General features: G+C 46.1%; 1 protein-coding gene across 2 annotated transcripts; it reads left to right on the top strand.

Annotated features, from left to right (window-relative positions):
- Positions 1-20,314: 20,314 nt before the first annotated feature.
- On the top strand, positions 20,315-53,424 carry ACO2 (aconitase 2). 2 transcript variants are annotated; one of them, XM_073549434.1, is made up of 17 exons: positions 20,315-20,460; positions 33,060-33,202; positions 33,308-33,566; positions 34,335-34,427; positions 35,094-35,252; positions 36,727-36,982; positions 38,315-38,406; positions 38,921-39,026; positions 39,104-39,261; positions 39,513-39,586; positions 39,674-39,785; positions 40,582-40,704; positions 42,702-42,857; positions 45,380-45,571; positions 51,781-51,913; positions 51,982-52,103; positions 52,399-53,424. In XM_073549434.1, the coding sequence occupies exons 1-17, from the start codon at positions 20,425-20,427 to the stop codon at positions 52,531-52,533; spliced, it is 2,349 nt and encodes a 782-aa protein (XP_073405535.1). In that variant the 5' UTR covers positions 20,315-20,424; the 3' UTR covers positions 52,534-53,424. The 2 variants fall into 2 exon arrangements, with proteins under 2 accessions (XP_073405535.1, XP_073405536.1); XM_073549435.1 differs by lacking the exon at positions 20,315-20,460 and adding an exon at positions 20,622-20,639.
- Positions 53,425-72,089: the final 18,665 nt, after the last annotated feature.

Below are 72,089 nucleotides of genomic sequence, written 5' to 3'. Positions count from 1 at the left end.
CAATCACTGGTCAATCCGGGGTGTCCGTCCCTTATGAGGTACGGTTCGAGCACTGGGCCCCCAACGGGACTACACCTCTATATGATTCCACCCATGAATCACCCCACCAGGGGGACAAACCTCAGATCCTCTTTGCAGCAACAAGCACAGGAAAACCACACCAGCGGTCAGTCTGAACAGTATAACTGCCAACTTACCGTGGTTGTTGTGGGGGGTGATCAGTCCCAATTTTCCAGCACCTGTGTCCGCTCCGAGGGTCCTTTGTCTTGTTGTCCTCCGGGGGCAGAGGCGTCCCTATTCAGGGGCCCCACGTTGCGCGCCTGTCATGTCGGACGCTGTTCACACCACAGCGTCCGGCAGGCAGAGGTAGTTCCACCTCCAGCCACTATAGCCTCAGTGGCGCCGGCTTGATCTTCAGGCTCTCGGGGGTTAATCCTGCTGGAGACCAGGTTGGAAGGTTTGTCACGCCCACGGTCTTTAAATAGTCATACTGGCATATGGGCGTCGCCGATTATAGCTTGTGTTTTCATACCAAGTGGTTCCGGTCTGGAGTGGAGGTGTTGCAGAGAGAGAGATTCGTATCTGGTGTCGTATGATCCGTCGTTATCCTTTCTCCTTCCCATATTTGTGTTTAGTTGTGCCCTGTTCACATTACTGTATATTCCTGTGTGTGTGCGGCGCAGTGCAGTTTAAGTTGTCCCTGTCTGTCTTATTTGTGTGGGAGCTTTGGTGGTGTGTCTCCTCACTGGGTGGAGGGTGGAGGGTTAAGTGCAGGGCTGAGCAGGAGATAAGGAAAGGGTGGAGGCTCAGGCATTTGCACCTTCAGCAAAAACCCTGGGTTGAGGGTCAGACAGGGTTTCCCCTAGTGAAAGGGACACCACAGGGGCCCCGGGTATTTCTGCCTTAGTTGTCCTAAGCCCCGCGTGACATTATAATCGGCCCACATTTTTTCAGGAGTCCATAGATCCCATGGACTCCATAACCCGCCAGTTGGCGGCACTGTCCTTACAGGTCTCCGAGTTGAAAGGGGCAGTTCAGCAGCAGGGCCTGGTAGTAGCAAAGGTGCAAACGGCATCTGCAGGTATCGGTGCAGAGCCGAAGTTTCCGCTGCCAGAACGATTTTCAGGCGATCGCAGCAAATTTGTCGTATTTCGGGAGGCCTGCAAATTATACTTCCGCATGCGGCCAATCTCCTCAGGTAATGAGGCCCAGCGAGTAGGGCTGGTGTTGTCATTACTGAGTGGTGACCCCCAAGCATGGGCATTTTCCTTACCAGCTGACTCTGCTACATTTTATTCGGTCGATAATGTTTTTTCTGCCCTCGGGCTCATTTACGATGACCCTGACCGACTGGCTCTAGCGGAATCTAAAATCCGCGCCCTCCGCCAGGGGGAGCGCTTGGCAGAGGACTATTGTTCGGAATTTCACCGCTGGGCTGTAGACACACAGTGGAATGACCCAGCACTGCGGAGCCAGTTTATTCATGGGGTATCAGGGAGGGTGAAACAAGCCCTCCTGATGTATGAGACTCCGGCATCATTGGAGTCTGCCATGAGTTTGGTGATACGTATTGATCGCCGTTTTCGCCAGGGGGCACAGGAGACGCTACCTCTGGGGGAAAGCAGAGGTGCAGGTGTGGTTGAAGTAGATGAGTCCCCTGAACCTATGCAGATTGCTGGCGTGGCACAGGTTCAGCCTCGCGCTCCGGGATTCCGGAAGCCCGGAGCATGTTTCTACTGTGGTAAAAGAGGTCATAATGTTAACGTTTGCCCGGTACTACCTAAGAGGGTCACATCGGCGGAAAACTGTTAAGCTCAGAGGGTATGGAGGAGACCCAACTGAGCGTATGCATATCCTCCATGATGGTATCTCAATGTATGCTCCCTGCCAAGGTTATTATCGCCGGCAGAGAGCTACCTATATCAGTGTTTGTGGATAGCGGTTCCGCTACCAATCTCATAGATGAGGAGTTTGCACACACCGCCGGGTTTAAGATCGAAAAACTTCCTCACCCCATACAGGTGGTGACCATTAATGCTGTTCCCCTCCCTCAAGGGGAGATTACTGAGTTTGTGGCAGAGGTGAAACTCCACATTGGGGTCCTACATTCTGAGTCGGTTACATGTAGGGTCCTCCGTAATCTCCCAGCTCAAATGGTCCTGGGTTTTCCATGGCTGTCCAGGCACAACCCGGTAATTGATTGGAAAACTCAGGACATAGTGCAATGGAGTGGTTTCTGCCAAGACAATTGCTTGGCCACATGTGTGTCCGCCGTGACGCCCAGCCTGCCGGAGGCTTTGCAGGATTTCGCGGATGTTTTCTCTGAGAAGGGTTGCTCAGAACTGCCTCCACATAGAGCCTATGACTGTGCGATTAGGTTAAAACCCGGGGCCAAATTAGCTAAGGCCAGGATGTTTAATATTTCTGGTCCTGAGAGGCAAGCTCTGAAAGACTACATCGCGGAGAGTCTGAGCAAAGGACACATCCGGCCTTCGTCCTCGCCTGTAGCCGCGGGGTTTTTCTTCATTAAGAAGAAAGATGGGGGGTTACGCCCGTGTCTGGATTTCCGAGAGTTAAACCAGATTACTATCTGTGATCCCTACCCAATGCCGTTGATCCCGGATTTGTTCAACCAGGTAGCGGGGGCGAAATGGTTTTCCAAGCTGGACCTCAGGGGGGCGTATAACCTCATAAGGGTCCGTCAGGGGGATGAGTTGAAGACGGCGTTTAACACTCCTGAGGGTCATTTTGAGAGTCTGGTTATGCCGTTTGGGTTGACCACCGCGCCTGCCGTTTTCCAACATTTTATTAATGATGTACTTGCTCATGTCCTGGGGAGATTTGTGATTGTATACCTGGATGATATCCTCATTTATTCTAGCGATCGGGACACTCATTTGGAGCATGTTAGGCAGGTGTTACAGTTGCTCCGGGAGAACCAGCTCTATGCTAAGCTGGAAAAATGTTTATTTTTTGTCCAGGAGTTGCCCTTTTTGGGATATATTGTGTCCGCAGCCGGTTTTAAAATGGACACCGCTAAGGTGCAAGCGGTGCTGCAATGGGAGAGGCCGGAGAGTCTGAAAGCACTCCAGCGGTTCCTTGGGTTTGCGAATTATTATAGGAAATTTATAAAACACTTTTCGACTGTCGCCAAACCGCTCACGGACATGACAAAAAAGGGTGCCGATCTGGCGAACTGGCCTGAGGTGGCTATACGTGCATTTGAGCGTCTGAAGAATAGTTTTGCTTCAGCCCCCATTCTGGTGCAACCAGACGCGTCTAAACCTTTTGTGGTAGAGGTTGATGCGTCGGAGGTGGGAGTGGGGGCAGTACTGTCTCAAGGCTCGTCCTTGAGCGAGATGCATCCATGCGCCTACTTCTCCAAGAAGCTGTCGCCAGCCGAACGGAATTATGATATCGGCAACAGGGAGTTGTTGGCCATCAAACTGGCTTTTGAGGAATGGCGACACTTCTTGGAGGGGGCGGCTAACCAGGTCAGAGTTATCACCGACCATAAGAATCTGCTCTATCTGGAGTCGGCCAAGCGTCTGTCTCCTAGGCAGGCTCGCTGGGCATTGTTTTTTACTCGTTTCAATTTTCTTGTGACGTACCGTCCCGGGGCTAAAAACACCAAGGCGGATGCTTTGTCTAGGTGTTTTCCGGGGGAAGAACCTCGGGAAGAGCCGGTACCCATCCTCCAGAAAGGGGTAGTGGTCTCGGCTCTCACGACGGAGGTAGAGGCGGAGATTGCCGAGGCCCAAGAGGAGGTACCACCAGGACTTCCCGCCAACAAATCATTTGTACCCCTGCATCTTCGGCTTAAGGTGTTGAAGGAACACCACGATTCGGTACTGGCTGGTCATCCAGGGGTGAAGGGCACCTTAGAGCTGGTATCGCGTCGTTTCTGGTGGCCCAAAATCCGGCAGGACGTGGTCTCGTACGTGGCAGCTTGCATCACGTGCGCTAGGGCTAAGTCACCCCGAACCCGTCCTGCTGGCACGCTACAGCCTCTGGGGGTACCCAATAGGCCATGGACAGAAATCTCCATGGATTTTATCACTGACTTGTCAGCCTCGGCAGGGAACACGGTCATCCTGGTGGTGGTTGACCGTTTTTCAAAGATGGCGCATTTTGTGGCGTTGTCTTCTTTGCCCAATGCTAAGACGTTGGCTCAGGTATTTGTGAAGGAGGTGGTCAGACTCCACAGAGTACCATCTGACATAGTATCTGATAGGGATACGCAATTTGTGGCGAGGTTTTGGAAAGCTTTTTGCTCAAGGTTGGGGATCAAGTTGTCACATTCATCGGCGTTTCATCCACAGTCTAATGGACAAACTGAGCGCATGAACCAAAATCTAGAACAGTATTTACGATGTTTTGTGTCCGGCAACCAGGAGGAGTGGTCTACTTTCCTTCCTCTGGCCGAATTCGCGTTAAATAATCACCGCCAAGAGTCATCAGGAGAGTCTCCATTCTTTTGTGTGTACGGTCAACATCCTCAGCTTTGTACCTTACGTCAGGGTGACTCCGGGGGTGTCCCGGAGGAGGATCAGCTAGGAGCCCAATTGTCATCAGTCTGGAGGCGGGTGAAACAGCGTTTGTTGAGCATGAGTGCCAGGTACAAACGGGTGGCTGACAGTAGACGCGTGCCAGGTCCGGACCTGTGTGTGGGTGAATGGGTGTGGTTAGCTACGAAGAACATAAAACTCAAAATTCCATCTTTAAAACTGGGTCCAAGGTTTATTGGGCCTTTTAGGATTTCTGCCATCATTAACCCAGTGGCTTATCGGTTGGAACTTCCTGCGGTGTACAAAATACATAACGTTTTTCACAGGGCTTTATTGAAAAAGGTGGTAGGCTTGGTGGACACGACGCCGATGCCACCTCCAGTCATGGTGGATGGCGATTTAGAGTTCGAGGTCGCCAAGGTAGTGGACTCTCGAGTAGTACGCCGTACTCTTCAGTATTTGGTGCACTGGCGGGGGTATGGTCCGGAGGAGAGGTCTTGGGTTCCAGCCTCAGACATACATGCGGATCGGCTGGTCAGTTCTTTTCACCGTCGTCATCCGGACAAGCCGGGTCCTATGAGTCTTGAGGGCCCTGGGGTCCCTCGTAGAAGACGGGGTACTGTCATGTCGGACGCTGTTCACACCACAGCGTCCGGCAGGCAGAGGTAGTTCCACCTCCAGCCACTATAGCCTCAGTGGCGCCGGCTTGATCTTCAGGCTCTCGGGGGTTAATCCTGCTGGAGACCAGGTTGGAAGGTTTGTCACGCCCACGGTCTTTAAATAGTCATACTGGCATATGGGCATCGCCGATTATAGCTTGTGTTTTCATACCAAGTGGTTCCGGTCTGGAGTGGAGGTGTTGCAGAGAGAGAGATTCGTATCTGGTGTTGTATGATCCGTCGTTATCCTTTCTCCTTCCCATATTTGTGTTTAGTTGTGCCCTGTTCACATTACTGTATATTCCTGTGTGTGTGCGGCGCAGTGCAGTTTAAGTTGTCCCTGTCTGTCTTATTTGTGTGGGAGCTTTGGTGGTGTGTCTCCTCACTGGGTGGAGGGTGGAGGGTTAAGTGCAGGGCTGAGCAGGAGATAAGGAAAGGGTGGAGGCTCAGGCATTTGCACCTTCAGCAAAAACCCTGGGTTGAGGGTCAGACAGGGTTTCCCCTAGTGAAAGGGACACCACAGGGGCCCCGGGTATTTCTGCCTTAGTTGTCCTAAGCCCCGCGTGACAGCGCCACTGTCGAGGTAGCTATTTAGGGAGGGCTAAATTAACCCTTCACGGTTGATCCAGTGATTTCCAAATTATTCCAGTGTTGCTAGCAACTCAAATGACCACACAGAGACGGGGGTCTCTGTACGGGAGGATCGAGGCAGTTCACTAAGCCCCTTTATTTTAGTCACATCTTTTATAATCTTTTGCTTAATTATGCAAGGTTCTCAAGTAGCAATAGCATCATTTCACTTTATAAGCCAATAATATTGCAAGAAAACCGGAAACTACATATAAGTCCGCATCCAAATAGAAAGTAGTATAATGGCATATTCTTCAGAGTTTAACATTCCCACCTCCCTTATCTTTGCACCTGATGAGAACAATCTGGTTTCATGACAGCCCATGCCAATTATAAAAATTTATCTTACAACAACAAAACTAAGAAACGAAACCTTACATTGAATGGAGAAGTGAAACTTCAACTCTGATTTTAGTATTAACCCTTAACACTACTATGGGTCTGCATTATACTATGGGATGCATTATACTACTATGGGGCTGCATTATACTGTATGGGTCTGCATTATATAATGGGCTGCATTATACTACTATGGGTCTGCATATACTGCTATTGGTCTGTATTATACTATGGGGTGCATTATATTATGGGCTGCATTATACTACTATGACTATGGGATGCATTATACTATTATGGATGACTACTGGGGCAATATGGAGAGACATGAGGCAGAATGGGTGGACACGTGGGGTCCAGAATAGGAAAACACATAGGGTCCAGGATGTGGGATAATATTACTGTAGGGGCTAATTAAAGGATATTATTTTTCAGGATACTGTTTTCAGTGTGGGGGAGTAGAAGTCCTGCTACTGTGCAGGGCGACACGGTCACTTTTTTCTTCATCTGGCATAGTATAGAGGTTGGGGAAAAATTGGGGAATGTGCTCTAGATAAGTGCTATTTTCTGCAGAGACGAGTCCTGGCTAGAAGAAGTGAAGGCGGTCTGAACTGGATGAAGAACTAAAACAAAGGTGAAGGACTTCAACTAGATATGGCACTGGTGAGTCATTTTGCTACCTGTACACTTATACTACATACTGTATACAGAGCTTCTGTGAATAATGTCATTAGTGAACACTGTATTACCTGTACACTGACAGTATAAACAGAGCTCCTGTGTATAATGTCACCGGTGATCACTGTATTGTACACTGACACTATACATTGCATACTATATACAGAGCTCCTGTGTATGTCATTGGTGATCTCTATTACTTGTACACTGACAATATATACAGAGCTTCTGTGTATAATGTCATTATTGAACACTGTATTACCTGTACACTGACAGTATATACAGTAAATACAGAGCTCCTGTGTATAATATCACTGGTGATCACTGTATTACCTGTACACTGACAATATATACAAAGCTCCTGTGTATTATGCCACTGGTGATCACTGTATTAACTGTACACTGGCACTATATATAGAGCTCCTGTGTATGTTACTGGGATCCCAGTATTACCTGTACACTGGCACTATATACAGAGCTTTTGTGTATACTGTCACTGGGATCCCTGTATTACCTGTACACTCATACTATATATAGAGCTCTTGTGTATAATGTAACTGGTGATCACTGTATTACCTGTACACTGACACTGTATACTAAGTACAGATTTCCTGTGTATAATGGCATTAGTATTGCTTTTTTATTAGTGATCAGTATTGCAGTATTCAGTCAATATGTGGTGGTAATATGTGATCTGGTCATGGTGTGGAGGTATTTGTTCCTTGTATGTGCTATTATTAACACCCAGAAACTTATGAAGAACTTGCAGTCTTCATTGGCCCTATCTCCTCCCTCTCATGTCCTGATTCTGCATTGAAGCATTACAATGAAACACTTGAGCACGGCAGCGGGACTTAGCCTCAGGAATGACTTGCTGCAAAGCAGTATGTGCGGCTCTGGACTCCTGTTGTGGAGCTACAGGAATCCGACGCCTAACACCAGTGCTTGTAACGCTGTACGCTGCACCTGCCAGAGCTCATCTCCAAGTCAGCCGGCCCCATTGCACCTGCCAGTTCTCATCTCCACGTAAGCAGTTCCATTGCACCTGCCAGTGCTCATCTCTACGTCAGCTGGTCCCGCTGTACCTGCTAGTGATCATCTCTACGTCAGCCAGTCCTGCTGCACCTGCCAGTGTTCATCTCCACGTCAGCTAGTCCTGTTGTACTTACCAGTGCTCTTCTCTATGTCAGCCGGTCCTGCTGCACCTACTAGTGCTCATCTCCACATCAGCGAGTCCCGTTGCACTTACCAGGGCTCATCTCTACGTCACCCGGTCTCGCTGCACCTGCCAGTGTTCATCTCTACATCTGCTGGTCCCGCTGCACTTTTCAGCGCTCATCTCTACATCACCTGATTCAGTTGCGCTTGCTAGTGCTCATCTCTCCTTAAGCCGATCCCGTCTGCATGCATGGTACCTGCACTCTTACTTTGCCTCCCTGCATCTATTGGACATTCCTTTGGGCCACCCCACCTACCCATTCCTAGGGGGTCAGTTGCCATCTACCCAAGATCAATCCTGGAGTAACACCTGGACCATCTCCCTTGTCTCTCCTTGGATTTCGGTATTGTATGCTGCTGCATATCTGTGGTAAGATTGGGTGAGGCTCCTAGTTACGCCCCTACAGGTCTTCCTTGGGTCCGGGCACATTGGTTCCACCACCCAGTCCGTTACAGGTAGCAGGAGAAAATGAACCCCCAAAATTGTTGTGCAATTTCTCATGAGTATGCCGATACCCCATGAGTGGAGGAAGACCACTGTTTTGGGTGCATGGCAGGGATCAGAAGGGAAGGAACACCAGTTGACGTTTTGAACATAAAATTGGCTGGAATCAAGAGCAGTCCAAGTTGAAGAGCCCCTGATGTGCCTAAACAGTGGAACCCTCCCACACAAGACCCCATTTTGGAAACTAGACCACACAAGGAACTTATCTAGATTCTAGATGTTTGGCGAGCACCTTGAACACCCAGGTGCTTTATAGAAGTTTCTAACATAGAGCTAAGAAAATTTTAAAAAATCTCATTTTTCCCTCAAATTTTTTCTTTTAGCCCCAATTTTTTTATTTTCTCAAGAGTTACAGGAGAAAATGAACCCCAATAATTGTTGTGCAATTCCTCCTGAGTACGACAATACCCCATGTGTGGTTGAAAACTACTTCTGAGGCACAGTGCAAAGCTCACAAAGGAAGAAGCACCATATTTGAGTGCAGATTTTTCAATTATGGATTGAGGGTGCCATGACCCACTGGGAGAGTCCCTGAGTTGCCAGAACAGAACCCTCCATAAGTGACCACATTTTACAAAATACACCTCTTGATGAATTTATCTAGGGGTGCAGTGATCATATTGACATCATAGGTGTGTCACATAATTTTATAACATTGGCAGTGAAGAAAAAATAATTACATTTTTACCACAAAATATTTATTTTAGCCTCTGATTCTACATATTCTCTCGAGAAAATGTGTAAAAATGGCACCAGAATTTGCCTCACATTTTTTGCTGAATGTAGAAATACTCCACATGTGGCTGTACGGTACTGATTAGCTATGGAGGGGGGACTCGGGAGGGATGGAGCACTATTTACCTCCTGGAGCACAGATTTTCCTAGAATAGTTTGGGGATTCCATATACACAGCCCCTAAGTGCTCGAGAGCAGAATCCCCCTCAAGTTTCCCAAATTATTCCCCTGCCAAACATATGAACGCTGAGGCTATGTGCACACGCTGCGGTTTTTGCTGTGGTTCCGCTGCGGTTTTGGCCCTGCGGAACTGCAGCAGTTCCGCAGACATGGTACTTTACCATGTTAGCCTATGAGTTTTCAAAACCGCAGTGCTCACGCTGCGTTTTTTTCCGCACGGTTTTGCTGCGTTTTTTTTCCGCAGCATGTCAATTATTTTTGCGGATTCTGCTGCGGTTTCACACCTTTAACATAGTAGAGGTGTGAAACCGCAGGGCAAAATCGCAGGTCACTTTACCTGCAGTTCCGCGGGAAAAAAACAGCAGGTGAATCTGCAGTGAGTGCAGATAGCCTAAAGGTGGTTTATGCACACTGGGGCTCAGAAGGGAGGGGGCATTTGGATTTGGGAGCGCAGAATTTGCTGACTTTTTATTTTGGGGGGGCAATGAGTTATTTTGCTTTTCCAGAGCCTTTGTACTACCAGTAATATATTTTGGTTAACATATGATGGACCTGAGTGGGGCTTGCTTTTTTGTGGATTGAGTTGAAGCTTTTATTTGGTACATTTTGCATAACATTTAGGATCATATTTATCCAGCACTCTACACTGAGCACTTACTTTGGTGTTTCCATCTAAATCTCCAATTGACGAGAAAGATGATACCCCCGAGGGATCAAATCACTACATTATAATGAGGCAGCAGAGATATGAACAAAAACCAGCAATTCAGGAATTGCTTTTTTCTCTTTCTGGGTGTGGTAAAATTGATAAGGCAACTTTATTCTTCGGGTGATTTATAGCGTACGTTTATAGCGATGCTATATTTGTATAGTTTTTTTATGTTTTGGCGTTTTTACACAATAAAAACTTTTATAGAAAAAATAATTATTTTTGCATCGCTTAATTCTGAGAGCTATAACTTTTTTTTATTTTTCCGCTGATGGAGATGTATGGTGGCTTGTTTTTTGCGGGAAACGACGTTTTCAGCGATAAAATTTTTATTTACATTCGTCTTTTTTTATCACGTTTTATTCCACTTTTTCAAAGCAGTATGAAGATAAAGCATAGTTTGCTACTTTTTTTGTGTGTTTTTTTATGACATTATTTTTTTTACATAAAAATTTGTATTTATTAGTGTAATTTTTTGTTATTATTTTTTTATAATTTTTTGTACATATTTTTACATTTTTTTTACTTTTTTTTACTTAGTTCCTATTTTGGACTTTTATTGCAGGTATAAAATATTGCAATACACTACCATTGCAATGCATTATACCTATACCGTAGCTTGGTGACCCGGGTTGCCATGATGACCAGGGCCGGCTCCAGGGCCCCTTTAACACATACCACAATTTATGATGCATAGATATGGCAGAGAAATATAGGTATAGTACAAAGCCAAACCAGACAGTATAGTCCTCCATACAGTATTATGAGCACTACATAGTGCTCCATACAGAAAAATGAGCCTCATATATTGCGCCATACAGAATAATGGACCCCATACAATGTTCCATACAGGATAATGAGCCCCATATATTGCTCCATACAGTATTGTGGGCACAACATGTTGTCTATACAGAATAATGAGCCTCATATATTGCTTCATACAGAATAATGGACTCCATATAATGCTCCATACAGTATATGATGTGCCCCATTTATTACTCCATACAGAATGGGCCCCATATAATGCTCCATATTTAATGGGGCGCATATGATGCTCCAGTGTATGATGGGCCCCATATACAGTATGATGCTCGAGTGTATGATGGACCCCATATACAGTATGATGCTCCAGTGTATGATGGACCCCATATACAGTATGATGTGCCAGTGTATGATTGGCTCCATATATGATCCTCCAGTGTATGATGGGCCCCATATATAATGCTCCAGTGTATAATGGGCCCCATATATGATGCTCCAGTGTATAATGGACCCCATATATGATGCTCCAGTGTATAATGGGCCCCATATATGATACTCCAGTGTATAATGGGCCCCATTTATGATGCTCCAGTGTATAATGGGCCCCATATATGATGCTCCAGTTTATAATGGGCACCATATATGATGCTCCAGTGTATGTTCGGACCCATATATGATGCTCCATTGTATGATGGGACCCATATATGATGCTCCAGTGTATAAATAGCCTTATATATGATGCTCCAGTGTATGATGGGACCCATATTTGATGATCCAGTGTAATGGGCCCCATATATGATGCTCCAGTGTATAATGGGCCCCATATATGATGCTCCAGTGTATAGTGGACCCCATATATGATGCTCCAGTGTATAATGGACCCCATATATAATGCTCCAGTGTATAATGGGCCCCATATATGATGCTCCAGTGTATAATGGGCCCCATATATGATGCTCCATTGTATAAAGAGCCCGATATATGATGCTCAAGTGTATGATGGGACCCATATATGATGATCCAGTGTATAATGGGCCCCATATATAATGCTCCAGTGTATAATGGGCCCCATATATGATGCTCCAGTGTATGATGGGCCCCATATATGATGCTCCAGTGTATAATGGGCCCCATATATGATGTTCCAGTGTATAATGGGCCCCATATATAATGTTCCAGTGTATAATGGGCCCCATATATGATGCTGCAGTGTATAATGGGCCCCATATATGATGCTCCAATGTATGATCGGACCCATATATGATGCTCCAGTGTATGATGGGCCACGTATACAGTATGATGCTCCAGTGTATAATGGGCCCCATACATTATGCTCCAGTGTATGATGTGCCCCTGTTGTGAATTCTCTTGCTTGGAGTTCTGAGCTGAAGCTCCCTCTGGTGGTTGCTGAGAGTAGTGAAGCTGGCCAGGTGGATGGAAGTTCCCCACCTGACGACGATAATTGGAAACCTGGGATTACTGGCTGGGAGCATATAATTGAGCTGGCTGCTCTTGGAGGTTGCTGGTGATTTCCTCAGTGTGCATTTGGAGTTCTTTTGTCCCGTGCCTGATCTGCATGGTTCAGCAGATTCTTTTGCTAATCCTTTGCATCTAATCTGGTTGTGTCTTTTTTTTGCTCTGTTTTGCTGCTAGGGTTCAGCGTGCTCCCTGCTAGGGGCAGCGCTGGGCCCTGCTTCATATGTTGCAGCTTGTTCAGTCCCCTGTTATGTTAGTATCTTTTTGCTTTGCTGCCAGTTTATACCAGAGTGCTGATCTAGCGGGGGTGAGATCGTGTGATTTCAGGTGTTTTGTATATCAGTAGTGTTGGACTTTTTCAGGGTTTTGTGCGTGATTGCAGACAGCATCTTTTCTATCCTGTCCTGTCTAGACAGCTTGGGCCCCTCCGTTTGCTCAGTCTGTTCTCTGCCTGTGTTTGTTTCATCTTGTCTCACCGACAATATGTTTGTGGGCTGTCTATTCCTTTGGGAATCTGGTCCGGGGCAGTTTATATTTCATCTTTCTGTCTTTAGGCTTAGTTAGTCCTCCAGCTGTGATGAAGCATCTAGGGCATCGTAGGAACGCTCCACGGCTACTGCTAGTTGTGCGGATAGGATCAGGGGTCTGCAATCCGCTTAGTTACCAACCTCTCTGGTCTTCTGGTGGCTTAGCCTGTTCCTGCCATCCTCCTCGGTGACCCATTCATAACAGACCCCATATATGATGCTCCAGTGTATAATGGGCCCCATATATTATGTTCCAGTGTATGATGGGCCCCATATATGATGCTCCAGTGTATGATAGGCTCCATATATCATGCTCCAGTGTATGATGAGCTTCATATATGATGCTCCAGTGTATGATGGGCCCCATTTATTGTTCCAAACATCAAAAAAAAATAAATACTCATCTCTGATCACTGGCAGCTGCTCTGCTCTGGACTCTCCCCGCTCCACCGTGTCACTGTCTTCCCGCTCTCTGCATTGTGACTGTTCAGGCAGAGGGTACACAGACGTGATGTCATTGCGCCCTCTGACCTGACCGTCACAGTCAGAAGACGCCGCAGCGGTGGAGGGGCTTTGAGCAGGGGGTTGGACCAGATGACTCAGGAGGTCCCTTCCAACTCTACCATTCTATGAGAGCTAAGTATCACAAGTGCCGGGACCCTTATCAAGCAGGGGGAGGCCTAGTTGCAGGCACTGGCACAGGCACCGGGCCCCCAGAACGTGTTGGTGTCCCTGACGATTAGTGGGTTTCCCCACCTGCTCAGGGCCCGGGTGCTCTGGGTGCTGAGCTCCTGCACTGACAGGGCAGAAAGTGCTGATATTCAGCATCTCCTGTGCGATCATGCTGTGATCAGTCAGATTGACTTGACTGATCACAGCTATCTGGGTGCGGGGACCTACGGCATGGGTCCCTGCACCTCTTCTCGTGCCGCTCAACTGTCTGTAACAGCTGTCAGCACTGAACTGTGACTGCGTGTTTACATACAGTGACAGTTTAAATGCATGATGGACACAGTCCATCCTGGTGCAGGAACTGACACCCTGCCATGACGGGCTGTGTCCATCAATGGACTTTAAGGGGTTAAATGTATGTTTTCTGTTTATTTACTTTTATTTTCATGTATCTTATGCAGTTCTGACGAAGGTCCGAGTGTTAGAACCGAAACATTAAAAATTATAAAGATGACCACATAAACTTTTTTCACTGCAAATCTCTTGAGTGCCAAGTATTTTTCTACGTGCTGCTCCAATAAGGCACACAGGATTTTAATACTATTTTTCTGCAGATTACTGCTGTATCTTCAGGGAAATTTTCAGGGACATTACAGCTTCCTTTACAGGGAATGTATCAGGTCATGTCTGCGTACAATACTAATAGTATCCTGAGATAGTGCTTGGGCAGGCCTTTCAGGATATATCACTGCTATTATTGTCTGTTGCTGTAAATATTCATTTAGGATTTACATATTCTTGGCCAGGTGGCACATATTGAAATATATTTTGGCATCTGCAATTGGACAAGAGAGTGGCGCACGAAGCTAACAGAAGGAAAATTTCAGATAGACATGCAAATTAAAATCCATGAAACCATTCATTAAGACTGTCGATCTTCTTGCCGGAGTTGATAAGTGGATCATCAGACACTCCTGATTCGTGAATTTGGAACCTTTGCTGACTTTACATGCACCTCACCACTAATCTTACTTCAGTCATTAACTGGAGAAAGATTTCTGCAATAGGAAACAGCACAGCTCGTCATGAATTAGAAGACCTGTGATGCCCCGCATCAAAATCAGGTCACTCCAGCCTGGCCCAAAAGGGTTCTGATTTAGATGACTTTGATGCGGGCCATCACTGTGTGTGTAATGGTGATGAGAGATCATTGGCCTAAAGTTATTTAACCCCTTAGAAACACCAGTTATGTATTCAAATCTGGGAGAATTGGCTGTTTGCCCACTTTGATGCCAATTCTAATGCCCAGAATTGATTTGGCCAGGCTGGAGTGAACGGAGGCAGATGTGGGGCAGCACTGTCTGCAGTGTGAAATCAGTGGCCCAAAGTCATTTAGCCCTTTCAATAACACTCTTCGGTGCCCACTTTGATGCCCATTCCTGTGCCAGTTTTATAGATAGATATCACTGAATGAAATATTCCAGTTACAAATATTTAGTCATTACAAAGTGAAATGCGTTCAGAACAATAAAACATAAAAATGATCAATGTAAATAAAAATTAGGTCTGGGATTCAGAATGATGCTCAAAATCAAAATGGAAAATCAATTACCGGCTGAATCAACTTCAGTGGAAATGCCTCAAGACAAGGAAATGATGCTCAGTAGCGTGTGTGGCCTCCATGTGCCTGTATGACCTCCCTACAATGCCTGGGCATGCTCCTGATGAGGCGGTGGATGTTCTCCTGAGAAATCTCCTCCCTGACCTGAATTACAGCATCAGTCAACTCCTGGACAGTTTGTGGTGTGATGTGACGGCAGATGGAATGAGACATGATGCCCCAGATGTGCTCTATTGGATTCAGGTCTGGGTAACAGGCAAGCAAGTCCATAGCATCAATGCCCTCATCTTGCAGGAACTGCTGACACACTCCAGCGACATGAGGTCTGGCATTGTCTTGCATTAGGAGGAACCCAGGGCCAACAGCACCGGCATATGGTCTCACAAGGGGTCTGAGGATCTCATCCTGGTCCCTAATGGCAGTCAGGCTACCTCTGGCGAGCACATGGAGGGCTGTGCAGTCCTCCAAAGAAATGCCACCCCACACCATTACTGACCCACTGCCAAACCGGTCATGCTGAAGGATGTTGCAGGTTGCAGAATGCTCTACACAGCAGCTCCAGACTGCCCAAACACCCATTTGTGGACATCAGGCCCTCATACCTCCCTCATGGAATCTGTTTCTGACAGTTTGATAAGACACATGGATGTTAGTGGCCTGCTGGAGGTCATTTTGCAGGGGCTCTGGTACTGCTCCTTCTTGCACAAAGGAGGTGGTAGCAGTCCTGCTGCTCAGTTGTTGCCCTCTTATGGCTCCCTCCACATCTAATGGTGTAGTAGCCTCTCTTCTGGTATCTGCTCCATGCTCTGGACACTGTGCTGATGTAGCTACCCTTCTTGTCACAGCTCGCATTGATGTGCCATCCTGGATGAGCTGCACTATCTGAGCAACCTGTGAGTTGTAGACCCGGCCTCATGCCACAGTAGGTACCTCTTCGGGTGAGAGCAACGACAAAATGCAAAAGTGACCAAAACAGCCAAAAATGATGAGAACAGAGAAATGGTTTGTGGTCCCCACCTGCAGAAGCACTCCTTTATAGGGGGTTGTCTCAGGGGTGGGATTCAGCGGGTTCTCCCCGGTTCGGTGGAACCGGTTGTTAAAAAAGCAGCCGGTTCCCCGAACCGGGGAGATCCAGAGCCGCGATCCGGTCCTGCAGGCAAGGAGGGAGGCAGAGGCGGAGCAGAGGAGAGGAGGACTATCTTGCTCAGCCTCTGCAGCGCTGGAGTGGATACCGCACGGCGCGGGCCGGTGCATTGATACAACGCACAGCCACAGGCACATGAGTCACGTGACGTCGTGCTCTGGCTGCTGCTGAGTCCTGGACAAACAGAGCACGACACAGCACACCCCGGCGGCGGCGCGCAAAGTGCGCACTGATTCATTTCTGGTGCTGAGTCAGATGCAGTGCGTGCGGCTATTATTGGCGGGTAAATCTGGAGGAGCTCGCTGGAGGAGTTACTACCGCCGCTGCCCAGTGAACTGCCTGAGCCTGCCCTCAGCCCTGCCCCTGGAGGACACTAGTCTGTATGGTACACAACACAGGCCAACACCAGGTCAGTTGTTTTGATATTCTGTATGTGCATTGCTGCTGCCTATTGGGGGCCTGTGCAGTGTGCCTGCTTATTGGGGACCTGTGCTGCTTATTGGGGACCTGTGCTGCCTATTGGGGACCTGTGCTGCCTATTGGGGACTCGTGCTGCCTATTGGGGACCTGTGCTGCCTATTGGGGATCTGTGCTGCATATTAGGGACCTGTGCCTGCCTATTGGGGACTCGTGCTGCCTATTGGGGACCTGTGCTGCCTATTGGGGACCTGTGCCTGCCTATTAGGGACCTGTGTCTGCCTATTAGGGACCTGTGCTGCCTATTGGGGACCTGTGCTGCCTTATAGGGAACAATGCTGCCTATTGGGGACCTGTGCCTGCCTATTAGGGACCTGTGCCTGCCTATTAGGGACCTGTGCCTGCCTATAGGGGACCTGTGCCTGCCTATTAGGGACCTGTGTCTGCCTATTAGGGACCTGTGCCTGCCTATTAGGGACCTGTGCTGCCTATTGGGGACCTGTGCTGCCTATTGGGGACCTGTGCCTGCCTATAGGGAACAATGCTGCCTGCCTATTGGGGACCTGTGTCTGCCTATTAGGGACCTGTGCCTGCCTATTAGAGACCTGTGCTTCCTATTGGGGACTTGTGTTGCCTATTGGGGACCTGTGCCTGCCTATAGGGAACAATGCTGCCTGCCTATTGGGGACCTGTGCCTGCCTATTGGGGACCTGTGCTGCCTATTGGGGACCTGTGCCTGCCTATTGGGGACCTGTGCCTGCCTATAGGGAACAATTCTGCCTGCCTATTGGGGACCTGTGCCTGCCTATTAGGGACCTGTGTCTGCCTGTTAGGGACCTGTTCTGCCTATTGGGGACCTGTGCTGCCTTAGAGGGAACAATGCTGCCTATTGGGGACCTGTGCCTGCCTATTAGGGACCTCTGCCTGCCTATTAGGGACCTGTGCCTGCCTATTGGGGACCTGTGCCTGCCTATTAGGGACCTGTGCCTGCCTATTAGGGACCTGTGTCTGCCTATTAGGGACCTGTGCCTGCCTATTAGGGACCTGTGCTGCCTATTGGGGACCTGTGCTGCCTATTGGGGACCTGTGCCTGCCTATAGGGAACAATGCTGCCTGCCTATTGGGGACCTGTGTCTGCCTATTAGGGACCTGTGCCTGCCTATTAGAGACCTGTGCTGCCTATTGGGGACCTGTGCTGCCTATTGGGGACCTGTGCCTGCCTATAGGGAACAATGCTGCCTGCCTATTGGGGACCTGTGCCTGCCTATAGGGGACCTGTGCCTGCCTATTAGGGACCTGTGTCTGCCTATTGGGGACCTGTGCCTGCCTATAGGGAACAATTCTGCCTGCCTATTGGGCACCTGTGCCTGCCTATTAGGGACCTGTGTCTGCCTATTAGGGACCTGTGCTGCCTACTGGGGACCTGTGCTGCCTATTGGGGACCTATGCCTGCCTATTGGGGACCCGTGCTGCCTATTGGGGACCTGTGCTGCCTATTGGGGACCTATGCCTGCCTATTGGGGACCTGTGCTGCCTTATAGGGAACAATGCTGCCTATTGGGGACCTGTGCCTGCCTATTAGGGACTTGTGCCTGCCTATTGGGGACCTGTGCTGCCTATAGGGAACAATGCTGCCTATTGGGGACCTGTGCCTGCCTATTGGGGACCTGTGCCTGCCTATTGGGGACCTGTGCTGCCTTATAGGGAACAATGCTGCCTATTGGGGACCTGTGTCTTCCTATTGGGGACCTATGCCTGCCTATTGGGGACCTGTGCTGCCTATAGAGAACAATGCTGCCTATTGGGGACCTGTGCTGCCTATTGGGGACCAGTGCTGCCAATTGGGAACAATGCTGCCTATTGGGGTCCTGTGCTGTCTATTGGGGACCTATGCTGCCTATTGGGGACCTGTGCTGCCTTATAGGGAACAATGCTGCCTATTGGGGACCTGTGCCTGCCTATTAGGGACCAGTGCTGCCTATTGGGGACCAGTGCTGCCAATTGGGAACAATGCTGCCTATTGGGGTCCTGTGCTGTCTATTGGGGACCTATGCTGCCTATTGGGGACCTGTGCTGCCTTATAGGGAACAATGCTGCCTATTGGGGACCTGTGCCTGCCTATTAGGGACCTGTGCCTGCCTATTGGGGACCTGTGCTGCCTATAGGGAACAATGCTGCCTATTGGGGACCTGTGCCTGGCTATTGGGGACCTGTGCTGCCTTATAGGGAACAATACTGCCTATTGGGGACCTATGCTGCCTATTGGGGTCCTGTGCTGCCTATTGGGGACCTGTGCTGCCTATAGGGAACAATGCTGCCTATTGGGGACCTGTGCCTGCCTATTGGGGACCTGTGCTGCCTTATAGGGAACAATACTGCCTATTGGGGACCTATGCTGCCTATTGGGGTCCTGTGCTGCCTATTGGGGACCTGTGCTGCCTATAGGGAACAATGCTGCCTATTGGGGACCTGTGCCTGCCTATTGGGGACCTGTGCTGCCTTATAGGGAACAATACTGCCTATTGGGGACCTATGCTGCCTATTGGGGTCCTGTGCTGCCTATTGGGGACCTGTGCTGCCTATAGGGAACAATGCTGCCTATTGGGGACCTGTGCCTGCCTATTGGGGACCTGTGCTGCCTTATAGGGAACAATACTGCCTATTGGGGACCTATGCTGCCTATTGGGGTCCTGTGCCTGCCTATTGGAGACGTGTGCTGCCTATAGATAACAATGCTGCCTATTGGGGACCTATGCTGCCTATTGGGGTCCTGTGCTGCCTATTGGGGACCTGTGCTGCCTTTTGGGGACCTGTGCTGCCTATTGGGGTCCTGTGCTGCCTTTTGGGGACCTGTGCTGCCTATTGGGGTCCTGTGCTGCCTATTGGGGTCCTGTGCTGCCTTTTGGGGACCTGTGCATTGTTCTGATCTCATTCCAATTTATTTATTTTTTTTCAACTGTTTGACTGCGCCCCTACTTGTATATATTTGAGGAAAAGGTGCGTGTAAATGGGTGTGGCTTAACATGGGTGTGGCTTTCCTACACACAAACACAGAACCTGTTGTTAAAAATTTGAATCCCACGACTGGGTTGTCTTGCTAATTTTCTATCATTTCTTCTTGTTGTCTGTTCCATTTGCACAGCAGCAGGAGAGATTGATTCCCAATCTGTAGCTTTATGACTGGCCAGACCTCACAGGACAGTGACTTGGCGTGACATTGTCTCTCTGAGCAGTGATCACACTCGCTGCATTGCATTTTATCATTGTGACTTTAGTTTTTTTGTTAAACCTGTAAAAAAAAATTAAAAAAATATTGCGATTAAATGTTCATCACTGTGAGCGCAGTGTACCGTCCAGGAGTGAAGGTGACCGTCACACGGGCGGCAGAGACAGGCCGGTCACCGGGATCACAGGAGGTCAGCCACACAGCGCCGGACCCGGGCTCCTCCCACGGTCACTGGCCACGCCTACAGGCCAGCCTTTCCACGGAGACTCCTCCTCCTGGAATCAGAGCAATAAGTTTTGTCCTATCAGTGTCCTACTATAGGCCACGCCTTTTCCACTCCAGGCCCCGCCCACTTCACAGCTTATAAAACCCTTGTCGTGACGTCATACTTCACGTGACTTCATCTTTGTCAGTGAACAAAATGGCGTCCTACTGCGTCTTGGCTGGCCGGCTACAGGTGAGCGGACAAATGGCTGGAAATAGCGGCGCCGCGCAGCAGCGAGGAGTGAGGTTCAGCACTCGGTGCCCGGGGGCGGCTTCTACGTCACCTGTACAGTCAGAAGCGCGACGCGTTAGTGCTGTGGCCATGTGCTGCAGCTGCTCCGTGCCAGGAGGTGACCCTGTGCGGTATCCATGGTAACCGTCGTCTGGCGCTCTTACTGCTGCGGGCTGCGCTTGGTGGCTTCTTACGGCGCATTCCTGGGGAGCCGTGTTCCCTTTACTGCAACCTCAAGGTGACCCCAAGGTGACCGCAGCACCAGAGCCGGGGCCGCCCTAGTGCTGACAGAGCTCGCCATACGGCAGTGCTGTGCTGCCCCAGCGTGTGTCAGCAACAGCAGCCCCCCATGTCCGCCCGGCACTGACCGAGGAGCTGACACGGGGGAGCATAACTGATCTGTGGGCACATACTCCACAGCAAGTGCTACAGTGGGAATCCCCCCCCAACCCATAACTGATCTGGGGGCACATACTCCACAGCAAGTGCTAAAGTGGGACCCCAAACCCATAACTGATCTATGGGCACATACTCCACAGCAAGTGATACAGCGAGACCCCAACCCATAACTGATCTGTGTGCACATACTCCACAGCAAGTGCTACAGTGGGACCCCCCCAACCCATAACTGATCTGTGGGCACATACTCCACAGCAAGTGCTACAGTGGGACCCCCCCAACCCATAACTGATCTGTGGGCACATACTCCACAGCAAGTGCTACAGTGGGACCCCCCAACCCATAACTGATCTGTGTGCACATACTCCACAGCAAGTGATACAGCGAGACCCCCCCAACCCATAACTGATCTGTGGGCACATACTCCACAGCAAGTGATACAGCTAGACCCCCCCAACCCATAACTGATCTGTGTGCACATACTCCACAGCAAGTGCTACAGTGGGACCCCCCAACCCATAACTGATCTGTGGGCACATACTCCACAGAAAGTGATACAGCGAGACCCCCCCAACCCATAACTGATCTGTGGGCACATACTCCACAGCAAGTGATACAGCGAGACCCCCCCCCAACCCATAACTGATCTGTGTGCACATACTCCACAGCAAGTGCTACAGTGGGACCCCCCCAACCCATAACTGATCTGTGGGCACATACTCCACAGCAAGTGCTAAAGTGGGACCCCCAAACCCATAACTGATCTGTGGGCACATACTCCACAGCAAGTGCTAAAGTGGGACCCCCCAAACCCATAACTTATCTGTAGGCACATACTCCACGGCAAGTGCTACAGTGGGACCCCCCAACCCATAACTGATCCGTGGGCACATACTCCACAGCAAGTGATACAGCGAGACCAGCCAACCCATAACTGATCTGTGTGCACATACTCCACAGCAAGTGCTACAGCGAGACCCCCCAACCCATAACTGATCCGTGGGCACATACTCCACAGCAAGTGATACAGCGAGACCAGCCAACCCATAACTGATCTGTGTGCACATACTCCACAGCAAGTGATACAGCGAGACCCCCCCCAACCCATAACTGATCTTTGTGCACATACTCACAGCAAGTGATACAGCGAGACCAGCCAACCCATAACTGATCTGTGTGCACATACTCCACAGCAAGTGATACAGCGAGACCCCCCCCAACCCATAACTGATCTGTGTGCACATACTCCACAGCAAGTGATACAGCGAGACCAGCCAACCCATAACTGATCTGTGTGCACATACTCCACAGCAAGTGATACAGCAAGACCCCCCCCCCCCCCAACCCATAACGGATCTGTGGGCACATACTCCAGAGCAAGTGATACAGCGAGACCCCCCCCCCCCCCAACCCGTAACTGATCTGTGGGCACATACTCCACAGCAAGTGATACAGCGAGACCCCCCCCCACAACCCATAACGGATCTGTGGGCACATACTCCACAGCAAGTGATACAGCGAGACCCCCCCCCCCCCAACCCATAATGGATCTGTGGGCACATACTCCACAGCAAGTGATACAGCGAGACCAGCCAACCCATAACTGATCTGTGTGCACATACTCCACAGCAAGTGATACAGCGAGACCCCCCCCAACCCATAACTGATCTTTGTGCACATACTCACAGCAAGTGATACAGCGAGACCAGCCAACCCATAACTGATCTGTGTGCACATACTCCACAGCAAGTGATACAGCGAGACCCCCCCAACCCATAACTGATCTGTGTGCACATACTCCACAGCAAGTGATACAGCGAGACCAGCCAACCCATAACTGATCTGTGTGCACATACTCCACAGCAAGTGATACAGCGAGACCCCCCCCAACCCATAACTGATCTTTGTGCACATACTCACAGCAAGTGATACAGCGAGACCAGCCAACCCATAACTGATCTGTGTGCACATACTCCACAGCAAGTGATACAGCGAGACCCCCCCAACCCATAACTGATCTGTGTGCACATACTCCACAGCAAGTGATACAGCGAGACCAGCCAACCCATAACTGATCTGTGTGCACATACTCCACAGCAAGTGATACAGCAAGACCCCCCCCCCCCCCAACCCATAACGGATCTGTGGGCACATACTCCAGAGCAAGTGATACAGCGAGACCCCCCCCCCCCCCCCCCAACCCGTAACTGATCTGTGGGCACATACTCCACAGCAAGTGATACAGCGAGACCCCCCCCCCACAACCCATAACGGATCTGTGGGCACATACTCCACAGCAAGTGATACATCGAGACCCCCCCCCCAACCCATAATGGATCTGTGGGCACATACTCCACAGCAAGTGATACAGCGAGACCCCCCCACAACCCATAACGGATCTGTGGGCACATACTCCACAGCAAGTGATACAGCGAGACCCCCCCAACCCATAACGGATCTGTGGGCACATACTCCACAGCAAACACCACAGTGGGACCCCCCCAACTGATCTGTGGGCACATACTCCACAGCAAGTGCTACAGTGGGACCCTCCAACCCATAACTGATCTGTGGGCACATACTCCACAGCGAGTGCTACAGTATGACCCCCCCCCCCAGACCCATAACAGATCTGTGGGTACATACTCCACAGCTCCACAGCAAGTGCTACAGTATGACCCCCCCCCCCAGACCCATAACTGATCTGTGGGCACATTTTTACTCCTCACCAAGTGCTACAGTGGGACCCCCCAACCCATAACTGATCTGTGGGCACATACTCCACAGCAAGTGCTACAGTGGCACCCCCCCCCTACCTTTAAACCCTTCACCACCAAGGGTGGTTTGCACGTTAACTCCCGGGCCAATTTTTACAATTCTGACCACTGTCCCTTTATGAGGTCATAACTCTGAACTCTGAAACGCTTCCATGGATCCCGGTGATTCTGACACTGTTTTCTCGTGGCATATTGTACTTCATGTTAGTGGTAAAATTTAATTCAAATAACTTGCGTTTATTTGTGAGAAAAACGGAAACTTGGCGAAAATTTCGCAATTTTCCAACTTTGAATTTTTATGCCCTTAAATCACAGAGATACGGCACACAAAAAACTTGATAACTAACATTTCCCACATGTTTAATTAACATCAGCACAATTTTGGAACCAAAATTTTTTTTTTGTTAGGAAGTTATAAGGGTTAAAAGTTGACCAGCGATTTCTCATTTTTACAACACCATTTTATTTTTAGGACCACATCACATTTGAAGCCACTTTGAGGGGTCTATATGATAGAAAATACCCAAAAGTGACACCATTCTAGAAACTGCACCCCTTAAGGTGCTCAAAACCACATTCAAGAAGTTTATTAACCCTTTAGGTGCGTCACTGGAATTTTTTTGAATATTTAAAAAAAAAAATGAACATCTAACTTTTTTTCACAAAAAAAATACTTCAGGTTCAATTTTTTTTATTTTACCAAGGGTAACAGGAGAAATTGGACTGCAAAAGTTATTGTGCAATTTGTCCTGAGTAGGCTGATACCTGATATGTGGGGGGGAACGACTGTTTCGGCGCATGGCAGAGCTCAGAATGGAAGGAGTGCCGTTTGACTTTTTCAATGCAAAATTGGCTGGAATTCAGATCGGACGCCATGTCACGTTTGGAGAGTCCCTGATGTACCTAAACAGTGGAAACCCCCTACAAGTGACCCCATTTTGGAAACTAGACCCCCCAAGGAACTTATCTAGATATGTGGTGAGAACTTTGAACCCACAAGGGCTTTACAGAAGTTTATAACGTACAGCGGAACAATTAAAAAATCATATTTTTTCCACAAAAATGATCTCTTCACCCCAATTTTTATTTTCCCAAGGGTAACAGGACCCTAAAAGTTATTGTGCAATTTGTCCTGAGTACGCTGATACCCCACATGTGGGGGTAAACCACTATTTGGGCGCATGGCAGAGCTCAGAAGGGAAGCAGCGCCATTTGACGTTTTTGGCTGGAATTGATATCGGACATCATGTCGCGATTGGAAAACCCCTGATGTACCAAAACAGTGGAAACCCCCCACAAATGACACCATTTTGGAAACTAGACCCCCTAAGGAACTTATCTAGATGTGTGGTGAGAACTTTGAACCCCCAAGTGCTTCACAGAAGTTTATAACGCCCAGGCATGAAAATAAAAAAATATTTTTTCCCACAAAAATGATATTTTTGCCCCCAAATTTTTATTTTCCTAAGGGCAACAGGAGAAATAGGACCCCAAAAGTTGTTTTGCAAATTGTCCTGAGTAGGCTGATACCCCACATGAGGGGGTAAAACACTGTTTGGGTGCATGGCAGAGCTTTGAAGGGAAGGAGCACCATTTGACTTTTTCAACGCAGAATTGGCTGGAATTGAGATCTGACGCCATGTTGCGTTTGGAGAGCACCTGATGTGCGCAAATAGTGGAAACCCCCTATCCCTAACCCTATCCCTAGCCCTAACCCTAATGGGAAAATGGAAATAAATACATTTTTTTAAATTTTATTATTTTTCCCTAACTAAGGGGGTGATAACGGGGGGTTTGATTTACTATTTATGGCGGTTTTTATGTTTGGCGGCTGTCGCACGCTAAAAGACGCTTTTTATTGTAAAAATAGTTTTTGCATCACCACATATTGAGAGCTATAATTTTTCCATATTTTGACCCACCGAGTCATGTGAGGTCTTATTTTTTGCGGGACGAGTTGACGCTTTTATTGGTATCATGTTCGGGCACGTGACATTTTTTGATCGCTTTTTATTTCGTTTTTTGGGACGCTTTCTTTTGGGTGGTGCGTTTACGCCGTTCCGGGTGCGGTAAAATTTATAAGGCGGTTTTATTCTTTGGGTCAGTACGGTTACAGCGATACCTCAATTAGGTAGTTTTTTTTTTATGTTTTGGCGCTTTTATGCAATGAAAACAATTTTATATAAAAAATAATTATTTTTGCATCACTTTATTCTGCGAGCTATAACTTTTTTATTTTTTCGCTGATGATGCTGTATGGCGGCTCGTTTTTTGCGGGACAAGATGACGTTTTCAGCGGTACCATGGATATTTATATGCGTCTTTTTGATCGCGCGTTATTGCACTTTTTGTTCGGCGGTATGATAGTAAATCATTATTTTTTGCTTCGTTTTTTTTTTTTTTTTAAGGGGTTCACTTAAGGGGTTAACTATTGGGACAGTTTTATAGGGCGGGTCGTTACGGACGCGGCGATACCAAATATGTGTACTTTATTGGTTTTTTTTTTTATTTCCATAAAATGAATTTATTGGGGAATATTTTTTTTTTTTTTAATTTAGCGATTTTTTTTAATTATTTTTACACTTTTTTTTTTCTTTATTACAATGTCCCAGGGGGGACATAACTGTCCTGTGACAGATCGCTGATCTGTGACCTCACAGATCACTGTGACATCAGCGATCTGTCACAGGCACTGCACAGGCTTCCTCATGCCTGCGCTTTTCATGCACTGAGGAAGCCAGCTTCCTGCAGGCCCCCGGAGGTCCCCGTCGCCATATTGGATCCGGGGACCTGCAGGAAAGGAGTCCCCCGCAGCAGCGCTGCACATTGCGCTGCCGTGGGGGGCTCAGGGAAGGAAGGAGGGAGCCCCCTCCCTGCCGATGCTTCCCTTTAACCCCCGGTACACCGCGATCGTGTTTGATCGCGGTGTGCAAGGGGTTAACGTGTCGGGGGCGGTCCGTGACCGCCCCTGACACATTATGCCGGGTGTCAGCTATGATAATTAGCTGACACTCGGCCGCGATCAGCGGCGCTCACCACGTGGGCGCCGCTGATCGCAGTGACGTAATATTCCGTCCATGGTAATTAGGTCCAGGGTCACATGGACGGAATATTACGTCAATTGTAGGTAAGGGGTTAACTGATCTGTGATTGTCTTGGGGTCTGCTTTCACCAGGCGGCCCCCCCACCTGCATTGTTAAGTAGTTACACAGCAGCCCCTCACATGAACAGGTGAAGACAAGGTCACATCAAGGGCTGTAAATCCAAGACTTCTGGCAGCAGCCACTCGTTGTCTCATAGAGGGGGGGCTGGATATGGACATTAGTGGCACAGCCCCACCCCCTCTTTATTTTATCATATCCACACTTGTGGGGAGACACTGCTGGTTGTATAAAGTCCCATTCATAAAAATGTCCAATAATATGAAGGAATGTGGTTGTATAAGGTGTATGATCTTTACATAGGTGTGCAACCTCGCCGTGAGAATGACTGATCTCTGCATAATCATGAGGGTACGTGCACACGCTGCGGATTGTAGTGCGGATTTGGCCGCGCGGATTTTGTAAAATCCGAAAGACCGGATTGCTCTGCGGTTTTGCCCTGCGGTTTTTCATCTCAATGGAGGAGATGGCAAACCGTAGCGGAATCTGCAGAAAGAATTGACATGTCAATTCTTTCTGCAGTTTCAAAACCGCAGAAAAAACGCACAGAAAAATCTGCACCGTCTCCACTGCGTTTTTTTTATTCCCATAGGGAATAATGGTACTGTACACCGCAGCAAAAACTGCTGCAGAATCCTCAGCGTCTGCACACACCCTTTGTTTTTGATACTGTATTTTCGCTGAGCAAAAAAGCATCTTACAGTTCCAGCATGGAAACGTCCCTTCTCGTCCTCTCTGGCTTTTTTTTCCTTGCCATTGATCTGCAGTGTTGTTTTTTTTTTTAATCTGCAACATATCAATTTCTCTTGAGTACAGAGGGTTTTTTGGTGTGGATGTTTTTCTTTTAGAATTGCATTAAAGAAAATCTGTCACCACATTTAACCTAAACTAAAATGGGCATTTAGGTTATAGACTGAGTGATCGCTGTATGCCTCATCAGATGTCTTGTTGAAAAATCATATTTTATCTCTTTATATAAATTACCTTTTCCAGGCTCTCTAGGGCAGTGGTCCCCAACCTTTTTTGCACCGGGGACCGGTTTCAAGCAAGACCATTCTTCCATGGCCCGGCAGGGCGGGGATGGAGGTGTGGCAGGGGCGGGGCTTTGGTCATAAGGGGCGGGGCTATGGACACGGTTGTAGTGTAGCAGTGCATACTTATAATTAAATAACATTTATAATGTGACTCAACTCACCATAGGTTTTGAATAAGTGCTCCATCACCCCCTTCTCCCCATCATTGCCTTCTCCCCATCACTCCCTTCTCCCCATCACTCCCTTCTCCCCATCACTCCCTTCTCCCCATCACTCCCTTCTTCCCATCACTCCCTTCTTCCCATCACTCCCTTCTCCCCATCACTCCCTTCTCCCCATCACTCCCTTCTCCCCATCACTCCCTTCTCCCCATCACTCCCTTCTCCCCATCACTCCCTTCTCCCCATCACTCCCTTCTCCCCATCACTCCCTTCTCCCCATCACTCCCTTCTCCCCATCACTCCCTTCTCCCCATCACTCCCTTCTCCCCATCACTCCCTTCTCCCCATCACTCCCTTCTCCCCATCACTCCCTTCTCCCCATCACTCCCTTCTCCCCATCACTCCCTTCTCCCCATCACTCCCTTCTCCCCATCACTCCCTTCTCCCCATCACTCCCTTCTCCCCATCACTCCCTTCTCCCCATCACTCCCTTCTCCCCATCACTCCCTTCTCCCCATCACTCCCTTCTCCCCATCACTCCCTTCTCCCCATCACTCCCTTCTCCCCATCACTCCCGTCTCCCCATCACTGCCTTCACCCCATCACTGCCTTCTCCCCATCACTGCCGTCTCCCCATCACTGCCGTCTCCCCATCACTGCCTTCACCCCATCACTGCCTTCACCCCATCATTGCCTTCACCCCATCATTGCCTTCACCCCATCACTGCCTTCACCCCATCACTGCTGTCTCCCCATCATTGCCTTCACCCCATCACTGCCGTCTCTCCATCATTGCCTTCACCCCATCACTGCCGTCTCTCCATCATTGCCTTCACCCCATCACTGCCGTCTCTCCATCATTGCCTTCACCCCATCACTGCCGTCTCTCCATCATTGCCTTCACCCCATCACTGCCGTCTCTCCATCATTGCCTTCACCCCATCACTGCCGTCTCTCCATCATTGCCTTCACCCCATCACTGCCGTCTCCCCATCACTGCCATCTCCCCATCACTGCCTTCTCCCCATCATTGCCTTCTCCCCATCATTGCCTTCTCCCCATCATTGCCTTCTCCCCATCATTGCCTTCTCCCCATCATTGCCTTCTCCCCATCATTGCCTTCTCCCCATCATTGCCTTCTCCCCATCATTGCCTTCTCCCCATCATTGCCTTCTCCCCATCATTGCCTTCTCCCCATCATTGCCTTCTCCCCATCATTGCCTTCTCCCCATCATTGCCTTCTCCCCATCATTGCCTTCTCCCCATCATTGCCTTCTCCCCATCATTGCCTTCTCCCCATCATTGCCTTCTCCCCATCATTGCCTTCTCCCCATCATTGCCTTCACCCCATCACTCCCCTCTCCCCATCATTGCCTTCACCCCATCACTCCCTTCTCCCCATCATTGCCTTCACCCCATCACTGCCGTCTCCCCATCATTGCCTTCTCCCCATCACTCCCTTCTCCCCATCACTCCCTTCTCCCCATCACTCCCTTCTCCCCATCACTCCCTTCTCCCCATCATTGCCTTCTCCCCATCATTGCCTTCACCCCATCACTCCCTTCTCCCCATCATTGCCTTCACCCCATCACTCCCCTCATGGCCTTCTCATGTCCCCATCTCCTCCAGGGCCAGGCTACACAAACACAGACCAACACACACACATACATGTACACACACACATACATGTACACACACACAGACATACATGTACACACATTATACACACACACACAGACAGACATACATATACACACAGACACCACCTCTCTCCTCTCACCTGTCCGCCGCCCGCGCTTCCTCGCACTGACACAGCAGCGGCCGCGCTCTCCTCTCTGTGTCAGTCAGAGACAGGAAGCGCGGGCGGCGGGCAGGAAGCTGGACGGGTCCTTGCAGCTCCGCTCCTGCTATTCCCTCTTGCAGGCAGCGGAGCTGCTTGATCGCTCCCTGCCCGCCGCTAAGAGCTGCTGCGCGCCGCCCCAGCCCCCGCTACGCCACAGACCGCCCCTGGCTCCCCTTGTGTCCGCGGACCGGCAAGGGCACTGCAGCGGCCCGGTGCTGGGCCACGGACCGGCGGTTGGGGACCCCTGCTCTAGGGTATGCGTTACCTGGAAGATAACTCTGCCTCCTGAGCTTATTTTACGTGAAGGGAGAGTTACCAGTGTGATGACCGCTCTCTGCTCTCCTTATCTCACTGGAGAGCTGTGTGTGGTTATATCTAACACATCTGCAGGTTCCTCTCAGCTTCCATCTCACAGGCACATGGCTGTAATATCGTTACAATACAGCAAAGCTCAGACAGCTGCAAAAAACGTTTAAGAAGACAAGGTTCATTTCCCCTGTTTTAGTTACTTGTCTCACACTGGTAACTCCCCTTCATGTAAAATAAGCTCTGGAGGCAGAGCCATCTTCCAGACAGCAGCCTCCCAATAGTCCTGAACAGCCCAAATTATATATTAAGAAAAACGTGGATTTCTCTGGAATAAGACGTTGGATCGCCGGTATCAAGTTATCATTTTATTCAGCTTCCTATAGAAGGCTTAGGATTGTAGATCCTACTGACACATGCCCTTTAAGTGTCCGTGGGTGTATAAATAAATTTAAAAAAATGCAGTCTTGGTGTGTTTGTTGCAGAAACTTCACATGACTGTATCAATAAAGTTCCTTTAAAGCCAAATACTAGGAAGTACATCTGCAGTTTCAATATCATATCAAAAACTTACCAAATACTCATTCTGCGAACATGGCCTAAGTCTAATATAAGGCTCAGTGGTTCGTCTGAAAAGTTATATTTTGGCCTTTAATTTTCCTCCCTAATATGGATTGTGACAGGAAGCACTCCTGACTCGTAACCGCCCCCTCCAATAGTTACTTCTTGACCATACAATCTTTTTTACTATCATAACAGTTAAGTACCGTAAGTAAATCCTATTTTCCTTTAGGGCCATGCCTTTGATATAAGATGTAGGCTTTGATTCGTGGTAGTGCTGCTGATCAATTGTTTAGATTCACTTGGAGTGCAAATCCAGCCTTTCTTATTGCATCACTAACATTAGATAAATTCAGATTGAAGCATCACTTTAGCTTTTTTTTTCAGCACTGGTGCTACTAAAGTCTGTTCCCTGACCCTAGTAATATACTTACCATCTGATGTGTTCGCCTCCTCCAAATGCTCCTCAAAGGTAACAATCACAAGCTCTCAATGGAAATCTAGGAGAGCCTTGTTCTGGTTCTCATAGACTTGCATTGAATAGTGACCGCCCAACCAATACTGGAGTGATCGGGTAGGTCGCAACCAACAGAAGAGCAATAGGAGCTGCCCCAGTAAATGATGAAGACTGGCTGGCAGCAGTGCGTGTGGTGACATATGTTTGGCCGCACAGCTGTGGCTCACTGAATTATCATATATTGCCTGGATTTAAAATGCCAGGATATAGTGTGCGTTTTTTTTTTTTGTTTTTTTTGTAAATAGAGCCCACTTATGTATCTTTTATTAAAGGGGTAGTCCCATCTTCAGGATCCTATCCCAATATGTAACAGGTGTAATAACATTAGCACATACTTCGAATTAGAAATGTTAGTTTTTCAGATTCGCTATGTCTCCTCGTACAGGCATTGTAGGATCTTAGGTATCCATGGTTACGACCACTATCAGCTAGTTAACTGTTGCTATATTAGTTGTTGCAACCAGGGGCGTAACTATCACGGTCGCAGCAGTCGCCACTGCGACCAGGCCCGGGGGGAGTCAGGGGCCCGGCAGGTCAGACCTGACAGACCATGATATCTCCCAACCGTCCCAATTCTCGCAGGACAGTTCTGTTTTTGCCCCCGCGTCCCACCCGGGAGTCTATTCTTCCTGCACTGAGCTGCCACGCCCCCCATGCACCCCATCTTCACCCTCCCAGATAGACCCACAGCCTGCAGTGACGTCCTAGGCTGTTGCTTCTGTGCGCACAGGACCTGTGATGAGGTCAGAGGAGGGGAGGAGTCAGGAGTCACACGATCAGGGCCCTCATTGTCTGCAGGACACTGCTGTGCTGGTTGTCATGGTGCTGGATGAGGTAAAGATTCTGTGTGGGGTGAGGAGGGGTTTACAGTGTGGATGTAGCAGAGCTGTGTATGGAGTGCAGCCGTATGTGTACGGAGCGGAGATATGCGTATATTTTGTCATGGGGGAGGCCCCATTTAAAAGTTCGCACCAGGCCCATAACTTCATAGTTACGCCACTGGTCGCAGCCATGAATACCTAAGGTTAACAAAAGGTATCATACCTATAATGATCAGTACATTGGAATCCAAAATAAAGGAAGGGCAACTCTGTGATATAATCCAACCTCCAAAAAAACAAACTATTTCAAAAAATGCCCATAAGACGATAGTATATTCTATTAAAATGCAAAGTTAAACACACTAAGGTGCTGCAATGCCTGCACATGAGGAATGAGACAGCCAATCAGAAAATCTATGCTACATTTCTAATTGGAGATATTTGTAATTATTATTACACCTACTACATATTGGAATAGGATCTTGAAGATGGAAATACTCCTTTTAAATTCAAATACTTTCTTCACAGTTTATACCAATTTCTTTGTTTTCTTCCTCCCTTTAATCACCTTTTAAACAGAAGGTGATGCTGCTCTCCTAGTGAGACCACATGCGGCGTTCGCCACGTATCTGAAACTCCAGCCACCAGTGGGAACATGACTCTGTAACAAAATCTTTCAGCCATTGTCAGCCACTGATGGGCAGCCTTTTGTTCATGTGTGCAGCCACGTGTGGTCTCTCTTTTAGAGGCAGCTATGTCTTGTATGACATGTCTAACCATTTACTTGAATGGGATAACGCTCTAGTCAACTGCAGTACTGACGTCAGCCATTACTAAAAGGACAATGCTGTAAATCCTGTTTTAAAAAGATGGCTGATCCGCAGGGGTGGTGGGAGGCACTAAGGATGGTCAGAAAGTTTTATTATCCCTATAGCATAAGTTTAATGAATTTTAACATTCTCACTTGTCTTAACCTACAGCAAGCCTTGGGCCATGGAGCACGCAGGTATCACATTTCTGCTGTCCTGTGCCAGAGGGCCAAAGTGGCAATGAGCCACTTTGAGACCAATGAATATATCAACTATGAAAAAGTTGGAAAAAATATTGATATTGTTCGCAAACGGTAAGTGTAAAGCATATATTTTTTTATATATATTTAAAGTCAAAAACTTCAAATGATCTTTTTATGAAACAATGTACTAAATGTATCTTCCTATTATATTTTAAGTTTGGACCGACCCCTTACCCTATCAGAGAAGATTGTATATGGCCATCTTGATGACCCAGTTAAACAGGATATAGTGCGTGGAAAGACTTACCTTCGGTTACGACCAGACAGAGTGGCTATGCAGGATGCCACGGCTCAGATGGCGATGCTTCAGTTTATTAGCAGTGGGTTGCCCCGTGTGGCCGTGCCTTCAACCATCCACTGTGATCACTTAATTGAAGCCCAGCTTGGTGGAGATAAAGATCTCAAAAGGGCAAAGGTATGGCCACTGATGTGTAAAGGCCCCGTCACACTAAGCGACATACCAGCGATCCCGACACCGATATCAAGGTGTCAGGATCGCTAGTAAGTCGCTATTTGATCGCTGGTGAGCTGTCACACAGACAGCTTCACCAGCGATCAGCACAGCGATGCCGAGCGCCCGGCATCGCTGGCCATCGCTGAAAAAAATAGAATCAAAATAAAAAATAGTTATTCTCCCCTTCTGACGTCGCGTTCAGCCATCCTGCCTCTCTCCACGCTCCGGTCCCAGTGATCCTTTGCACGAATGACCGCGAGATGTCACAGTCTCGAGGAATAAGAAAGTCTCGCGGTCATTTGTGCAACGGATCACTGGGACCGGAGCGTGGAGAGAGGCCGGATGGCTGAACGGGACGTCGGAAGGTGAGAATAACTATATTTTTTATTTTATTTTTTACACCTGATCGCTGGTCTCCCGCCTGTCACACACAGCGATGCGTGCTGGTCAGCGGGAGACCAGCGACCAAAGAAATGTCCAGAGATTTCTTGCAGCGATCAGCGATACCGGCAGGGGGGCCGCTCGCTGATCTCTGTCACACACAGCGATCTCGCTGGTGAGATCGCTGTTACGTCACAAAAGTTGTGACTCAGCAGCGATCTCGCTACCGAGATCGCTTAGTGAGAAGGGGCCTTAAATCAATCTGTAGGTCTCATTCCTGGACTGTAGCTTTCCATTCTATGTACTTGTCTTTATGTGGATTAACTCATTTTGCTTTGTCACTTTTAGGACATCAACCAAGAAGTATATAACTTTTTAGCCACAGCTGGAGCTAAATATGGTGTTGGTTTTTGGAAACCAGGGTCAGGCATCATCCATCAGGTAGATTTACAATCTGTAACGTTAATCCATTTTTTTCAAACTTGGTTAAAATTACAAATGTACATTAATTACTAATGGCAGAGATGGTTGTAGTGTCAAGAAAGCTGGAAACGCTTGGTGTAATTTGAACTACAGAGAAAACTAAAAGTGGTGTTTAAGAAATCTTGTACCTGTGGGTAATAATGGGGCATATTTCATTGCAACAAGCTCAGGTACAAGGTTGGTAGAGACAATAAATGGATCTCAAAGCCTGAAGGGCTGATGCACCTGAATTGGGTCTTTTTCCATACAATTTCTGTTGTTGCATGATGACAAAAGGGAAAGTGTAGTTAGCCTTAAGTATATGTCGAGAGCTGTTCCTTATGTATATTTTACCAATCAGATAGGCCAAAATATTTGCATATTCTGTTTTTTTTGTGTTCACTGTTCAGCAAGCTTTGCTTTCCTACACTGAGCCGCCAAGGTAGAACCCACAGTATACATTTGTGCTTAAGTATGTCCCCTCAACAACATATCAGACTTACATTTAGTGACAAGTGTGCACTTTTTTTTTTTTTTTTTTTTTGGGGGGGGGGGGGGGGTTGTAGATAATGAGTTGTCACAATTTATGACTTCAATACAAAGAAACGATTATTATGCTTTAATTAATCTAATTTTATATCTTAGATTATCCTGGAAAACTACGCATATCCAGGTGTGCTCCTTATTGGCACTGATTCTCACACTCCTAATGGTGGTGGGCTAGGAGGGATCTGCATTGGTGTAGGTGGTGCTGATGCTGTAGATGTTATGGCTGGGATTCCCTGGGAACTCAAATGCCCGAAGGTGAGTCTGTTGCTTTTCATTGTATTGGTATGTGCACATTGTGTCATCTACACACCGTCACAGCTTTTCTGGCCTTGCCATCGTTCTCGTTTGGCTGACACTGCTTTAATTTTCTACTGCTAAGTATTGAGAGCGTGGGTTGTTTCTGCAAATAAGTTGCCCTAAGAATGAGCATGCCACTCTTGTTAACAGCGTTTAACCCCAAACCCTGAAGCGATTAAAAGAAGGTGCATAACGTGGAACGTGCACAGCAATGTAATTCTGACATTGCTGTGCACTATGATCATTTTATGGAGTGCTTTTGTGGTGTCTTTTTTGCCTGAAAGACGCAATGTCCACATAGCCTTTAGTGATTGTCTTATGAATCACGGTTTCACACATCTCTGATCCAAAGTTGGTCAATGTTTCAGAAGACCCAGCTGTCAGGCTTCCAATCAGAGCTTGGTTTATGTTTCAAGGATGTGTTTAACTGACCTAAAGTATATTGCCTATCCATAGAGCAAATACAAAAGTTAGGAGTTTTCAAGAACTTCAGCTGGCGGAGCATTCGTCATATTGAAGGGGATCTAACTCTGGGTCTTTCTAGTCCAATAAATCAAAGCTAGAAAATCGGGTACATTTGCTACTAAATACTTGCCTAACGCCATGCTGTACAGCAAATGAGACTTGTGGTAAATAGAGACAAGCTGCGGGCACTACAAATACATAGATATACATGGGATCACTGGCCACACGCTGGAAAGGCACAAATAGGGAAGAGAAAAAGAAGTGTGTAGACCTGGGCAAGGATCACCATTAATGAACAAACATTAATAAGATTCAAAATTATAAGAGATAACACGCTTAAAAACAATTCAAAAAGCTCAATGTATATAACAACTGGAGGACCATATAAGGACCCACCAGACTCTCCACTATGTGCACCGTGGTGTGCTGAGATACTGCACACTGAAAAAGGTCCCAGAAGATAACTGTTCAAAGATAACAGCGGTCCATATAATACAGTTTATATCTTATAGACATGGACAATAAGAGATGGAACATAATCCTTAACCTTTGGGCCCGAAAAAGAGTAATTCCTAATAGAAAGTAGGAAAAGCAGAGGGAAATAGTGGTATCCTGAAAATAAGTTATACAATAAACACAATGGAAGGACAGAGATCCAGGAAAGTGAGGCTGTGTAAGACTTGTTGGTAGAGACATTTGGCTAGGAATCACTTGGTCACGTCATGGTGTGTGGAGGAAATGGAGCCGCACGCGTATCGCCACTCAGCATGGCTTCCTCAGGCTACTTTCAGTTGTCATCTCAGTAATATGAAAATCTGAATTCACTAAGGATAGATTTTACCAATGAACTAAGGGAAAGATCAGTCCTAGAGAAGAAGGAAAGAAGCCACTTTCACTTTTACACTTGTTTTTGTATGTACTATTGATTTATGGAAAAACCAAACTTTTTAACCTTTTGTAATTCAAGGTTATTGGTGTAAAACTGACCGGAATGTTATCTGGCTGGACTTCCCCAAAAGATGTAATTCTTAAAGTAGCTGGTATCTTGACTGTGAAGGGTGGCACTGGGGCCATTGTAGAATATCATGGGCCAGGGGTGGACTCGATTTCTTGTACTGGAATGGCTACAATCTGCAATATGGGAGCTGAAATTGGAGCCACAACATCTGTATTTCCCTACAATCATCGCATGAAAAAATACTTAGAAAAAACTGGGCGCTCAGGTGTGTATATTTTTGAAAGTTGTTAATAGCATTGTATCACTGCACATTGTACACTGTAGTAGATGTGGAAATGAAAGGGAGTCTTACACCCCCAAAAGGCATTCATATAGTGGATGAGGCAGCTCTAAAAATCATACTTTCACTGTCAGTGTTATTATTTTTGTGTCATATAAATGTTGGATATGTAAATGAGGGAGCAGTGGTGCGCCCTTGACGTGGCCCTTGTCTCTGCTCTCAATTACAGCCCCTCACCCCCTCTGAAGGCTGCCTGATGTACCTCTCCAGGGGCCAAGAGCATGTGTCAGTGTGAGGGGGTTACAGCTGCTGAAACTTGGAGAGGCAAAAAAACAAAGCTGTCTTCACCATTGCCCTTTCAGGACGGATCGCTTATGGGGTCTGTCTAGCAACAGCTTGTAGAAGAAGAAAAAAAAACAGAACTTCCTGCTGGATCTAGTCTATTTTTACAGCCTCGGGCTGTGTGCACATGATGCGTCTTTGTCTTATTTTTTTTTTTCTGTGCGGTTTTGTCGCAAACCTGAAGTGTTTCCTGATGCCAGCAAAGTGAATGAAAATCATGAATTCTCTTGCTCTTGTTATCAGGATAGACATGGCAACGCATATCAGGCGCTAATAAAGAACGTAGGTTGTGCATTTGAAATGTGTTTCCCGATTGTGGAATCCTTTTTAATGTTCAAATATTTTACTTTTTGAAGAACCTCTTTTCTTTCATATTCTGCTACAAGTGGTCCTTTCAGTTTCACGCTTTAGGACGCCAGGGGAGCTGGTTACTTTCTTGTATACACTCTGTGACATAATTATTCCTCCCTGTCACAGCAATGTATCTTTTTTGTTTTTTTTGTTTTTTTATGTAGGGTTATTCCCATTATTCTATGACTTAAACGGTTTTAGTAAAGTCTTTTAGACTGGGCATCTCTACTTCTTTGTCCTGAAGCTCTCAAATATCCAATATTCCACTTACCACCTTGTGTACTTTTACACCACTCATCTATTAGCAATGTGTGCTTAATATCTTTTATGATGCAGAATATAAAAGGTTGGGGGGGGGGGATACAGCAAATGTCTGTATGTCGCCAGTCATCAGCATGTTAACTTGACAACAGCGTTTTGCGATTCTATGGGAAGATGGTGTAAATGGCAGCTAAAGGTGCATTACTCACAAGGCTGTAGTTATAGTACACTGGTAGCTCAGCAATGTGTGGCAATTGACATTGGATGAGTTGTGAGTAATAGAAATCTGATCAGCAAGGTTACTTCTATGGTTACTTCTCGCAGGGATTAACTTTGCCAATTTTTTCAATATTTCTGTTTCAGAAATCGCATCTCAGGCAGAGGAGTTCAAGAACGATTTGGTACCAGATCAGGGAGCTGAATATGATCAATTGATTGAACTAAATTTGGATGAGGTGGGCATAGTTTTAGTTTCTGGAGTTTTCATCAAATTTCAGATATTTTCATAAACGCAAATATTGACCTAAACTTGCCACTGAAGCACAATGGGAACCTGGCGCCCACTATGACAATTTGTGCCCCCCACGCACCATCTGTTTAGCACCTCTCAAACTATGGGTATGTTGCCCCCACTTATTAGATTGACATATGTTATTGTCAGTACATGCCTATGATCAAAATACCCCTTCAAATGTTATGCAAATATTACTTTTGTTTTTTACACACCCAGTTGTAGAAACTTTTATTCTAAGATCTATTAATTTAAAATGTACTTTGTTTGGAACAAACAAACTCCTTAAACTACCCTCCCGGGACTTACGTAGTTACTGATGGCAGACTGCATGCACCACAGCCTGTCAATGTGAGGAGCTGGGAGAGCACAAATTGACTTCTAAACTGTTTTCTGTTCCTATGGTGGCATTTTATTTACTTGGGAACATTTGAAGAAATGTACTTTATCTTCCATAGCTAAAACCTCACATCAATGGCCCGTTTACCCCTGACCTGGCAAACCCTGTGTCTGAGGTAGGAGCAGTTGCGGAACAGAAAGGATGGCCTTTGGACATCAGAGTTGGTAGGTTATGCTGTTAGTGACACATATTATAATATATCTGCATTTATTGTGTAACCTCAGTTCTCTGCTTCTGCCAGGTCTTATCGGCAGCTGTACAAACTCGAGCTATGAGGATATGGGCCGTGCAGCTGCTGTAGCAAAGCAAGCGTTGGCGCACGGGCTGAAATGCAAGTCTCAGTTTACAATCACTCCAGGTTCTGAACAAATCAGAGCCACCATTGAGCGAGATGGTTATGTAAGTATTGGCTCATCTATTTCTAACTGAAGAATGCTGCAATTTGTTTAATTTTTACAGCAATACTATCCATCTTCTTCTTGGGTAAATGCTGTTGTATTAGTAAAAGCAGCTAATGATATATGGATAATCATAAATTCAATAATACCAAATGTTTGTCCTCTGAAAGTTTAAGAAAACTGAAAAATCTAGTGCAGAAACTAAATTTCATTTCTCATTCATGAGGTTTGTTGCCATTTCTCACTTTATAGGCTGCCGTTCTTCGTGATGTGGGTGGTGTGGTACTTGCAAATGCCTGTGGACCCTGTATTGGTCAGTGGGACAGGTATGTTGAATTCAGACCATTTCCTGCAATTTCTTGGCAGTTGTCCATATAAAGAGCAATAATTGATTTGGTAAACCTTTTATGCAGGAAGGATATTAAAAAGGGAGAAAAGAACACAATTGTCACATCATACAACAGAAACTTCACTGGAAGGAATGATGCAAATCCTGAGACTCATGCATTTGTCACATCGCCAGAGGTATTCATTTTGCAGGATACATGCATATGAGGAATTGCAGGCTGTGTTCTGCCCTACATAAGTTGCTGATTGTTAAAGGGTTATGTCATAAACCCCCGTATACCGTAACTTTAAACAATTGGGGTTGACGGATAGCTGTTGCTCAACGACTCCCATTAGTTAACAGAATGGGTGGTCTTAAATTCCGCAGTGTGAATGCAGTGACACTGTCACATTACATTTAATGATTGTGTGTGTGTGTGTGTATATTGTGACCTTGAATTACAGCGATACCTAAACTCTTGCTATATCACAAGCCGCTTTGCACCCATACTTTAATGACTAACTGTTATGTACACTAGGGTGCTTGGTCATACGATTTCTGAGACTTGCAGTTGCTTGACCAGTGTCTGCATGTAGCCTTATTGTTGATGCACTTAGTTAAGTATTGATATGTAAAGCATTGGTCTTGTTGGAATTATGCTAGTACGTATACATACTCATCTGTCTCTCGCTCTGTAAAGTTTTCTTCTTAACCCCTTTCTGAGATTGAACTTGTTGGATGTACCAGTGTCTAGTTTCTATGTATGAGTCAGTCTTAGGCGTTGTGTATAGGAATCATCAAAGCAACTAGTCTCTTCTCACTATCTCACAGAAGGCTCAAAATTATAGCCTTCTGTGTACATGGGGAATACTGCGCCATCCGACCTGTATGGTACACTTTTACCACTTTTATTCTGAAAAGTTAATTGGAAATAAGGTTAAACTTTAAATGTCGTAAAGTAAAAGTTTTTGTACTTTTTTTGTTTTCTTCTAGATAGTCACAGCTTTGTCAATTGCGGGAACCCTCAAGTTTGACCCAGAAAAAGACTTTCTCACTGGTGCTGATGGAAAGAAATTTAAGTTGGAAGCACCAGATGCAGATGAGCTCCCAAAATCTGTGAGTATTCACTTAGTGCACTGAAATGTAACTGCCATTATATAGATCCTTACACTTGCCAGTCCTACTCTAACATGAAAACCACAGAAAGAGGAAAGAATCCTCCAATATTTGAGAAAAAATCAAAACAGGCAGAGATGCTTACCTGTATAGACAGGCCTCAATACAAATGCACTAACAGGGTGCAGCGGACCCAAATAAAATGGCAACTGCACAATAATACCAAATGAGTCAGCCAGCCAGCCTACAATCAAGGATTGGCCGTGTGGCACACCAGTGCAAAAAAATAATCCGTATGTGGCAATGTTCACACAGGGAATGCAGAGCATATGGTTCACATCCTCTTAGTAACACCATTTAGGGGGGCTGCCCAGTGCTAACTATAATGCATCCCGTGTGAACACGGGGCCACAGTTTACAGAACCATTTGGGCCCAACTGCACCCTGAAAAGATAAAAAGTGCACACAAACATATCAATATATGTAAGGTATTGGTTAATATTATGGCCATAATACGTAAGCGGGCAAACTAACGTCAAAGTTCCTTACACTTGCCAGTCCTACTCTGTTCACTTGGGATGCATTATAGTTAGCACTGGACAGCCCCCCTATATGGTGTTACTAAGAGGCTGTGAACCATATGCAAAAAAGGAGGGGAAAAAAAAGTCCTGGAAAACAGCGAGCACGGGTGCCGTTCAGTAATTTGTGTCACTGATTAGCACTCTGTGGCTGCAGGACGCGTAAACAAGAAAATTAACTAGCAATCAAGTACTGATGAGTAGAGTTGAGCGAAACAGGTCGGCCAGATTCATAAGTCGACGACTTATGGCAAAGTCTGGTTTCGCCGACTGAAACTCGACCACAGCGTGAAGTCGGCCATGCGGTCGGCAAAACGAGCGCCAAAATCGGATTTCCCAGAATGCTTGCACGTGACTTTTTTTCAGCCACGGAGCAAGGACGTTCACTGTGGTTAAAGAGATGACATGTGCAGCGGAGAGAGAGAGATTTTGCACACTTTAAAAATGCCGTCCGGCATGTGGGTGTGTTTCCTGTCCTCCACTCCCTGCAGACTTTGCTTCCCCCTTGTCTTGCATTGGGTTTCGTGTTTCAGTCTTCGACTTTTCATGATAGTCGGCCGATTTCGTTCTACTCGACTTTTGAGAAAGTCGGGTTTCATGAAACCCGACTCGACCCCAAAAAAGGCAAAGGCGCTCATCTCTACTGATGAGCACTCTGTGGCAGAAGGGTTGGGAGGGGGTTAGGAAAGGAGGGGAAAAGGATTGGGGTAGATAAGGGAAATGCTGGGGACAGGAACAGGTCAGGAGAGGATCAGGAACGTCTTATTTATCTTACGGGTAAAGCAGCAGTGATGATACAGGCAAGATTTATCTGTGACACCACAAGTCCCAGCAGATCTGGCAGCAGAACAGCTAAGTAACTACTCTGCACATGTCTCCAAGCTAGAAATGGGAAGTGGAGAGCGGTGATAGTTCAGACTGCTTTTCTGCCCTCTGGTGCGCTTGGTTATCCTCAACCGATCGCACCAATTGGAGCTGACACGGCCTTTGCTAGGCTCCAGCCTATGATCTGTGCTCTTACAGGACTGATCATAGCTGGACCTCAGTGTTTCAGGCTATTTAATTCCCTGAAACACTCAAATCAGCAGTTGTAGTTGCTGGGGTCGGTGCCACACCCCATTGCTAAGAGTCCCTGTGCCCTGTTTTTTTTTTTTTTGTTTTTTTTTTAAATTTGATACACTTGTGATAGTTTTATAAACTCAAAACATATTGACCCAAATTAATCACAAACCTAGTGCGGTGTGTCATGAAAAAAAGCCTTGATGAGTGGGATCTGTTGAAGCATTCTAGAGTTATTACCGTAAAGTAACAAATTTAAAAAGACCAGATCACTGAGGGGTTAAAGATGCGATCATTTGATTTTCCTAGAGCATACACTGTAGTAAAGATGACATTTTCCATTTTATCTGCTCGTGTTAGAGTTTTGATCCAGGTCAGGACACCTACCAGTACCCACCTAAAGATGGAAGTGGTGAGCGTGTAGATGTGAGCACCACAAGCCAGCGCCTGCAGCTTCTGGAGCCTTTTGATAAGTGGGATAGAAAAGATTTGGAAAACATGCAGATTCTTATAAAGGTAAAACATGGCTCTTGTTACTAGACAATTCATACCTAACCATGAAGCATGTCTGTGAGAGAGATTGATTCTTATTTTGTTCTTTCTGTAAAGCAAGCTAACGGGGCACCACCGAAATATAAAAAAAGGGATCCAACCCTGGCCTACAACCTATATATGACAGTCACAAGCAGAAAAGAATAGGCCACAGATCGGGGATCACCCTGAGTAGGAATTTAACAAAAATATTACAATTTTTATTTATTTAAATTAAGCACAACAAACAACAACACATTAAAAGCATTAAAAAATGGTCACACATGTGACACATTCAAAAGATATACATATCTCATAATAGAGAACCAAACCTGATAACCACTACCACTTTTGATGGAGAAAGTGTCTTATACCCAAGGTCCATGTAAACTAATACCCAATTAGAAGGTTTTGAAAGCACACTAATACACTGTAGCCATCACAAATGAATCATGGATATCAGTGATGCAGATACATTTTACATTTTAAATGGATGTTATCACAAGCTCAAATAATGCCTTAAGGCAGTGCATACAATTAGTTATATAGCTCTGGCATACTCTTATTCACAATGTGGTACATAAAAAACAAACATTTCTGGAATGTACTGAATAAACCCCATTTGGAAATACCTCAGCCTGAAGTCAGGCTCCAAGAGCAGACCAGATCATCCAGACCAGAAATGGGCTTTAAAGAGTGCAAACAACCAAAGGACATCTACATGTCAACCTTCAAATAATATACATACAGTGGGGAAAAAAAGTATTTAGTCAGTCAGCAATAGTGCAAGTTCCACCACTTAAAAAGATGAGAGGCGTCTGTAATTTACATCATAGGTAGACCTCAATTATGGGAGACAAACTGAGGAAAAAAAATCCAGAAAATCACATTGTCTGTTTTTTTTTCATTTTATTTGCATATTATGGTGGAAAATAAGTATTTGGTCAGAAACAAGCAATCAAGATTTCTGGCTCTCACAGACCTGTAACTTCTTCTTTAAGAGTCTCCTCTTTCCTCCACTCATTACCTGTAGTAATGGCACCTGTTTAAACTTGTTATCAGTATAAAAAGACACCTGTGCACACCCTCAAACAGTCTGACTCCAAACTCCACTATGGTGAAGACCAAAGAGCTGTCAAAGGACACCAGAAACAAAATTGTAGCCCTGCACCAGGCTGGGAAGACTGAATCTGCAATAGCCAACCAGCTTGGAGTGAAGAAATCAACTGTGGGAGCAATAATTAGAAAATGGAAGACATACAAGACCACTGATAATCTCCCTCGATCTGGTGCTCCACGCAAAATCCCACCCCGTGGGGTCAGAATGATCACAAGAACAGTGAGCAAAAATCCCAGAACCACGCGGGGGGGACCTAGTGAATGAACTGCAGAGAGCTGGGACCAATGTAACAAGGCCTACCATAAGTAACACACTACGCCACCATGGACTCAGATCCTGCAGTGCCAGACGTGTCCCACTGCTTAAGCCTGTACATGTCCGGGCCCGTCTGAAGTTTGCTAGAGAGCATTTGGATGATCCAGAGGAGTTTTGGGAGAATGTCCTATGGTCTGATGAAACCAAACTGGAACTGTTTGGTAGAAACACAACTTGTCGTGTTTGGAGGAAAATGAATACTGAGTTGCATCCATCAAACACCATACCTACTGTAAAGCATGGTGGTGGAAACATCATGCTTTGGGGCTGTTTCTCTGCAAAGGGGCAAGGACGACTGATCCGGGTACATGAAAGAATGAATGGGGCCATGTATCGTCAGATTTTGAGTGCAAACCTCCTTCCATCAGCAAGGGCATTGAAGATGAAACGTGGCTGGGTCTTTCAACATGACAATGATCCAAAGCACACCGCCAGGGCAACGAAGGAGTGGCTTTGTAAGAAGCATTTCAAGGTCCTGGAGTGGCCTAGCCAGTCTCCAGATCTCAACCCTATAGAAAACCTTTGGAGGGAGTTGAAAGTCCGTGTTGCCAAGCGAAAAGCCAAAAACATCACTGCTCTAGAGGAGATCTGCATGGAGGAATGGGCCAACATACCAACAACAGTGTGTGGCAACCTTGTGAAGACTTACAGAAAACGTTTGACCTCTGTCATTGCCAACAAAGGATATATCACAAAGTATTGAGATGAAATTTTGTTTCTGACCAAATACTTATTTTCCACCATAATATGCAAATAAAATGAAAAAAAAACAGACAATGTGATTTTCTGGATTTTTTTTTTCTCAGTTTGTCTCCCATAGTTGGTCTACCTATGATGTAAATTACAGACGCCTCTCATCTTTTTAAGTGGTGGAACTTGCACTATTGCTGACTGACTAAATACTTTTTTTCCCCACTGTAGATGCACAGAACCCAATACATCACATATGAAGTGAAGTGGAGTGGGGCAGGCTGGACTAATGACCCGACGCGTGTCGCCACTCTAGGTGGCTTCGTAACCATGAAGCATGTCTGTGAGAGAGATTGATTCTTATTTTGTTCTTTCATGGCAGGTAAAAGGCAAGTGTACAACAGATCACATTTCTGCTGCTGGCCCCTGGTTGAAATTTAGAGGTCATTTGGACAACATTTCTAATAATTTGCTGATTGGTGCCATCAACATAGAAAACAACAAAGCCAATAGTGTGAAAAATATTGCAACTCAGGAATATGGACCAGTTCCTGACACGGCTCGCTACTACAAGGTAATGTTTTTGTAGTTCCATACAAAATGTGAGATTCTAGGCTACTTCCACATGTCCCTTGCTGCACCAATTCCGTCCCTTCCCTCTCAGATATTGATTGGGTCTCAAGCTACTACTGATAGTTTATTACATATACAATGTGGGTCATCCTTTTAGATACTTTCAGACACCTAATGAATGTGAATGCAGCTCTGCACACTAATGAATTGGTTGTGAGTCTGTGCCCTTACTGCTCAGATGGCAAACTAATCTACACGACAGAAGTGTTGTACAGTGTCACAATAACTTATTTTCACTATCAATATTGCATATTGTTTGCATGTGACTGTTAAACCCCTTAGTAGGGGATACTGACCTCGGACCTACCAGTTCCTCTTGATAACTGTGTGCAAATAAAAAATGCTGCAGGACTTAATTCTGGTTTCTCATACTCAATCATCATTGTCACGGAGATATTTAACATGTTCTCAAGTACCGTATTTTCTGGTGTAGAAGACTACTTTTACCCTTCGCCACGACAGCACCCACTGGAGGTATCGGATCCGCCCCATTTGGAACAGGAAAACCCTACAGAAAGATAAAAGGCGGCGGTCCGTTTTTCCTCCTCAGTTTTGTTACCTGTTCTCAGGGAACCTAAGGATAGCCTTCAGGAAGACATACCTGGGCCAAATGCACGCCGCCTGTGCAGTATCCACGAGAACGGCAGGGGCTGCGGTCCAGAGGCAGCGTCGGGGGAGATTCCGTTAGACGGCTCCCCCCTCGTCTGACGGATGGGAGGTGATGACCGGGTCCGGGAAGGGCCGCCCGGTCTCACCTAGCAACGCGCCAGGTGGCACCAAGCTCGCAGGGGCCGCCACTGCAGGAGCGGTAAGTGTGTCAGTGCCAGTTGCGCGAAGAAAAAAAAGAGCAGCAGCGGTGGCGGCAGCGTGGGGAGAGGCGCAGGCTGCACACAAAGGCGGCGGTGCGGTAGCCGGCCGGCGCGTATTCTCAAAAGCCCCGGAAGTAATGGGTGAACTTCCGGGGCACGATGGCTGAGAAGCGCAACTGCGCATGTGCGAGTGAACCCGGGGAGGAGGAGCAACTTCCGAAAAAAAAGACCGGAAGAGCTATTTAAACAAGCGCCGCGGGTTAGCGGCAAAGAGCCATGTCGTCTCCAGGGGAAGTACACGCTCCAGCAGGAGACTCTGCGGGGGGCAGCTCCTCTAGGGACCACGCTACCAGGACAGACACTGCTCGCAGGAGCGAGATGGGAGAGTCAAGACCCAGGACGGGGCCTCAGCCATCTGATCCGGTAATAAAGGCTTAACTGGGTGAGTGTGCAATATATATACTCTGCCTATTAAGCTGACTCTCCCCCCCTCTCTCCTTTCGCCATGTCTCCCCTCTTCCAGGCGAAGAAAAAAGAGAAATCCAAACATAAAGAATGCCCTTTATGCGCTCAGCCTCTCCCTGACTCCTACCCCAAAAAGCTCTGTAAGCAATGCACCAGAGAAACTAGACAAGGGTCGGCAGTGTCATCAAAGGACATTCGGGCCATAATTAGGGAGGAAATACAGGCTATCACCCGTGCCAGTACTCCCTCAGAGACTAGGAGCAAAAAACAAGTGACCCTCAGCTCAGAGTCAGAGTAAGAACAGGGGATAATCTCTGATTCCTCACTCATATCATCAGACATTGAGGGATGATCATGGTTTTCCCCTAGATAGTGTGGATAACCTAGTCAAATCTGTGAGGATCACTATGGGGTGTGAGGAGACAAAGGGTGTCCAAACCACACAAGAAATAATGTTTGCAGGGTTGGCGGAAAAGAAAATGCGGGTGTTTCCAGTAATACCGGCAGTTAAGGCCCTAATAAAGAGAGAATGGGAAAAACACAATAAAAGAAGTTTTCTCCCATCGAAATACCCATTTAGCGATGACAAGCTATTAAAATGGCCCAAAGTTTCAAAGGTTGGTGCCGTCGTAGCCTCTACCTCGAAGCAGTCTACTATTCCGGTAGAGGACGCAGGCTTATTGGCGGACCCGGTAGACCGTAAAGCGGAGTCATCATTAAAAAGGTTTTAGGAGTCTACCACAGGCATTTTTAAGCCAGCACATGCACCGCCAGGTCTATGCTCGTGTGGTTGGACCAATTAGATCAACAAATCGAGCAGAAGGTGACTAGGGAAAAACTACAGGCCGCTATTCCATTAATTAGAGGGGCGGCGGCCTTCATGGCCGATGCATCGGCAGACACCCTGCAGATGGCAGCAAGATCGGCTGGTCTTGTTAACAACGCCAGGAGGGCACTATGGATGAAGAGCTGGAAGGGGGACGCGCAATCAAAATCTAAGATTTGCGCAACCCCGTGCGAGGGTGAGTTTCTCTTTGGGAAAGCCCTAGATGACATACTCGCCAAAACGAAAGAAAGGAAGAAGGCCTTCCCTGATTCTTGTATCCCTTTCTACAGGAGAGCCTTTAAAAGGCGGCCGTTTGGGAGGAGACAAGCGGACAGATCAACTAGATGGCCTGCAAAGGAAAAGAAGCACAACGGTAGCATGTTGAGAGGTGCAACATTCCGAAAGGAAAATAAATACTAAAAAATCAGTCCCCCCAGTAGGGGGTAGACTAAAGTTTTTTTTCTTCAAAATGGGAGCTAATAACTTAAAGTCCATGGATTCTAAGTATAATTAAAGAGGGAATGAAAATAGAATTCCTTCAAATGCCTTACGATTCCTTTATCATAACCCGCCTTAACTCCTATAGTGCAACAAAAGGCCCTCGAAGTAGAAATTCGGAGCCTACTAGCCAAGGGGGTTTTAGTAGAGGTCACAGAGGGACAAGAGGGTAGAGGTTTCTACTCTCCTTTATTTTTAATTTCCAAACCAGATGGTACATTTTAGGACGATCATAAATTTGAGGAAGCTTAAGGCTGTGTTCACACACAGCGTTTTTTTAGCGGTTTTTACCGCGGTTTTCACTATAAAACCGCTAAAAATAAGGTGCACAGTCATTTCTATGCATTTTGCACTTTTTGTGCACATTGATGCGTTTTTTACCGCGAAAAAACCGCATCACGGTAAAAACCGCAGCATGCACATTAATTTTGCGTTTTTTTCTGCGGTTTAGGCTTCTCCCATGCTTTTAGAAACCGCTGCGGTAAAAAATGCATCAAAACCGCGCAAAAAACGCCGCGGAAAAATAGGTGCGGTTTCTGGGAAGGGAGTCAGGTTTTTGTGCAGAAATTTTCTTCAACGTGTGCACTTAGCCTAATACGTTTATAAAAAATTATAAGTTTAAAATGGAATCAATCAGATCCACCATAAAACTTCTCTTTCCAAACTGTGTGATGGCAGGGATTTACTTAAAAGATGCTTACTATCTTCCTATTCATAATAGATACCAAAGGTACCTAAGGGTCGCGGTACTATTCGAAGGCAAGATCCGTCATTTTCAATATGCGGCCATGCCTTTCGGCCTCTCTACAGCGCCAAGGATCTTCACCAAAGTTATGGCAGAGGTGATGGCCTATCTTCGTCAGAAAGACACTCTAATTGTGCCTTACCTTGATGACTTCCTAATTATCGGGAACTCGATCACCCACTGTACCAGATGTGTGGCTGATGCGGTCTCATCTTTGCAGGATCTAGGCTGGATCATCATCTTCCAGAAATCCAGACTCGTTCCGCAGTCCCTTCAGATGTTCTTAGGGTTCCAGTTAGACTCCACAACCCAGAGATGTCTACTCCCTCAGGTAAAGATTACGCACACAAAAGGAAAGGTGGAGGCAGCCATAAATAGACCACATATGTCTCTGAGAGGGGCAATGTCGCTATTGGGGTCGCTCTCTTCCTGTGTCCCGGCAGTCCAGTGGGCCCATTATCACATCCGCACACTGCAGCATCAGATCCTCCAAGAGGACAGGCGACATAGTGGTCACCTCGAGAGCAAGATAACCTTATCACAGAATGTCTTGGCTTTTCTAGAATGGTGACTAGAGGATAGCCATCTGTCCACAGGAGTAACATGGGTTATAGTACCATCTTGTATCCTGACCACCGACGATAGCCCCCACAGCTTGGGAGCCCATATGGGGAATAGCTTTTGTCAAGGACGGTGAAATAGAGATGAACTGGGCTACTCGTCTAATTTAAAAGAACTGACGGTATATTATGCTCTACAACATTTTCTTCCACAGCTCCAACAGAGGCATGTCAGGATCCTATCGGACAACACCACTACATTGGCCTACATAGACAGAGAGGTACTCGATCAGAGACTCTGATGTCTTCTGCGGGAAGAACCTTAAACTTAGCCGAAAGTTATTTGTTGTCCCTCTCGGCCCTCCATATCAGGGGAGAGAACAACCAAGAGGCAGACTTCTTAAGCTGACACACACTTCGGCAAGGGGAGTGGTGCCTCAATCGCCGAATCTTCAAGGACATAGTAGCTCTATGGGGGCAACCTCAGGTGGACCTCTTTGCCACGAAAGAGAACAGACAGATAAAAGCATTTGCCTCCCTGTCCCCGTCAGATCATCCAGACATACTGGATGCCCTCCAAGCCTCATGGAAATTCAATCTGGCATATGCCTTCCCTCCGATAATCCTCTTACCACAGGTCATTCGGAAGATCAGAGAGGACAAGGCGAGAGTAATTTTGATAACACTATTCTGGCCCAAGAGACCGTGGTTCTCATGGCTACGAACCATGTCTGTGTCAGATCCTTGGGTTCTCCCTTCGATTCCCAACCTACTCTCCCAAGGCCCGTTTTTCCACCCCCAAGTGGACAACTTACACTTGACGGTGTTGAATTTGAAAGGCAGCTACTAAGATCAAGAGGGTTTTCTGAGACACTGATTGCTACGCTCCTACAGAGCTAGAAGCAGTCCACTACCCAGATTTCTGCAAGAATATGTACAAAAATTCCTGCAGTTTCATACAACTCCTCATACCACAGAAATTCCGATAGTTCCTATCTTGGATTTCTGCAGAAAGCGAAGGACTTGGGCCTGCCGGTAAACACGCTAAAAGTCCAAGTGTCCGCCTTAGGGGCACTGTACGGCCACAATATAGCAGGAAATAAGTGGATATCACGATTTATTACAGATTGCGAACGAATGACTCCGGTTCGCATACCTGCAATCCCTGCAGGGGACTTAAATCTGGTCTTAGACGCCCTTATGGAAGAGCCCTTCGAACCAATACACACGATATCCCTGAAATGCTTGTCACTCAAGACAGCCCTCTTAGTAGCACTAACGTCTGCTAGGAGAGTGAGTGATATCCAAGCTCTATCCATAGACCCACCCTTTTTTCAGATATCCCAGGATAGGTTAATATTAAAACCAGACCCCTCATACCTGCCTAAGGTATCAACAAAATTCCATAGATCTCAAGAAATACTCCTCCCGACCACCTTTGGAGATCCCTCCACTCCGGGGGAGCAGAAATTCCACACCTTGGATGTTAGAAGAACTGTCCTAAAATATATTGAGAGGTCCAGGAGCTGGAGGCAGTGTAGGGCTCTGTTCATATCTTTTCCGGGCTGTAAAAAAGGATACGGAGTCACGAATAGCACCATATCCCGATGGATCAGGGATGCCATTCGCTTAGCCTACTCTGCGAAAAATGATCCTCCGGAGAACATCAGAGCACATTCCACCAGAGCAGTGGCAGCCTCCTGGGCCGAGAGGGGAGACGTTCCAATCAAAGCCATATGTAAGGCGGCAATTTGGTCAACCCCTTCTACCTTCTATATTCACTATAGACTTGACCTTTCATCCACTTCAGACCTAAGCTTTGGCAGGACTGTCCTTGGCACGGTGATCCCACCCAGGTGATGGTCTCTGGAATCTCTCCAGTGGGTGCTGTCGTGGCGAAGGGTAAAAAGCCGGATTACTTACCGGTAATGCTTTTTTAATGAGTCCACGACAGCACCCTCTCACTTCCCTCCTTACTAAGATATCAATAGTAAAAGTGTATCTGCTAAAGATTAATAAGTAAAATTTAGAAGTGCAAAGACAAACCGGCTACCGGTAAGTAACCATGGTGGTATTCTGGAGATAACTGTTAATATATATACTTGTGTCTAGAGATATTCAACTCATTCTTACAGCCCATAAAGCAGGACTTGTAGGGGGCTGTATGGAATATCTTAACATGTACCTCTCAGGGCAGGTGCACGTTTCTAATGTGGCTTATTTTTAATGGTTTCTTACCTTTTGCAGGCACATGGAATTAAATGGGTTGTAATCGGCGATGAGAACTATGGAGAAGGATCTAGTAGAGAGCATGCAGCCCTAGAACCAAGGCATTTGGGAGGAAGAGCCATAATTACCAAGAGCTTTGCAAGAATTCATGGTAAATAGAGTGCAGTTATGGTTTTGTTTTCTCTTTAATAGTACGCTAATACTAGAACTATATTTCAGAAACGAACCTTAAAAAGCAAGGACTTCTGCCTCTAACGTTCTCTGACCCAGCTGATTATGATAAAATTCATCCTGAAGACAAAATCACACTGGCCGGGCTTAAAGACTTGGCCCCTGGAAAGGTAATTAATTCTAGCAAAAATATACTGCTATGCATTGTCACTTACCTACTTGGATGCCGCTGTTGGTGATCAAAGCTCGTTGGGTTTACTGCTGTTAAGGCAGGTGCCAGCTACAACAGTTTGTACTTCATGTATAGGCTGCGGTTGTATTGAGTGGGCTCGGGAGCTTGGCTCCCTACAGACGTGTAATATTTACATCACATGTTGGCAAGGGGTTAATAAACATTTAGATAGGTTTCATTCACCATGTCAATACCCCATTAGAATTCCTTATTGTCTGCTTCTCTCATTGCAGCCCGTAAAATGTATCATCACTCATCAGAACGGTAGCCAGGAGACTATTTTCCTGAACCACACCTTCAATGAGACACAGATTGAATGGTTCCAGGCCGGCAGCGCTCTGAACCGCATGAAAGAACTCCAGAAGTAGAAGCACTTTTGTCCCAAATTCTTCTTTGCCACTTACAGACTGTTCGTTCTCAGAATGGTTAACCATAGCAATGTGTCAGACACTCAAATGAATAGCACTTACACTGCTTCCTTATCCAGGCCGTATAAAAAATATATATATATATATATATATATATATATATATATATATATATATATATATATATTCTAAGGTTTTCTTTATTGCTGGATCTGCAATGCTGTTACAGTTCTTGCGTGGTATCGTCATAAAATTTCTTATATTTATTGACCGTTTTGTTATCTGCTCAACCAATCATGGTGCTGTAACGCTCTCCAGTCTGAGGTTAAAATGGCTCGTGCTGCATTAATAGAAGTGTTTAATTTCAGAGCAGAGTTGATAAATTAAAACATGTGATCGGACCTATTGCATTTAGTAGTTATATTCTTTTGTGGCACTGATAATTTTGATTCCACAAACAATTCAATTAAACAGCTTTTTTTTTTTATGATATCAGCGTCAACTTGTGATCTTGACCCATGCCCAGCAGGTATTGATGGTACTTTTCCTTGCCCTATTGTTCAAGCATGTTTGTAAGATGCTTTACATGCAGTGGTTCAATGTGACTTCTGTCCTAATGCTAAGATGTCTGACCTGGTAATTAATCTAGGTGATCTGTGCCTGCTTTACCATAGCTTTTATTCAAATTTTTAAAAATGGACAAAAGGTATCCAAAACCTGTAAGTAAATGGACTGTATCTTTGTGCCAAAAAAAGCACAATCAAAATCTGGGGTAGAAATCCATGGATTTTTCCACTGATGAATACATCCTAAATATTTTTAGATGGATTAATAATAATTTACCATATGTCTACTTCATGTTGGCATAAATAAAAAGAGAAAAAAAATGTACGTTTTTGGGGTTTTCTTTATACATTGGAAACAATTACACTTTTTTTTTTTTTTTTAATTTTTTTTTTTAGAGACTTGGCTAGCTCTAAGATGGCTTAAAAGGGGTGTCTCTGGTAATTGGAATAATGGAATATTTTTAGTAATCTATCAAGTCACCGTATATGACAGGGCAGCAACCTCCTGTTGTCTCCTGCGCTAATAGGGAAAATAAACAGGTTAAAAGAAGTAGGATTGGAGCTATTGCTAATGTTTCCAGGGCCCGTGGAGCATTAGGAAGTCATCCTGTTCTGCTCTGTGGTCGGCAAGAGACTGCTGAAAAAGCCTCTTTGTGGGCCTGGCAGCTGAGTACAATTACAGATGCCTTCTCCTCGCTCATGCTGCTCCTGTCTCCTCTGGGATGCTTACCTCTGTTAATCATATGCCTCCATGTAAAGTGGAATGGCTTCAGGCTTGGGGCCTTCCGAAGCTTCTCAGCCTTGCTCCTCCCCTGTTCTGACGAGTGACTCCAAATACGGTGTCAATTCTTGGTTTCAGTTCCTGTTTCATACCAGGGTGGAACTTTTGACTGATTTTTGGTGGCTTTCAACAGAGTTGCATGTAGAAAATTGAGCAGGGCCCACTGGAAGATGCCTGCCGGTGTTTCCAATGAGGTCTTCCCTTGCCTACACCCATGTGACCATGGGAAGGAGTCTCATCTGATGGGATGATGCCTTGCTTTATTCCAGTTAGTTGGATGTAAGTGACCTGCACAGAAGAACCCTTAAGGTATGACCTATCATTTGGCTCTGGAAGGTTCTTCTCGCTCTGCCCAGCGAGAACCCAGGCCCAGTAAGAGCTGCCGCCATGGGGAGGACTGTTTTTGGTACAAGTAATCTTTATTATCCCTTTTCCACCTCTTTCAGGTAGGGGGTGGCATAAGAATCCTGCACTAAACAGTGAAGATAGTTACAACTCTGTGCTCTGAAACTTCCATCTTACCACAAGAAACAACTGTTGGCTTTGTACAGAGAGCATTGTAGAAGAGAAACTGCCTTCTTTAGTAGAAGAAATAAAGTGTATTGCTCGCCACGGGGTTCCATCTTCCCTAGTCTGATCCTGTGTCTTACGCTTAGTATCGTGTTCCCACCTATACAGCTTACTAAAACTGTTTGAGATTTGCGGTTACCCAGAGATGTCAAACGCTTAATTTCCCGTTCAATATCCTTCCACTTGGAATTTCATCAGCACCTCGGGTGTTTTGAGCAAGTCATGGTAGAAGTGATGGTACTTGTCAGGAAGCAGAACATCTGCATTGTTCCTTATCTCAACGATTTCCTAGTCCTGGCTCCTTCTGTTCCATTGCTCAGAGAAGCTTTCAAGTTCTGACATTTCTTGGGTGGCTGGTGAATCCGCAAAAATCAAACTTGGTCCCTTCCACCAGGGAAATATTCCTAGGTATTCTTTGACTCTCAAGAACAAACTCCCTTCTTATCAAAAGCCAAACAGATTCAGATGAGATCCAGAATAGAGGCCCCGTTACATTTAGCGATGCACCAGCGATCCCGACCACAATACGATCAAGTCAGGATCGCTGGTGCATCGCTAAATGGTCGCTAGTGAGCTGCCAAAAAGGCAGATCTCATTAGCGATGCAGCAGCGGTCGTACTCACCTGTCAGACGCGGCAAGGATGACCGTCTTCCGCCCGCGTCCATGGCTCGCTCGTCGGAGCCAGCAGGAAGCAGACGACGAGAAATGGACCAGGCCGATCTCGCGCGATCAGCGATAGCCAGCAGGGGAGCCGGTCGGAGGCGAGTATCACATGTAGCGATATCGCTAGTGATATCGCTGCTGCGTCACAAAATCGGTGACTCTTTAGCGATATCGCTATGTGTAAAAGGCCCTTTACTGTCCTACGGAATCAGAAGGTGGTTTCCTTTTTAACGGGAACCAGTCACCTGAAAAAAAAAAAAACACTATTAACCTGTATTTATGCAGTTACTCTGCATGTTAAGTCTTTTAAGCTTCTCTTAGCAGTTTCACATCTTTATAAATCCAACTGTTAAGAGAAGTGACATGATTATTCTTCAGGTTGAAAGATGTTCAACAGTTAAATGAATACAATTTTTAAATAAAAACAAAAGTGGCCAAAAGATGTTTGGTAAAAGTGACTGTAAAGGAAGGGGGGGGGGGGGGAAGCATTATGTGCCCTTACTCTACAAATGTCCATACCCCTTGATAATAGTTAAAGCACCCATGTACATTAGAATAAAGTTAGCCAAACCAGCCAATATCGACATGCCCTGCTGACAGTCTTAATGTGTATGGGTGCTTCTAACTGACTGTCAAGGGGAGATAAAGAACAAAATGATTTTTTAGCGGCTCTCATAGACCACACGCTTGCTCTGCAGAGTGAGCACTCATGTGTAGAAGAGACTTGGGTGAAATAGCTGCTGGCTGAATGATCAGACAGCGGTCTATAGTTTGAGGTGCTGTAATAAAATCCATGTTTGGCCAACCCGTACAGTATCAAACAGCTGTTTTCAGTCCCAACACTCTAACCCTATAATGATCTAGCATCAAGTCAAATAAATTAAAGATAATACAATAATATATTACCAGAACTACTGTCATTACATGGATACATTACCAGAACCATCACCAGTATATATGGACCTGGTATTGGTGAGCATATTTTTCCTGTGTTGTGTTCCTATATGTTCAGCAGTCTAGATACCCGCAGTGAAAACCTGTCAGTGTGTGAAATCTCAATTAGGTGAGCATAGGGTTTGTTTTTTGGTTTTTTTTGGAGGGGAGGGCAGGCTCTGGGATACCATAATAGTATATAAAGGGCTGTTGAGTGGATCACCATACTATATAGTCTACTGTTGAGGGGACCATCACTCTATATGGGTGACTGTGAGGTGGACAGTCATACTATACAGAGGGCTATAAGGTGATCTATCATACCATATATGGGGCTGTTGGGAGTACCATCATAATACATAGGAGCTGGGTGGTGTACAATCAGAATATATAATGAATTTTGGGGTGGATCGTGATACTATATGGTATGGGGGTGTAGGGGGACCATCATACTACACTGCTCAAAAAAAATAAAGGGAACACAAATACCACATCCTAGATAACACTGAATGAAATATTCCAGTTGCAAATCTTTATTCTTTACATTGAGGAATGTGTTGAGAACAATAAAACATAAAAATGACCAATGTAAATCAAAATTAATATCCCATGGAGGTCTGGATTTGGAATGATACTCAAAATCAAAGTAGAAAATCAAATTACAGACTGATCCAACTTCAGTGGAAATGCCTCAAGACAAGAAAATTATGCTCAGTAGTGTGTGTGTGTGTGTGTGTGTGTGTGTGTGTGTGTGTGTGTGTGTGTGTGTGTGTGTGTGGCTTCCACATGCCTGTATGTCCTCCCTACAACGCCTGGGCATGCTCCTGATGAGGCGGCGGATGGTCTCCTGAGTAGAGTTGAGCGACTTTGGTTGGATCGGGTTTCATGAAACAAAATTTGAGTCGGATGAAACTGGTCTGACTACTAGGGCAAAAAAAAGTCGGCGTTTCGTCCGAAACCTGACCCCAATGCAAGTCAATGGGGGGAATAAAATTTGCATTAAGTGGATGAATGTCATCCGCTCAATGCTGACTTTTATTCCCCATTGACTTGCATTGGGGTTGGGTTTCGGACGAAACTCCGACTTTTTTTTTGCCCTAGTCAGATCAGTTTCATCAGACTCAAATTTTGTTTCATGAAACCCGATCCGACCAAAGTCGCTCAACTCTACTCCTGAGAGATCTCCCAGACCTGGACTATAGCATCCGCCAACTCCTAGACAGACTGGTGCAACGTGTGACGTGGATGAAGTGAGACATGATGTCCCAGATGTGCTCAATCGGATTCAGGTCTGGGGAACGGGCGGGCCAGTCCATAGCTTCAATGCCCTCATCTTGCAGGAACTGCTAACACACTCCAGCCACATGAGGTCTGGCATTGTCTTGCATTAGGAGGAACCCAGGGCGAACCGCACCAGCATATGGTCTCACAAGGGGTCTGAGGATCTCATCTCAGTACCTAATGGCAGTCAGGCTACCTCTGACGAGCACATGGAGGGCTGAGTGGCCCTCCAAAGAAATGTCACCACACACCATTACTGACCCACTGCCAAACTGGTCATGCTGAAGGATGTTGCAGGCATCAAATTGCTCTCCACAGCATCTCCAGACTCTGTCACATGTGCTCAGTGTGAACCTGCTTTCATCTGTGAAGAGCACAGGGCACCAATGGCTAATTTGCCAATCCTGGTGTTCTATGGCAAATACCAAGCCTCCTGCACGGTGTTGGGCTGTGAGCACAACTCCCATCTGTGGATGTCGGACACTCATACCATCCTCATGGAGTCTGTTTCTAACCATTTGTGCAGACACATGCACATTTGTGGCCTGCTGGAGGTCATTTTTCAGGCCTCTGGCAGTGCTCCTCTTGTTCCTCCTTGCACAAAGGCGGAGGTAGCGGTTCTGCTGCTGGGTTGTTGCCCTCCTACGGCCCCCTTCACGTCTCCTGGTGTACTGGCCTGTATCCCTGTAGTGCCTCCAGTCTCTGGACACTTTGCTGACAGACAGCAAACCTTGCCACAGCTCACATTGATGTGCCATCCTGTATGAGCTGCACTACCTGAGCCACTTGTGTGGGTTGTAGAGTTCGTCTCATGCATGCTACCATGAGTGTGAAAGCACAACCAACATTCAAAAGTGACCAAAACATCAGCCAGAAAGCATTGGTACTGAGATGTGGTCTGTGGTCCCCACCTGCAGAACCACTCCTTTATTGAGTGTGTCTTGATAATTGCCAATGATTTCCATCTGTTCCATTTGCACAATAGCATGTGAAATTGATTGTCAGTCAGTGTTGCTTCCTAAGTGGACAGTTTGATTTCACAGAAGTTTGATTTCTTTGGAGTTATATTCTGTTTAAGTGTTCCCTTTATTTTTTTTAGCAGTGTATATAAAGGTCTGTTGTAGGGCTCATCATACTATAGTGGGCTGTGAGGGGGCTGTTGTACAGTATTTGGGCTATGTGGGATCTTCATAGTGTATGAGCGATCTATCATACTGTGAAGGGTGGTTGTGATCGACATCAAACTGGGGGGTGGCTGCGGTGAATATTACATTGTGCGGAGGTTTGGTGGGGTGGCTGCGGTGGACATACTGTGCGGAGGTTTATGGGGGTACATTATACTATGTTGGGGGCTGTGGTGACCATCATACTGTATGGGATGGTTATTGAGGATGTCATACTGTATGGTGGCTGTGGGGTTATCATACTGTACACTTTATATAGGGGCCTATGGTGGCCATCACACTGTATAGGGGTCTGTTCCCATCAATGTATTTTGGGGACTGTCATGGATACAATACTATATTGGAGGCTGTGGTGACAATCCGTACTGTGTGAGGCATCATTCTTTGTGTAAGGTTTGTGGGGAAATCATACTGTGTGGTCATATTTTGTGGGGGCATAATACTTTACAGGGGTCATGAAAAGGGTATCAAAATGAGAGAGACTTCTCGCTTCGATAGGGGCAAAATAAGTGCTGCAGTACATTTGCTCTGTTAACCCCTTAACAACCAAGGGTGGTTTGCACGTTAATGACCGGTCCATTTTTTAACAATTCTGACCACTGTCCCTTTATGAGGTCATAACTCAGGAACGCTTCAACGGATCTAGGCGATTCTGAGGTTGTTTTCTCGTGACATATTTTACTTCATGTTAGTGGTAAAATTTCATTGATACAACTTGCGTTTAATTGTGAAAAAAATGGAAATATGGAAAAAATTTTGAAAATATTGCAATTTTCAAACTTTGAATTTTTATGCCCTTAAAATAGAGAAATATGTGACACAAAGTAATTACTAAATAACACTTCCCACATGTCTACTTTACATCAGCACAATTTTGGAAACAACATTTTTTTTTTTTTTATTAGGAAGTTATAAGGGTTAAAAGTTGACCAGCGATTTCTCATTTTTACAACAAAATTTACAAAACCATTTTTTTTTAGGGACCACCACACATTCAAAGTCACTTTGAGGGGTCTATATGCCAGAAAATACCCAAAAGTGACACCATTCTAAAAACTGAACCCCTCAAGCTACTCAAAACTACATTCAAGAAGATTATTAACCCTTCAGGTGTTTCACAGGAGCAGAAGCAAATGGAAGGAAAAAATGAACATTTAACTTTTTAGTCACAAAAATGATCTTTTAGCAACATTTTTTTTATTTTCCTAAGGGTAACAGGAGAAATTGGACCCCAAAAGTTGTTGTCCAATTTGTCCTGAGTACGCTGATACCCCATATGTGGGGAGGAACCACAGTTTCGGCGCATGGCAGGGCTCAGAAGGGAAGGAGCGCTGTTTGACTTTTTCAACCTAAAATTGGCTGAAATTGAGATTGGATGCCATGTTCCGTTTGCAGAGCCTATGATGTGCCTAAACAGTGGAAACCCCCCACAAGTGACCCCATTTTGGAAACTAGACCCCCTAAGGAACTCATCTAGATGTGTGGCTAGCACTTTGAACCCCCAAGGACTTCACAGAAGTTTATAACGCCCGGGTGTAAAAATAAAAAATATTTTTTCCACAAACATGATTCTTTAGTCCCCAATTTGTTATTTTCCCAAGGGTATCAGGAGAAATTGGACCCCAATTTTGTCCAATTTGTCCTGAGTGCGCTGATACCCCATATGTGGGGGAAAAACACTGTTTGGGCACACAGCAGGGCTCGGAAGGGAAAGAACGACGTTTGATATTTTCAACCTAAAATTGGCTGAAATTGAAATCGGACGCCATGTTCCTTTTCGAGAGCCCATGATATGCCTAAACAGTGGAAACCCCCACAAGTGACCCCATTTTGGAAACTAGACCCCGTAAGGAACTTATCTAGATGTGTGGTGAGCACTTTGAACCCCCAAGTGTTTCGCTGAAGCTTGTAATGCCCGAGCGTGAAAATATAAAATCCTATTTTGTTTCCACATAAATGATTTTTAGTCCCCAATTTTTAATTTTCCCAAGAGTAACAGGAGAAATTGGACCCCAAAAGACGTCCAATTTGACCTGAGTACGCTGGTACCCCACATGTGGGGAAAAAACTGTTTAGGCACATGTCGGGGCTCGAAAGGGAAGTAGCGACGTTTTGGAATGCAGACTTTGATGGGTCTGCTGGCGTCATGTTCCGTTTGCAGAGCCCTTGATGTGCCTAAACAGGAAAAAAACCCACATGTGACATCATTTTGTATACTAGTGATGTAGAAATTTATATGGGTAGATATATCCTTGTGCGTGCTGTGTCCTGCCCAAATTAGACAGTCTTATTGAGCGCTCAAAGGAAAAGAGGAAGCTACACTTGGTTAGCAACAACTCATTCCAGCAGAACTCTGCCAGTTTATTCACATTCATGGTTTTTTATCAGTTCGTACAAAGGAGTGGTTACTCATTAACATAAAGGCTGAACTTCTTATCTAATTGGTCAGTTTAAATACATGAACCTATATGGGTGTCCGACCTAAGGTGACTTAAGCATCAGATGATATACTGCCCCTTGTCTTACAATGTCAGCAAGACTCCAATATCGACTTGGACCATCTGACCTAACTTCCTCTTCTGTATTGTCTTAGACAAATGTCACAAGACAATGCTCTGGCTTCATGGTTTAGGTCATCTTTAGCAACTGATTACAAAGTTCAGAACAGCTGTGAATATATCTCTAAGTGCGCATATAGAAATATATACTTTAGAGTGTATATGGGTACATAAGTATATAGCCTATAGCAGGCAAGTGAGATCTAGATGAAATACATATACATATATATTTCCATAACAATCCCCCCTTAGATATCACTTGCCCTAAAATCCTGCTCCTGGCCCAAAACGCTGCAACTCTTTTATGCTGCCAGTGGACTGACATATGCCTAGTGCATACATCCTCCTCTGTACAGACTTTCGCAAATGGGCGGTCAGGAGATCTGTCCCTAGTGGGGGTTTGGTGCAATGTAATCAAAGTCTCTTAGTTAGCAGTCTATGCAGTCAGTGCATGTGTATTCTGTCAGGTAGGTAATTTATTCAGTCAGGTAGGTCATCCACAGCATCATTCCAGCTCAGGTGTATCTTCTGGTATGAATGCCTTTTCCTGCAATGTGATGCGTGGATCCAGGTGGGGGTTTTCCCTCCAGGTTGGTGGCGTCAGCACTTGTAGAAGGGTCATCGGATCTGGGATCGAGTGCTTCTCCTCACGGACTTTTTCCACCAACACTCAGCAGTCTCCTGACTTCAGGGCGTGCATACCAGGCACCAAATCTGGACCTGGCAATGAAGGAGAAAAACTCGAGAATGGACTTTACAAGATTCTTGATAAATTCAATTACACATGCAGACAAAGTATCATTTTGCATAGTCAACTGCTAAGTACCGAATACCCCTAAACTGGGTTTTTGACTCAAATAAAGTTTCATATTGGTGACAGCTTTTTCTGAGCCTATGGGAGCGTCTAATGCCAGGGTTTGTCTGTCTCTTGGGCAAATTTTTTTAGCATGCTGCTCTTGTGTCCCACCTAGTCTATGATGCGGGATGGTGGGTAGTGTGTGTAGGCCTAAGTCTGACTCTACTGCTGATCAGATCTCTTGTGTCAGGTTTGCTGTGTATGTGGGTCCCTGATCACTTGCTATTGCTTCTGGAACCCCCATATCTGCTCACTATTTTTTTGAAAGTAGCTTCTTTGCAGTAGTCTTCGCCAACCGGTTCCTTACTGGGAAGTCTTCGGGCCGGATGGCGTGGGTGAGCTTTTCCCGCTTGTCCGATGTTGAATTCGTCGGAGGCCAGACAGCTGCTAGGAATTTGGCTGTTAAGGTGGGAGTCCAGTCTAATCAGGTCATTCATCTGTGTCTTCAATTCTGTGCGGGGGCCATGTGCCCATTGAACCACTGTAGGGTACACACTTTGAGGTAGACTGGGTCTGCCTTGAGGTAGATGTTTTGAGGTAGACGGGTTTCTTGGAGCCCAGTGCTTTTGCCCTACAGCATCCAGCTTTCCTTCTCCTTCCGAGTTTGATCCTGCTACTTCTTGTACAGGTTTCAGGAAGTCATTTTGTCAGGTTTTCTTGTCTTCAGTCATCATGTAGTAGCCGTCCGGCTCAAAGACCTCTCCCATTTTCCTTATTGTCATCCTCTGGCTGCTTCTTTGGCTGCCACGTCTGCCATGTTGATGCCCCGTGTCTCTACTGTGCTCAATTTTCCGTGTGCCTTGACCTTCAACACTGCCACCACTTTTAGTAGTTGAAGAGCGTCTAGCAAGTCTCTGATTGCTCCATGGTGCTTCATGGTCGACCCGTTTGCTGTGATGAAGTCTTTTGCAGCCCAGATGGGTCCGAAGTCATGTGCTATGCCATGCGAGTACCTGGAAGTTTTGTTCTTCGCAATCTGGCAGGCCTGTCGTCAGCTCTATCAGTTCCGCTTCTTGGGCTCTTTGGCTGACAAACTTCTGGACCATAGGATGTCTTGATTGCTGGTCACTGCACATCCCGTGTGGAATCTTCCTTCATCATTTGCAAAACTGGAGCCATCTACGGTATCTTGCAGATTTTTCATCTGAGGGTCCGTATCCGCATCCCCCCTTGGGAGTGGGAGTAGAGACAGGTAACGGCTGAGAGCACTGAAGAGTGGTGGAGAGCAGTCTTGTCAGGAGGGTGTGTGCTGCAGATATTGTTTTCATGCAGGAGGGCCCCCCTTGCAACTGGATCCAGGCCGGCTGAGAGGTAGTCTAGAGGCCTCTGGTTTTCCTCGGCGTGGGCTGTTTTAGGACTGGCCAGTAGCATGACCTTCTCCATCTTTGTCCTTCCTTTTCCGTTCGGCCAAGACGGGATGGCTTCTCGTAGTCAGTGAGGCCTAGAGCTGGTGCAGAGACGATGAAGTCTTTCAGTTTCCTGCATGAGACGAAGGCTGTATTAAGCCTGAAGCACCAGGGATCCAAGTTCTGCAGTACGAGACTAGACCACCAGGAAGGCCTGCATCTTCGGATAAGTGAACTATGTCACTTATCACAGTTTGGCGGCTGTGGGATGAGAATAAGGAGTTGGCGCTAAGGGGGCTGCTAAATGTGCGCACAGAGGCGGCGCAAAGGGGGATGGAGGGAGTAAAAAGAGGGGGAAGGGGGGATGAAGAGAGATCGGACAGGGATCAGGGATTAACACTTACACTTGTAGTTAGGTGGCGCAAAGGGGGGTGAAAAAAAAGGAAATCAGCAGGCACAAGCTATGATAAGTGAACTATGTCACTTATCACAGTTTGGCGGCAGTGGGATGCGAATACGGAGTGGCGCAAAGGGGGATTGAGGGGGGTAAAAAGGGGGAAGGGTGGGGATGAAGAGAGATCGGACAGGGATTAGCACTTACGCTTGTAGTCAGGTGGCGCAAAGGGGGGGTGAAAAAAAAAGGAAATCAGCAGGCACAAGCTATGATAAGTGAACTATGTCACCTATCAAAGTTTGGCGGCTGTAGGATGCGAATATGGAGCTGACGCAAAGGGGGCTTAGGGGAAAAAAAGCAAGCACGAGTGTTGATTGGTGAACTGCGTCACCAATCAACGCTCGGCGGCTGCTAAATGTGCGCACGGAGGTGGCGCAAAGGGGGGATTGGGGGGGGATGAAGCTAAATTGGGGGGGTGAAGCTAGATTGGGCAGGGATCGGGGATCAGGCAATACTTACAGTTGTAGGGTTTTCTTTCTTATTTCTTTAGCAGGTATTGTGATGCTACAAGCTGCTGTGGCACCACAGTACCCAGCACACCAGAAGATCCAGACGTATGATCGCTCTCTAGGGAATCCTCAGCTAGTGTGAGGACCCCCTGCAGAGCTGTCATACAGGTCAGGGGCAGGTCACAGAGCGGTCACATCACTGCTGTGACCTGTCATTGGTGGGATCGAGTGATAACATCGATCCACCAATCCCTGTACTGCCTGGTGACCATGACAGCCACCTAGGATCGGAGCTCACGGCTCCAATTCAAAGGCAGGTCATGCCCAGGTCATCAGCAGGGCACAGAGCGGTCAGAGTGACCGCAGCTGTGCCCTGTGGTTGGCGCGATCGCCGATCTATTCGATCGCACCAACCAGTCCTGCAGGGCCTGTATCAGATCCCTGCCTAGGACTGATACTGGCAGGGCAGAGCGGCGCTATAGCGCCGCTGTGCCCTACGATTGGCACGATCGATGCGATCGCGCCAATCCGGTGGGGTTTTGCCGATGCCTGGCAACGCCAGGCACCGGATCAAGTACATCGGTACTCGATCCTAGCCTAGGACATCATTGTTTCAGCCGCGCCGATTGGCTGAAACAATGAGAAGCGCTGTGATTGGCTGTTTCGATTTCAACAGCCTATCACAGCGCTCGGGAGGAAGGGAGGGCGGCGACAGACCCCAGGATGCCGAGACCATCTACCATAAGGTAATATGGTGTCGGAATTTTAATGCGATCATCGTGACTTAAGTCGTGATGTCGCATTAAATGCCATGCAAAACAGAAGCCACGGAGACACCATCACATGTTTCTCAACGCAAGCAATGACCAGCCAGGTCTTTCCCCGGAAGGGAACAACCACGGGAAGGGCAGTCTCCAATGAAGGAAACCACCTATGCCAAAACATGGTATCCATCCACAGACAGCTGTTTCGGGGTATTGCCCCTCATCAGTGTGGAGTAGGAAACTGGCTGGTTGGAGCAATGCCTAGTAAAAGACTGTGAAAATGAGGATGAATGAACTCATGGAGATCAACATCCAACACTGCGGAGACACCATCACGTGTTTCTCAACGCAGTGATTCTAGAGCACTGCCCCCATCCCTTATGGGAAATATGCAAAACAGAAGCCACGGAGACACCATCACATGTTTCTCAACGCAAGTCTTTTACTAGGCATTGCGCCTACCAGCCAGTTTCCTACTCCACACTGATGAGGGGCAATACCCCGAAACAGCTGTCTGTGGATGGATACCATGTTTTGGCATAGGTGATTTCCTTCATTGGAGATATCCTTCCCGTGGTTGTTCCTTCCCGGGGAAAGACCTGGCTGGTCATTGCTTGCGTTGAGAAACATGTGATGGTGTCTCCGTGGCTTCTGTTTTGCATATTTCCCATAAGGGATGGGGGCAGTGCTCTAGAATCACTGCGTTGAGAAACACGTGATGGTGTCTCCGCAGTGTTGGATGTTGATCTCCATGAGTTCATTCATCCTCATTTTCGCATTAAATGCCATGACGTACTATCCCGACCCTGGGAATTAAGACCCAGGGCACATGGACGGGTTAGTACGTCTCATGGCAGAAAGGGGTTAAAGTTGGGAGATCTCCTCTTTGACTGTGACGTGATAGGACTTTTTGTATGTGACCTGTTATTTCTATGTGCACCCCTTCTCAGAAACATTATTACAATACAGAGGCACTGAGGGTTATTATAAGGAGGCACAATGGGGGAAAGCAAGGAGTCATTATTATTAATAATATAAGAAAGTGCAGGGGATATTATATTAGCTGAAGAGCCCGGCGTTGCCTGGGCATAGTAACCAACTGTGGTTATCTATAATTATATATTATATAATTGCACATAAAAACATTTCACATCATATATTCAGCACTACAGATTTGCAACACAAATTAACTAAACGATTACCCAAGTATTGATAGTATTTTATTTTCAATTCATTCAAGAGCCTTTTGATAAACAACATTTTTGGTTTTTCCTTTCGGTGCAAAGATGAACAGATTTTTGGCAGTTCCAACTCTTGAACAGACCACGTAAAGTTGACCATGAGAAAAGTATGGAGATTGCAAATCGATCCCTACTACTTAAATCGATCCCTACTACTTTCAAGGACTGTCCCTGAGCATTGTTAATGGACATTGCAAATAGCACTTGAACTGGAAACTGGAGGCGTTTAAAATAAAAAAAACAAATCAGATGGAATGAGTGGAATGAAAATGTTCTCTCCTTTGGCACATCCTGTTTCTGAGCTGTGTATCTAATCCTATCCTGTGTGATACTGACTGCTGAGCTGTGTATCTAATCCTATCCTGTGTGATACTGACTGCTGAGCCGTGTATCTAATCCTATCCTGTGTGATACTGGGCTCCCCCTGCAGTCTGTGTCAGAGGGTGGTCTGTGTTGGCACGGTAATAAATTGTGTTATTTCCAGCTTTACAGAAGGACGATAACACCATAGAAATGATAAGAATAATAGGCAAAATTGTTTGGTGAATTGGAATGCGCGGGGTTAAAATTTCACCTCACAACATAGCCTATGACGCACTCGGGGTCCAGACGTGTGACTGTGCCAAATTTTGTGGCTGTAGCTGTGATGGTGCAGATGCAAATTCTGGACATCCACACATGCATACATACATACACACACGGAGCTTTATATATTAGATGGAGGTACAGGGTCATTATTATAAGAAGCCAAGGAGGAGCATTATTAAAGAACGTGCAGAGGAGTTATTATAAGTAGTGCTGAGCGATACCAGCCGATACTGAAAAATATTGTATCGGAATGGATCAGCCGATCTAAAAAAAAGTATCAAGTATCGCCGATTCCGATCCTGGAAGTCCCATTCAAGTCAATGGGACAGAAATATCGGAATTGAAAAAACCCCTTTCTTGCCTTGTACAGTCTGTTCGGGAGGGGGGAAGAGTGTGGGTGGTGCGTGGGCGGACACTGTGCGTGTCTGTGTGTGCGGGCGGGGTCTGTACGGGCCTCTCGGGGGCCTGTGCCGGCCTGTCGGGGGCCTGTGCGGCTGTCGGTGGTCTGTATGGGCCTCTCGGGGGGCCTGTGCCGGCCTGCCGGGGGCCTGTGCCGGCTGCCGGTGGCCTGTATGGGCCTCTCGGGGGCCTGTGCCGGCTGCCGGTGGTCTGTATGGGCCTCTCGGGGGCCTGTGCCGGCTGTCGGTGGTCTGTACGGGCCTGCCGGGGTCTTGTGTGTGTGCAGGCATCGTCCGATGGGACTACAAGTCCCATCAGGCGATGCCTGCTACACTGACAGTGATTGACACATTAGCGAATGATGGGACAGTAGTAGTCCCATCATCCGACTAATGTGTTGAATGTAAAAAAAAAAAAAAAACATACTACATACATACAACATACATATATACTACATGCATGCTACATACATACTACATACATGCAACATACATATACTACATACATGCTACATACTACATATATACATACTACATACATACTACATATATACTACATTCATACAACATACATATATACTGCATACATACTACATACATGCTACATACATACTACATATACAACATTCATACAACATACATACATGCTACATATATACAACATACATATATACTACATACATGCTACATATATACTACATTCATACAACATACATATATACTACATACTACATATATACAACATACATGCTTCATATATACTACATTCATACAACATACATACTGTATATACTACATACATGCTACATATATACTACATTCATACAACATACATACTACACAAGACCCCCGGCAGGCCTGCACAGACCATCGGCAGCCGGCACAGGCCCCCCAGCAGGCCCGCACAGACCGCCAGCACAGGCACCCGGCAGTCAGCACAGACCCCTGAGAGGCCCGCACAGACCACCGGCAGCCGGCACAGGCACCCGGCAGGCCCGTACAGACCACCGGCAGCCGGCACAGGCACCCGGCAGGCCCGTACAGACCACCGGCAGTCGGCACAGACCCCCCGCAGTCAGCACAGAACGCGCATCATGATGACGTCATTTCAGCAGCCAATCACAGCTATGCCAATAGTTAACATGCCTAACAGGATGTGCCCACACTTCTGAGGATTCCCACTGGCTGAATCAAATCGAGCAGGCTGATAGCTTTATGGGAACTTCCGATTCCGGTATCCGATACGAAAAAAGTATTGGAAGTCAGTATCGGAAATCCGATACAGCTAATATCGGCCGATACTTGGGGTATCGGAAAGCTCAGATATCACAAGTTGTGGTTCATGTAGAGGTGGTAGAATGTGAGGAGGGTCCTGGAAAATAAGTAAAGTGAAGACATCTTTGTGTTAGATCTTACAGGAACGAGTTATAGATGGAATAAGAGGTCATGGTGCTCTGGACCAAAGGAAAAGGGAAAATGACAACAATCAGCGAGATGTCACTGGTGAGAACCTGCACAACATACACACATGGTCTGTACAGCACTGGGGTGAAACTGATATCACCATTATATGGTCACTGTATGGTGGTAATATCAGTCTTAGTACAGCGTTTTTGGTTACAGAAGTTGCCCAGGCTTGAAGTGAATGTCGGCAGTGACTCTATGTGACTGCAGACTTCTGAGTCTATACAGAGCGCGCGCTGTGAGGATTCTCCGGTGCTGACACTGGGTGCTGGTGATCATATACAGTGGCGTCACTCGAACAGCATGAGCCCCAATTATTGTAAGTTTTTAATAGCATTGCTCTTTTCATATAGACCAAATTGACTTTTGGGGCCTCCTAGGCTCCAGGTGTGATTGCAATCCTCGCACCTACTGTAGTTACACCCCTGATCATGTGAGTGCAAGTATGCAATTTGCATTCATGCTGTCACATGCTGACTAGACGTGCACGGCCCCACTCAATACAAGTGACATTAGTAAAGCCAAGTACAATTAGTCGGAATGTGGCCGGAGGTGTGATTCACAAGTCTGAAGTTACATAGACTTTACCCTCAACCCCTTTATCGATCAGTATGGTGTATTTTCAGTACTGTATATGCTGGTAATATTTGGTTATGGTTTGTTGGTATTTGTCTGTAGTGTTGAAATGTTATTTTTTTGATATTATAATTAATCTTATTTAGCAATATTATTGGTATTATTAGAAATATTGGTCTTGTAGTAAATCTCGATTTTCCTCCAGGCAGGGTAATATTAGTAATATATCCCCATCTGAGGCTTGGGGATGGGGACAGCATGGGCCTGTGTGATTTCAAATGCCAGGGCTCAATTTCAGTCCCAGTCCGTCCCTGGCGGTGTTTTTATCAGGTCACCCTTGGGCCGAGTTCCACTTCACCCACAACTGTTAATGGCACAGGATGGCTGATTAACCCCTTTCTGACATCAGACGTACTATCCCGTCCATGGGACCTGGGCCCCTATGCCCATGGACGGGATAGTACATCTAGCGCGATCAGCTGCACTCACGGATCGCTGATCTGTCACAGTGATCTGTGATATGACTGGAACAATGTAATAAAGTTTAAAAAAAAGTGTAAAAATAATTTTAAAAAAATCGCTAAATAAATTAAAAAAAAATATTCCCTAATAAATTCATTTTTTGGAAATAAAAAAACAAAACAATAAAAGTACACATATTTGGTATCGCCGCGTCCGTAACGACCTATAAAACGGTCCCATTAGTTAACCCCTTTAGCGAACCCCTTAAAAAATAAGAATAAAAAAAGAAGCAAAATATAATTATCATATCGCCAAACAAAAAGTGCAACAACGCACAATCAAAAAGATGCATATAAATATCCATGGTACCGCTGAAAACGTCATCTTGTCCCGCAAAAAAGAGCCACCATACAGCGTCATCAGCGAAAAAATAAAAGTGTTATAGCACGCAGAATAAAGCGATGCAAAAATAATTATTTTTCATATAAAATTGTTTTCATTGCATAAAAGCACCAAAACATAAAAAAGACATAAATGAGGTATCGCTGTAACCGTACTGACCCGAAGAATAAAAAGGCTTTATCAATTTTTGAAATTTTTGAAATGCTGGTTTTTGTTCATTCTGCGTCCCAAAAATCGGAATAAAAAGCAATAAAAAAAAGTCACGTGCCCGAAAATGGCACCAATAAAAACGTCATCTCGTCCCGCAAAAAATAAGACCCCACATGACTCTGTGGGTCAAAATACTGAAAAATTATAGGTCTCAAAATGTGGTGATGCAAAAACTATTTTTACAATAAAGCGTCTTTTAGCGTGTGACAGCTGCCAAACATAAAAACCGCCATAAATAGTAAATCAAACCCTCCGTTATCACCCCCTTAGGCTAGTTTCACACTTGCTTTTTTTTGCAGCGCGTTTTTCCCGCAAAAAAACGCATTGAAAAAACGCATACAAAAGCATACAACTGCTGCGTTTTTTTCAAGCATTTTTATGAGCATGCATGAAAAAAAGCAGCGTTTTTATGCGTTTGTATGCGTTTTTAGTGCGTTTTTACCGCGTTTGCGGTTTTTTCCAACATTAGGTGGCCCCTCACACTAACCCAAACCATGACTTTACTAACCCTAACCCTGACCCTAACCCTTAACCAAACCATACTTAACCCTAACCCAAACCCTAAACCCTAACTAACCCTAACCCTTAACCAAACCATACTTAACCTTAACCCTAACCCTGACCCTAACCCTTAACCAAACCATACTTAACCCTAACCCTGACCCTAACCCTTAACCAAACCATACTTAACCTTAACCCTAACCCTTAACCATACTTAACCTTAACCCTAACCCTGACCCTAACCCTTAACCAAACCATACTTAACCCTAACCCTGACCCTAACCCTTAACCAAACCATACTTAACCCTAACCCTGACCCTAACCCTAGCCCTAAACCCCCTTAACTAACCCTAACTTTACCCAAACCCCTAAATTCCATTGTCTAAACTAATGGTAAAAAAAAAAAACGCATGTGCAAAAAAACGCATACATAAGCATGCCAATGCGCACATATGCGCACCCATAGGCTATAATGGCCATTTTTAGCGCAAAACGTGCGCATGCGTGCGCATGCGCTTTTTTGCAGGACCAAAAAATGCAACATGCTGCGTCTGTAAAATACAAACGCATACCCCAAAAAAACGCAGCGCATGAAAATCGCATACGTGCGCATGCCAGCGCCCATGTTAAATATAGGGGAAAAAACGCATGCGCACATATGCGTTTTTTTTCCAGCGCAAAAAAACGCAAATGTGAAACCAGCCTTAGTTAGGGAAAAAAAAAAAAAAAAAAAAAAAAAAAAAAATGTATTTATTTCCATTTTCCCATTAGGGCTAGGGTTAGGGCTAGGGCTGAGATTACGGTTAGGGGTGTGTTGGGGTTAGGGATGGAGTTAGAATTGGGGGTTTCCACTGTTTGGGCACATCAGGTGCTCTCCAAAACGCAACATGGCGTCTGATCTCAATTCCAGCCAATTCTGCATTGAAAAAGTCAAATGGTGGTCCTTCCCTTCCAAGCTCTGCCATGCGCCCAGACAGTGTTTTACCCCTACATATGGGGTATCAGCCTACTCAGGACAAATTGCAAAACAATTTTTGGGGTCCAATTTCTCCTGTTACCCTTAGGAAAATAAAAAATTGGGGGCAAAAATATAATTTTTGTGGAAAAAAATATGATTTTTTTATTTTCACGCCTGGGCGTTATAAACTTCTATGAAGCACTGGGGGGATTCAAAGTGGTCACCACACATCTAGATAAGTTCCTTAGGGGATTTAGTTTCCAAAATGGGGTCACTTGTGGGGGGTTTCCACTGTTTAGGTACATCAGGGGCTCTCCAAAGGCAACATGACACCAGCAGACCATTCCATC

This window comes from Dendrobates tinctorius, unplaced genomic scaffold (genome assembly GCF_039654945.1).
Source record: "Dendrobates tinctorius isolate UK_male_01 unplaced genomic scaffold, ASM3965494v1 ptg000159l, whole genome shotgun sequence".
Classification (NCBI taxonomy): Eukaryota; Metazoa; Chordata; class Amphibia; order Anura; family Dendrobatidae; genus Dendrobates; species Dendrobates tinctorius.
Note: the sequence above shows the minus strand (reverse complement) of the source record. Positions and strands in the feature narration are given on the sequence as shown.

What these genes read in the sequence shown, in the direction of transcription:
- ACO2 (XM_073549434.1), top strand. Translation starts at nt 20,425, where the DNA reads ATGGCGTCCTACTGCGTCTTGGCTGGCCGGCTACAG. An exon ending in AGAAAAAACTGGGCGCTCAG is followed by an intron (nt 36,983 to 38,314) that starts GTGTGTATATTT and finishes TTTCTGTTTCAG; the next exon opens with AAATCGCATCTCAGGCAGAG. An exon ending in CATTTGTCACATCGCCAGAG is followed by an intron (nt 39,786 to 40,581) that starts GTATTCATTTTG and finishes GTTTTCTTCTAG; the next exon opens with ATAGTCACAGCTTTGTCAAT.